This window comes from Solanum stenotomum, chromosome 4 (assembly GCF_019186545.1).
Source record: "Solanum stenotomum isolate F172 chromosome 4, ASM1918654v1, whole genome shotgun sequence".
Classification (NCBI taxonomy): domain Eukaryota; kingdom Viridiplantae; phylum Streptophyta; class Magnoliopsida; order Solanales; family Solanaceae; genus Solanum; species Solanum stenotomum.
The window spans coordinates 14,430,842-14,502,930 of NC_064285.1; the positions used below are offsets into that span (position 1 = coordinate 14,430,842).

The 72,089-nt window shown below is 33.8% G+C and overlaps 2 protein-coding genes and 1 pseudogene across 2 annotated transcripts; all 3 read left to right on the top strand.

The window, feature by feature from the left end:
* Positions 1-17,280: 17,280 nt before the first annotated feature.
* LOC125863259 (glucan endo-1,3-beta-glucosidase 12-like) lies at positions 17,281-19,772 on the top strand. The gene is made up of 2 exons (XM_049543444.1): positions 17,281-18,677; positions 19,612-19,772. Exons 1-2 carry the CDS (start codon positions 17,339-17,341, stop codon positions 19,641-19,643), a joined length of 1,371 nt encoding a protein of 456 aa, XP_049399401.1. The 5' UTR covers positions 17,281-17,338; the 3' UTR covers positions 19,644-19,772.
* A 2,587-nt stretch (positions 19,773-22,359) lies between these two features.
* LOC125861288 (uncharacterized) lies at positions 22,360-34,085 on the top strand (annotated as a pseudogene).
* A 4,538-nt stretch (positions 34,086-38,623) lies between these two features.
* LOC125861289 (uncharacterized) lies at positions 38,624-42,461 on the top strand. Its single transcript, XM_049541221.1, has 5 exons — positions 38,624-38,652; positions 38,719-38,860; positions 41,328-41,351; positions 41,547-41,955; positions 42,082-42,461. The coding sequence occupies exons 1-5, from the start codon at positions 38,624-38,626 to the stop codon at positions 42,459-42,461; spliced, it is 984 nt and encodes a 327-aa protein (XP_049397178.1).
* Positions 42,462-72,089: the final 29,628 nt, after the last annotated feature.

Below are 72,089 nucleotides of genomic sequence, written 5' to 3' on the forward strand. Positions count from 1 at the left end.
ATCTATTCTCAAGCTCGAGGTCAGATCGTCATGATGCACAATTTACCAAATGTCAACCAAGCATATGCCTTAGTAATTCAGGATGAGAGTCAAAAAGGAACTGTAGGCAATATAATGAAGGAATAGAGTCCTTGGCAATGTATACTACCAAATCTAGACAGTTTCAGAATTCTCAGAATCCACGAAGAAATTATCATTCACTTTACTGTGATTTTTGTAACATGAAAGGTCATGTTAGGGCTGATTGCAACAAATTGAAGAAGTGTGACAATTGTTATTCAACAGGTCATGTGAAGGAAAATTGATATTTGCTTATTGGCTATCCAAACAATTTCAAAGCAAAGAAGAAGACTAATGTTGTTCGTAGAGGAGGAGCATAATTGCAAGAGGATCAAGACTATGTAGTTTTAGGAGGAAGTGNGAAGGATCGAATGCCAGAGCACAGGGAGAGATTATCCATGGAAGCTCGGTGACGATCGATCACAATCATCTTGTGTACTTGAGCTCTTTGGATGTACCAGGAGCCTTATCTGTAGGAATTCAATTGATAGGGATGGAGAATCCTACACTATATAATATATCGAGGAACGATTTGATAAGATCAATGGATCGCGACTCTATCAGCTACACATAAATATATTTATTCTTACACATGGAGTACTCAGTGTTTCTGTCTATTATACAAAATTGAAGAACCTATGGGATGAATATGATTCCATCTTGCCTCCACCTAGTTGTGACTGCCATAAGGCTAAGGAATATGTTAAGCAACTGCAGTATCAACGTTTGCTTCAATTCCTAGTGGGCTTGAATGACATCTATTCTCAAGCTTGAGGTCAGATCGTCATGATGCACAATTTACCAAATGCCAACCAAGTATATGCCTTAGTAATTCAGGATGAGAGTCAAAAAGGAACTGCAGGCAATAAAATGAAGGAATGGAGTCCTTGGCAATGTATACTACCAAATCTAGACAGTTTCAGAATTCTCAGAATCCACAGAGAAATTATCATTCACTTTACTGTGATTTCTGTAACATGAAAGGTCATGTTAGGGCTGATTGCAACAAATTGAAGAAGTGTGACAATTGTCATGTGAAGGAAAATTGATATTTGCTCATTAGATATCCAGACAATTTCAAAGGAAAGAAGAAGGCTAATGTTGTTGGTAGAGGAGGAGCACAATTGCAAGAGGATCAAGACTATGCAATTTTAGGAGGAAGAGCAATGCATTCAAGGCTACAAAATGTGCAGGTTCAAGAGGACATGAGGGGATTAGGACAAGCAAATGCACCTGAACAATGGCGGGAGATGTTGCACAAGGCTATCACCAAAGCAAATTCAACAAATGCGTGGTATATTGCAAGGACATAAGGAGCTTTCAGATTCTTAAAGCAATGCAAATCTAGCAGGTAATCCTAATCCCAGCTTGAAATGGATTGTAGACACTGGAGCCTCAGATCACATGATACACAATCATGCATATTTGTATCATAATCACATAATAGGAAGTAAAGGGATAGTGCAGCTCCCTACAGGAGATTCAACAACAATTTTACATATTGGAAGCTTGAAATTGAATGAAACTGAAATGATCAGTGATGTACTGTGTATACCAGCCTTTAGGTTTAACCCTTTGTTTGTGAACAAACTGACAAAAGAATTAAGCTGTTGTGTTTCTTTCTTTCCTACACATTGTATTTTTTAGGACCTCTCATCTAGGAAGGTCAAGGGGATTGGTAAAGTGAAAGAAGGCTTGTATGTGATGGACTGGAGTACAAGACCACAAAGAGATCAGGTTCACACAATGTCTGCAGTTAGAAAAAAAGTTGGAGATCCTGCACTTTGGCACAAAAGATTGGGACATGTTCCTATGGGAATACTTAGAAGGATCAAAGAATTACATACTAGTAGTAGTTTTACTATTGATCATTGTATAGTATGTCCTCAGGCTCGACAAACTAGACTTCATTTTCATAATAGTAGTACAACTATAAATGCTATTTTTGACTTGGTACACATGGATGTATGGGGTCCTTATAAGGTAGCCACTCACAATGGAATGAAGTACTTTCTCACCCTAGTTCATGATAAGTCTAGATGGACATGGACTTTCTTGATAGGTTTAAAGTCTCATGTAGTTGTTGTTCTGAAACAATTCTTAATAAAGAATCAGTTTGGTAAATGTGTTAAGGTTTTTAAATCTGATAATGGATGAGATTTTTTAAATACTAATTGTTGTGAATTGTTTGTTTCACATGGTATTATCCATCAGAGATCTTGTCCACACATTCCACAACAAAATGGAATTGTAGAAAGGAAACATAGACATATATTAGAAACAACAAGGCCATCAAGTTTCAAGGACACTTGCCAAACAGGTTCTGGGATGACTGACTATTATATAAGTGTTGACCTAAGCCCTGCGCAGGGGCTCAGCTCCCGAACCATACGTGAGTTGTCTCGTACGGCTCTTCCTAAGAACTTGAAGCCCCCTTTCTCTAAATAGAAAAAAATGCATTTACCAAAAAAAAGACATTTTCAAAAGTCTTCACCCGCCTATTCAACGGGGCTACTAGAGAAGTTGTTTCGTTCCTTGACTTTTTTTCTCAGTCAAGCTTCATTGCATAGAAGATGCTGCCTATATAATTAATAGGATTTCTTTGTCTGTTCTGAAAAAATAAATCACCATTTGAAGTGTTGTATAACAAACAACCTTCCTTATCACATTTAAGAGTGATAGACTTAAAGTCTTGGTTTTGCTACAAACCTGCATAGAGGTGACAAGTTTGAGTCTAAGGCAAAGAAAGCTATTTTGCTAGGATATGCTGCCAGTCAAAAGGGGTATAAAATGTTGGACATTAAATCCAGGAGATTGTTTGTTAGCAGGGATGTGATTTTTCATGAGCAAGAGTTTCCTTTTCAAACATCAGAACTTGGTCAAGACAATGATCCAGAGATTACCCTGTCATATTCACCTATGGGGGACTATGAGCTTATACCCTGTGTTGTTATCAGGAATGCAGAGAATGATTCTGAGTCTATACATAATTAAAATCATGTTGCTATAATTTCAGATCATGCTTCTGTCAACACAATCACAGCTTCTCAAGAACAAGCACCATCAACCCCTTCACCTACACCTGTTGTAGTTAATGTCAGGAGATTAAACAGACAAGCTAAGTCACCTCTCTAGCATACAGACTATGTTTTACCAAGAAATAGAGTTGCAGGGCAATGCCTTTATCCCATTGCAGATGTAGTGGACTATTGTAGTATTACACCATCTTACATAAGTTTTGTCACTAAGTTTTCACCAGAAAGGGAACCTACATCCTATCATGAAGCTGTACATGATCCTACATGGATTGAGGTTATGAAACATGAAATTCATGCCTTGGAAGACAACCATACATGGGTGATTACTGAGCTGCCCAAGAATAAAAGGGCAATATAATGCAAATGGGTATATAAGATCAAGTATAAGTGATTCATTAAGAAAATATAATTTAGACTGATTTTAGAGTCGCCACTTAATTTTTAAGAAAAAATCAAGAAAACTATTTTTTCAAAAGATTAAAACAGAAATCTAATGAAAATATTCAAAGGGGTTCGGGGTTCTTATTAGCATTTTGGGAAGGGGTTTGAAAGCACCCGAAACGCCCGCTAATACACGGTTATCCAGCGATTAATTATTTGGCTAAAATAATTTTAACTTAGATTGACTTGCAAAATTGAACAATTTTGTTAGCTAGGACCATTTTAATGGAGAAGATAAAAAATATTAAAATATTATCTAAGCGAAGTATTTTTCGTAAAATTATTTTATTTATTTATTTTTAAGTAAATTAAAAGACGAATAATTTAGTTAAGTGATTAATTCAAAATGGGTTCTTTTGGGGGGGGGGGGGGTGGAACGTTTGAAACCTTAAAATCGATAGCAATTATTAACAAATAAACAAACACAATAAATAAAAAAGAGAGATTTGGACCTAAGTCTGGTTTCCTATCCGTCTGGGCCAACACTTGGGCTTGATTTTCGTTTTGGGACCAAAGACCCAATATTTCGTACATGTCCTAGACTAATCTTTGAAATTTGCTCTGGGCCTTTGGCTCAATCCTTGTCTCCTTGTACCTGTCTTAATAACTAACAAATAATAATAATTTCAATAAATGGGCTTAGGCCCAAAATAACAAAAATACAAATTTCTTTCGTGTAAAAGTGGGCCTTTGGCCCAATCTTTCATTTCTCCTCTGCTTTGAATTCTTTCAACTCCGACACCTGTGTCGATTTGATGGCTGACTTGAGTAAAAAAAATCTGAGCCTTTGCGACTCTCCTGAAATGCAAGAGGAAGATAGGAGTTCATAATGAACTCGGGTAGATTTTCACATACATATAAAAAAAAGGGTAAACATTGTAAGGATCAATTAGAGTTAGTAAAATACTATCATTTATAAACAATGCATAGATTGGTATCCCCACAGAGGAAAGAATTGAGCAGACTTCATAACAATAGTCAAAATCTAGCATGCTGACAATGGAGAAATAACCAGAATATATCGATAAATAATCATTATTACTCACATACCACTTAATCGCATTGTAATTAAAATTAGCGTTTTTGAATAAACCTGACACTTAACCAATGAGCAAGTGGACATCAAATTAATGAGAGAGGCCCAATCCTAAAAGTTGGACCAAGACAAAGACCCTACTGCATGTGACTAGACTACTGACCATCAAGTTTTTATACTAAAAAAAATAAAAATCAGCATGCTATGCTCATAACAATCAATGCCAATAAACTCATACTTCAAGTAATTTTTAAGGGGAAAAATTAAACTTTAACGAAAGCTAAGGCATAGAAAATAAAAGAAGAAAATCATGCTTTATAACTCACAAGCTGCAAATCATTTGGATATCCATAAAGGGAGTAGGGTAATAGATCATTTCAAGCGATGAGAAAATAAATAAATAAATAAGTAAATAAATCCCANGACAATGGAGAAATAACTAGAATATATCGATAAATAATCATTTATTACTCACATTACCACTTAATCGCATTGTAATTAAAATTAGCGTTTTTGAATAAACCTGACACTTAACCAATGAGCAAGTGGACATCAGATTAATGACAGAGGCCCAATCCTACAAAATGGACCAAGACAAAGACCCTACTGCATGTGACTAGACTACTGACTATCAAGTTTTTATACTAAAAAAATAAAAATCAGCATGCTATGCTCATAACAATCAATGCCAATAAACTCATACTTCAAGTAATTTTTAAGGGGAAAAATTAAACTTTAACAAAAGCTAAGGCATAGGAAATAAAAGAAGAAAATCATGCTTTATATGAATTCAACTCACAAGCTGCAAATCATTTGGATATCCATAAAGGGAGTAGGGTAACAGATCATTCCAGGAGATGAGAAAATAAATAAATAAATAAATAAGTAAATGAATCCCAACACAAAACAGAGAAAGGAAGAAAACAATAGTCAAGCATCAATATTCGAGAACAACTTAATACATACGTAGAAATCTCTAAAGTGACAAATACTTGCCAACAAATCTCCAAAATCTGACTCGATATTATGCCCCAAACACGATTAAGAATACACACATCGTATTGAAACGACACCCACTTAATAATAACTAACAACCAACAACCATAAACTAAAATTTTCGAACAAGAGAACGCTGCTTAAGAATAGAAGAATATATGGAAAGAACATTATAAAGTGATTTTACCTTTCGAGGTGCAGCGAACAAGGACAGTAAGCCGACGACTACGACTCTCCAACCACGAAGTTCAAACACTAGCAGCATTAGGAAATCTGGGCACAATGTCGAACCAAAAATACCAAAAAATTGTTAACTCCTAAGCCTTTTGAAGTATATTTAATGTGTATTTTAACTATATTCCTCAAGCTATTTCTTTGTATTCTTCGTCAATAAGAATCCCACTTTTCCCCCACCACCCTTTTACAAATGAAAAGAAAAAATGTTAAATAGGGGGGGGGGGGGTTATGGTTCAAAAATGGGGGGAAAGGGATCAAAATTCGAATGAGACAAGGCTCATTTCGAAAATCAAATCCGAAAAACCTTTCACCATTTTGGCTAAACATTCTTTCTTCTTGCGATTTTGACTCGATCCGGAAGAGGAAAGGAAAATGGGAGATTGGGATCGATCTTCCGTCCTTGGGACTCGATGTGGCATCATCTCACAGCCCAAAGGATGAAAGCACGTTGCCCTTGCTGCTGCTGCTGTACGACGCTTTTGGAATTCTTGTCGTTGGCGTGAAAAAGATGAACATGTGTGGGGTCGGCTGGTGCTGCTGCTGTACGTTGTTGTTAACGTTGGAGAGGATTGGTTTCTTTATTGAATAGAAGGTGTGGGCTGGACCGGGTCAGGGGAATTGGGCTGGTTGGGTCGGTGGTGGGCTGTTTGTATTGTTGTATTGTATAGGCTGGAAATTGGAGCTGTTGAAGTCAAGGTGAGCTGGAAAATTGGATGGGCTGCTATGTGAAAATATTGGCATTGTTGGCATATTGCTGCTGATGTATTGAAGTGGGCTGCTCGAAAATGGCCCAAACTCTTGGTCTTGCAATTAATTCAAACATAGCCAAATTGAATTAATATTTAAATTGAAATAAATTTAGTTGGTAATTCGGCTAAAACTAAATAAGGCGAATCAATAAAAAATTAATTAGTGAGCTCTTTAATCTTAACGAAATAAAATAATTAACTTAATTATAAACTAAATAATTTAAAATATAAACTATTATATAACCAAAATTAATTAACCAAATATTTAATTAAAACGAAAAATCTTTTTGAGACAATATTCGAATATTCATAAAATGTACTAATTAATATATACACAGTTATGTAAAACCTATATATTATTCAAAAAATTATAAAAATGACAAAATTACTTTAAACTAGCTTACAAAATATTTTGTATTTTATAAAGTTAATTATTTCAACTCGTTTGAAATTTAAGAAGCTCGAAAGTTAATTCTTATCGGGGAGAATCAAAATTGGGTATCAACAATAAGGCTGATGGAGAAGTGGACAGGTTCAATGCTAGGTTGGTAGCCAAGGGGTATAACCAAAAGGAAGGCTTGGACTATCAGGAAACCTTTTCCCCAATTTTAAAAATGGTAATTGAGAGGGCTGTCATAGCCTTGGCTGCTTCACATCAGTGGCAAATCTATAAGATGGATATTTTTAATGCTTTTCTTCAAGGTGACTTGAATGAAGAAGTTTATATGGAATTGCCTTTGGGTTTTGTCCATCAAGGTGAGAAAGGGTCAGTATGCAAGCTCACCAAATCACTTTATGGACTTAAAACAAGCCAGCAGACAATGGAACATCAAGTTAACTACAACCTTAGTCAATGCAGGATTCAAACAAAGTCATTATGGTTACTCCTTATTCACAAAGCATCAAGGAACAAGTCTGGTGGTGGTACTAGTCTATGTTGATGATTTGTTGATTACAGGAAATGATGACAAGATGCTTATGGAGACAAAAGGAATACTCAAAGATAATTTCAAGATAAAAGATCTAGGTGAGTTGAGGTATTTTTTGGGCATTGAATTCGCAAGGAACTATACTGGAATCCTTATGCATTAGAGGAAATACTGCCTTGAACTAATTTCAGATATGAGATTGTCAAGTTCAAAACTTGTTGGAGCTCCTATTGAGTTGAACAAGAAGCTCACAATTGCAGAGTTTGATCTGCACTTTCCACCCACTGAAGGACCCTGGTGTATATCAAAAGTTTATAGGGAGATTGCTTTATCTGACTATAACAAGGCCAGACATTGCATATGAGACAATTTATACACAGTTCCAATACATCTCACATGGAGGGAGTAATGAGAGTGGTTAGGTATGTAAAACAGTCACCAAGTCTGGGGATATTCATGGCAGCTAGCTAATGTTGGAAATCAATTGATGGCATATTGTGATGTATATTGGGCATTATGTCCAAACAATAGGAAGTCCATAACAGGTTACATATGAGAGTTCATTAATCACCTGAAAATCTAAGAAGCAAGACACTATCTCAAGGAGTTTAGCTGAATACAAGAGCCTAGCCTCAACAGTTGCAGAAATAGTATAGCTAGTGGGGATTTTCAAAGAGCTGGGAATACAAGTTGATTTACCTATTCCTATACATAGAGACAATAAATCAACAATACAGATTGGTGCAAATCCAGTATTTCATGAACGGACTAAGCATATTGACATTGATTGTCTCATCATTAGGGAGAAGGTTCAACAAGGATTGGTTCAGCCAACATACCTGAATGCAGCAGATCAACCTGCATACCTACTTACAAAGGGACTTACTTGTGCACAACATACATATCTACTTACCAAGCTAGGAATGAAGAATATTTTTCATACACCTAGCTTGAGGGAGGATGTTGAGCAGTTAATAAAGTGTACAACTGCCAATTAATGATTGGCTGATAATTAAGTTAGTTAGCAGGTTGTTAGATAGTTAGTGAGCTGATTATCTTATATATATAGGAGTTAGTTCATTGAGACGAATAACATTATATAACAGAACATTCATTCAGTTGTAATTAGAGTTTCATGTTAATGAAAATCTTCCTTCATTTGTTCACTACAAAAAAAGACTCATTTTGTGGAGGGTTTTTAAACGCTTTGTGGGAGTTTTTGACCTGCACAAAATAAATTGTGGCGGTTTAAAGAAATGCCACAATTACCCATGCCACGAGCATATTTGTGACGGTTTTATGGAACCTCCACTACATCCGCCACAAAATGAATTTTCAATTTGTGGTGGTTTTTAAAATTAATTTGCAGCAATTTATAACCTCCATAATATGATATTAGATTTTTAATAAGTCCTATACGTGAGGGTCTATAACTGCCAAAAATATAGTCTCAATATCTTATTCAATTCTTTTTGCAAGGGTTTTTAACCGCCATAGATTGTTTTTTTTTTTTAAAAAAAATAGGATTCAAATTATCCTAAATCTATATATTCATGTGCATAAATAATTTCACTAAATACCATCATTTATAACATAGACTAAATTGACAATATTCAAGTTACAAAACAATAAAAAACTAAATTCATAATAGATTAACATAACCAATAAGCTATGTTTGACAACTGAAAATTTACAATTCAAACTCCATAAAAATCTAAAGTGAATTCACATTAATTTAATGTGAAAAAGATAACAAGTGTTTGCTTGGTGATTCTCCACATGTGAAGCGCGTGTTCGATCTGCATGCTAGACTGAAATAATAAAATAATATATCAGATGAAAACATATAAACCACTAAAGACTCAACAAACTGAAGGCAAAGACTAATTAGTGGATGCTCAAATAACAAAAATGTACTAAACTTTAACACAACTTTGAATTGAACGAACTATCTATCTGGGAGACAAATCCTTTGAAGTAAAGTATTAATTCTACAGTCATTCAATATATAAAACTTGGGTATTGCATCATCCTAATAGAGACAATTTAAACATGATATGGTTCAATCAAATTCCAATGAAATCATAAGTATTCATCAAAAAAATAACAAGAAACTTTGATGAACTAAGCAAACAAAACAGAGGCAATCAACAAAATTAATGAAACAACAACAAGAAAAAGAATGGAAAAATAGACCTTAATGAAAAAAAAAATATTTAACGTTTGAAAGAGAAACTACATTAAAATCCAGTTACTACAGAATTTTACTAAATAATATCATTGGACAAGATATTGCTCTATAACCAAGTGAGTAAATATGATGTCTAAAAAAATAAATGATGCCAATAGCACCAAAACTCAACAACAATTTTAGCTTAAGCAAAAAAGTAGATAAGTAGCACTCACGATTATCTTATTTAAAACTTTTTTATGAATTTAACAAGAAACTAAGTTACTTGACATTCAAAGATCAAGTCAATACTCATTTTATAGCATAAAAAATCTCAGTCAAGGCATTTGAAGTAACCATAGAATTTAAAATAATTAGTAAAACTGAAGTAAAAATAGCTATGGCACAATTGAAATATGTCAGAGAGACCTGTTAGAATGGGCTAGACTCGCACATTCATTAGAGAATTGACTGATAATTTACTTATATGGATTTGAGCAATTCTCCACTCATGAACTAGCCTTTGGGGTTCAGTTAGGTCCATGTTATATGTCTTTGTGAGACCAAATCCTAAGGACATGGATTATGGACCAAAAGATTTCTAAGGTTTAACCATCCAAGCTTGGACTTCTACAAAGGTTCTTAATCAACAAGAGGTGCTATTACATAGTTGAATAACCAAAGAATTATTATACAAACAAGGAACGCTTAAAATCAAAATAGACAAACTGATGTTGATTTATGAAAATAAAAATAGTCAAAAACTTTTTCTAATATCAAGCTAGAATAAGACATTTGGGAAATACCAATGAAATGGTACTATTTCATTACCAAAAAATAGAGAAAAATGAACTCAAATGAGCAAGCTTGGTTTTAGTGGAAAAAAACTGCAAAAAGATCATTTGATCTATCATATTCAATGTTTTCCTAAGTTATACCACTATCATGACTAGGCTAGCAGTGGGCGAGCAAAAGTAATCACTTAGACCACGTTATCATATCAACTCCACTTTATGATGTTGCACTAATCAATTTGGATATAAAAATGAATGACAAATAATATAAAAGATCTTCAAAAGAAACTCATTTGTATTCTTGTGCTTAACTTTATTAAGGCATGAACATTCTGGGGTATGACAGCTTAAATGCATCACTTATTCATGATTCAAACAACCAGATGAAAAAGAAAGTGATGCAAACAACAAAGATATTTTTTTTTGATAAAAAAGATGTTTTATATATAGTTAAGTGGAAGTTACATTGCTGCTACTAGTACTAAAGATTACATATAGATTTCCAAAACGGGCTAACTTATAACATGTAGACCATAATACTAGTTTAGTGAATAGAGCTCCAACTTGGTTTGTTTTGAAGCTTGCTTCTAAAGCTTCAGGGGGAGTTGACAAAAGTGTGGCATGCTGGTCAAAAGATGAAAGATCTTTCTAATACCACCTAATATGAATATACAATGTTTTACTAGTAGACCTTCATGTTCAAAAGAACACACTCATTTTTCCAAACAATGATAATGAATCTTAATAAGTAAGATTAGCAATCAGACAACCTTGAAACAAAGGAACCTTGTTATTTTTTAAATTTAAAGATGAAACAAAGGAACCCACAAACGAACTGAACCAAAATTTAACCTGATACTTGTAACAATACATAGATCAACAAACTCCTATAATTTAACAGTACTGTAACCACAAATTTAACAATCCCATTACAAAATGCTCCTATCAAGGTAATCAAATAATACCCACACATCCTCAAACTAAAATATAATCCAAGAACAAAACTATTGTACTCTCCCCATTAAGGAGTACTGTTATAGGTTTAACTCATGCATCACTTAAATCTCCTAATTCACTAAACATAACTATCAATTGACCATTAGTTTAAGCAAATTATCAAACACTTCACAGGCACAAAATAATTTCATAAGTTGATGAGTTGGGAAGCCTTCAATACCCAAATGCAAAGATGCAAACTACAGTCTCTAAAAATTGAATGATTCTACGGTGAAATTTGAAGGACAGAGAGAATTAAAGAAGAAGAAGTGGACTCGATTATCACACTTCTTCTTTACCACATGAAAATTTATATAAAAAAATGATAGGAAGAAGAAGGATTTACCAAACTAACTATCTTCGACTTGATTCACCCTTCCTATCTATTTGCGTCTTATTCGATGTCCGTGCATCCTCTGTAACTAGCCTGAGTCCTCTTATTACTATTCAACTCTTTGAAAATTTTATGAATTTCTCTAAGAAACGTGTTAGTTGAGCAGTTGAATCGCACTCAAATTTCGTAAGTCAAGGAGGCGGGGGGAATTCAGCTCTGCGAAAAAAGACTGGGAAAAATGAGAGGGAATTGTACCCTCCAAAAAATATTTGAGTCTAATTTACTAATTACCCCTGTGCAGATTAAAACTTAGTATTATGGTGCCTANTTCGAAAATCAAATCCGAAAAACCTTTCACCATTTTGGCTAAACATCATTTTTCTTGTGATTTTGACTCGATCCGAAAGAGAAAAGAGAAATGGGCAATTGGGATCGATCTTCCGTCCTTGGGACTCGACATGGCATCATCTCGTAGCCCCAAGGACGAAAGCACGCTGCCTTTGTTGCTGCTACTGTACGACGCTTTTGGAATTCTTGTTGTTGGCGTGAAGAAGATGAACAGTGGTGGGGTCGGCTGGTGCTGCTGCTGTACGTTGTTGTTAACGTTGGAGAGAATTGATTTCTTTATTAAATAGAAAATGTGGGCTGGATCGGGTCAGGGGAATTGGACTGGTTGGGTCGGTAGTGGGTTGTTTGTATTGTTGTATTGTATAGGCTGGAAATTGGAGCTGTTGAAGTCAAGGTGAGCTGGAAAATTGGATGGGCTGCTATGTGAAAATATTGGTATTGTTGGCATATTGCTGCTGATGTATTGAAGTGGGCTGCACGAAAATGGCCCAACCTCTTGGTCTTGCAATTAATTCAAACATAGCCGAATTGAATTAATATTTAAATCGAAATGAATTTAGTTGGTAATTCGGCTAAAACTAAATAAGGCGAATCAATAAAAAATTAATTAGTGAACTTTTTAATCTTAACAAAATAAAATAATTAACTTAATTATAAACTAAATAATTTAAAATATAAACTATTATATAACCAAAATTAATTAACCAAATATTTAATTAAAACAAAAAAGCTTTTTGAGACTATTTTCGAATATTTATAAAATGTACTAATTAATATATACACAGTTATGTAAAACCTATATGTTATTCAAAAAATTATAAAAATGACAAAATTACTTTAAACTAGCATTGCAAAATATTTTGTATTTTATAAAGTTAATTATTTCAACTCGTTTGGAATTTAAGAAGCTCGAAAGTTAATTCTTATCGGGGAGGATCAAAATTGGGTGTCAACAATAAGGCTGATGGAGAAGTGGACATGTTCAAGGCTAGGTTGGTAGCCAAAGGGTATAACCAAAAGGAAGGCTTGGACTATCAGAAAACCTTTTCCCTAGTTGTAAAAATGGTAACTGTGAGGGCTGTCATAGCCTTGGCTGCTTCACATCAGTAGCAAATCTATAAGATAGATGTTTTTAATGCTTTTCTTCAAGGTGACTTGAATGAAGAAGTTTATATGAAATTGCCTTTGGGTTTTGTCCATCAAAGTGAGAAAGGGTCAGTATGCAAGCTCACCAAACCACTTTATGGACTTAAACAAGCCAGCAAACAATGGAACATCAAGTTAACTACAACCTTAGTCAATGCGGGATTCAAACAAAGTCATTATGATTACTCCTTATTCACAAAGCATCAAGGAACAAATCTGATGGTGGTACTAGTCTATGTTGATGATTTGTTGATTACAGGAAATGATGACAAGATGCTTATGGAGACAAAAGGAATACTCAAAGATAATTTCAAGATAAAAGATCTAGGTGAGTTGAGGTATTTTTCGGGCATTGAATTTGCAATGAACTATACTGGAATCCTTGTGCATCAGAGGAAATACTGCCTTGAACTAATTTCAGACATGGGATTGTCAAGTTCAAAACCTGTTGGAGCTCCTATTGAGTTGAACAAGAAGCTCACAACTACAGAGTTTGATCTGCACTTTCCACCCACTGATGATCATGACAAATTGTTGAAGGACCCTGGTGTATATCAAAAGTTGATAGGGAGATTGCTTTATTTGACTATAACAAAGCCAGACATTGCATATGCAGTGCAACTTCTGAGCCAATTTATGTACAGTTCCAAGACATCTCACATGGAGGCAGTAATGAGAGTGGTTAGGTATGTAAAACAGTCACCAGGTCTGGGGATATTCATGGCAGCTAATGTTGGAAATCAATTGATGGCTTATTGTGATGTATATTGGGCATTATGTCCAAACAATAGGAAGTCCATAACAGGTTACATATGAGAGTTCATTAATCACCTGAAAATCTAAGAAGCAAGACACTATCTCAAGGAGTTTAGCTGAATACAAGAGCCTAGCCTCAACAGTTGCAGAAATAGTATAGCTAGTGGGGATTTTCAAAGAGCTGGGAATACAAGTTGATTTACCTATTCCTATACATAGAGACAATAAATCAACAATACAGATTGGTGCAAATCCAGTATTTCATGAACGGACTAAGCATATTGACATTAATTGTCACTTCATTAGGGAGAAGGTTCAACAAGGATTGGTTCAGCCAACATACCTTAATGCAGCAGAGCAACCTGCATACCTACTTACAAAGGGACTTACTTGTGCACAACATACATATCTACTTACCAAGCTAGGAATGAAGAATATTTTTCATACACCTAGCTTGAGGGAGGATGCTGAGCAGTTAATAAAGTATACAACTGCCAATTAATGATTGGCTGTTAATTAAGTTAGTTAGCAAGTTGTTAGACAGTTAGTGAGCTGATTATCTTGTATATATAGGAGTTAGTTCATTGAGACGAATAGCATTGTATAGCAGAACATTCATTCAGTTGTAATTAGAGTTTCATGTTAATGGAAATCTTCCTTCATTTGTTATCTGAGTTTTGCTTGTTCAATTACTCAACTTCACAAAAGAAGTTCAAAAGACAATAATATTATACACGAATTTAGGCATTACTAGAAAATATTTATATTGCGCATATTTGGACACACTATTTAATTATTCCAAGCCAATATACATAATAAATAAAGGATTTATAATTGCGATTTGCAGCTATATCATATTTAGTGGCAATAGTAAAATAAAAGTATATTAAAACTAACACTTTATATAATGTTGGCCGCTAAAGGTTTTAGCAACTTTAAATGTAATGTCATTGATTTCAATTACCGTTAAATATTGCTGCTAAAAGAAAAATTTATTGCTACTAAATGTTTTTGTGTTGTCATACAAGGTAATATGAGAAGTTTAAAATTGAATTATTCTTAAATATAAAAATATATAGTACTTCTTTTTGGACGGAATGAATGGAAGGAGTTGATATATACTCCCTCCGTTTAAAAGAATGACCCAATTTCCTTTTTAATTTCCGTATGAACTGATCATGATAGCGATAATTCTGAAGCAAAAAAGTTGATTAAAATGAAGTTGATAAGGTGCAAAGCATGGAAATGTATACATTAATATGCTGAATAATTGTCAAGAAGACTAATCCCATGATAAATTGATTAGGTTGGTCTTCACACTTTTTTGTGATGCCTAATCCGTAAATTTAAAAGAATATTAGAATCAGCCACTTATGCTTAACATCTCATTAACATTTTAAATTTGTAATCAATTTCATTATACATACAGATATAAATATATGACGTGATAGGCCTACTAAAGCCAAATTCATCAGCCACTCCAGTATGTTTAGACTCAATCAGCTGATGAAAACAATAGTCACACAGGAAAACAAAAATATACATGCAATGAAATTTTATTTTTTTATTAATAGGACGCACCTCCCCATGCGCCTTACAAGGCACAACAGACCTGCGTCTTGTAAGCTCGCGCCTTGTAAGGCGCATGGGAGGCGCGCCTTGCGCATTCTTACACGCCGTTTATCCTACCGTTTAAATATTGTTTTTTTTATTCTCAATTTATTTTTATTGTCTTTTTGGAAATTTTGATCAATTCTTTTGTCTTGTAGGCTCCGGACTCCAAAAAGGAAAGTGAGTCGACAAATAGTAAGTTTTATCTTCGAACACTCCGTCTAAAACCTATCCACGGTCGGTATCATTGCAACGGTTTTGAGGCTCCAGTTAAGAAGGATATTCACGATAAATTATCGATTGTTAACGTTTCTGCATTTGTTATCTTCGTCAAAAGTTGAAACCTAAAACTATTTTCGTCAAAATATTGTCATAATCAACTATACTTTGGATCGAATCTGTTTGGATTTTTCCCTGATTTTCTTATTATATTTTACTTTTTTTCTTAACAAAAATCAAAACATTATCATAATTGCTTTTATTTTTCTAAAAATAATAATATAATTATGTTCCATATTTGATTATTCTTTTCTTAAAAGAAAAAGTTTGGAAATCTATAAATCCTTATTCTCATAGCATAATACACTAGAATCCAAGACTTTTGTTTATGAGAAATTTTACAATTTTTATGTTTTTAATTAGTTTTTTTATAAAAATATTTAGGCCAATTGGTCATATCAAATATATAATAATAAATATTTTTTTAATATAATTTTATGTATACTCATATGATTTGCAATTATAAGTTTGTAAATCCTCACTATCCCGGCCGGGAGAGGCTCGATACCAGCTAATTTCAGGTGACGCCTTCCTGGAACCGTCTATGACCCGCCAATCCCGGAGTCGAGGAGCTTGGCCGGGATATACCTTGTAAATAATAGATTCCGTCGTCACTTCAACTAGCTAGCTGGATGCAGAATGCTGCACGGGTTTCAATGTAATCAAAACGCGATCAACTTTATGAAGCACCCTTTTTTGACATTTTTGTTTTTGCAGCTGCAGGATTTCAAATTCATCCGGATTACCTCCTAGGAGACTCATAATTGTGTAACTACTTTTCAACACAAGATGATCCACCACTTTTGACAAATTACACATTTTTGAAATAAAAGATGACCCACTACTTTGACTTAATTTCACTAGACCATATGACACGTACAGTAGAGATATTAATCATGTAATAGATTTTTTTAAAAAATATTTTAGTTTTTAACTCAATGTTTGATACCTGCATTTAAATGCTCTCCTTTCTTTAGAGTGAGTTAGTTTTGAATGAAGGCAGATTTCATCGGGGACGGATACGGGGTTTGGATCGATTATATTTGAGTTCGCACGTTATAAGATTTCATTTTGGGAAAAGACGTTTCTTATCAAAGGTTTTGTAATACTCATGGCTCGAATTCGAGACATCTGGTTAAGAAAAAAACAATTTTATCCACTGCACCATATCATTTGATGCATGGCAATCATGTAATTTTATTACTTTCTCCATTTTAATTTATTTATTTTGAGAATCAACTAATTTATTTTTTTTAACTAAAATATTTGCATTTGTATTTTATTTTTAATCATTTTAAGATATTAGTTATTGTAATTTAAAAATCTTTATGTTTGAATTTATGTCACATAGGGGGATAGAAGTACAAGATTTCCCCATACATAATTAAACTACACTCCTTTCCACTCCAACCTCTAGCATGTCTCTGTTTTGTAGTCTTGTGTTGCCCCTATTCATTCTCCTCCCTCTTATTAGCTACAATGTTTATGGTGTCGGAATAAACTATGGAACTATCGGAAACAACCTCCCTTCACCGAAAAAAGTAGCTCAGCTACTTCAATCCACAATATTCGACAAAGTTAAGATCTACGATACCAATCCTGAAATCCTTGAAGCTTTTTCCAACACTGGCATTGATCTCATTGTTGCTGTTGAAAATTCCCACATCAGAAACTTAAGCGCAACTCAATCCAATGCGGATAAGTGGTTCGTTACTCGTATATTACCTTTCATTCCTTCCACTTCCATCGTCACCATTGCCGTTGGAAATGAGTATTTAACCGACGATCAATTATTAGATCATAACGCATTACTCCAAGCAATGCAAAATCTGCATTCAGTTTTACTATCACGCGGATTAGACCGCAAAATTAAAGTGTCTACACCGCATAGCATGGCTGTTCTTGCTTCTTCATTTCCACCATCTTCGTCTACATTTGCTACCACTCTCCTTCCTGTTATGACTTCTATTGTCGCGCTTTTAGCTGATACAAATTCCCCTTTCATGATTAATGCTTATCCATATTTTGCTTACCGGGACAATCCCAGTATGGTTAATTTAGAATACGCGTTACTGGGTAACGCGTCTGGGGTACGTGACCCTAAAGGTTACGTATACAATAACATGCTAGATGCACAAATTGATGCTATTAGATCAGCAATCAATGCATTGGGATTTGGGAATCGGACTATTCAAATAGTGGTATCAGAGTCAGGATGGCCATCGAAAGGAGATGCAGCTGCGACTATTGAAAATGCTAGAACTTATAATACTAGATTAATTGAACGTGCTCAGTCGAATAAAGGTACTCCGATGAGCCCTAAAGATCGAATCGATGTTTTTGTGTTTGCGTTATTCAACGAAAACAAGAAACAAGGAGGAATTAGTGAGAGGAATTTTGGGATTTTCAACGGTGATGGAACGAAGGTTTATGATGTGGATTTGAGTTGTGAATTTTGTAGTAATGAGAAATTTGGAGGGAAAATAGAGTCGTCTTTGTTAAGAAGTCGTGGACCTTCAGTCTGGTGTGTGGCTAAGCCGCATGCAGATGAGAAGGTAATACAGGCTGTGCTTGATTTCTGTTGTGGGCCTGGGGGCGTGGACTGTAGAGAGATAGATGAAAATGGGGACTGTTTTCAACCTGATAAAGTTTACGCCCATGCATCCTACGTGATGAACGCGTATTATCAGATGCATGGGCGGAATTATTGGAACTGTGATTTCAAAGGAACTGGTCTTGTTACATTCAGTGATCCAAGTAAGTATATATATATATTTGGTATTGCTTGTTTCTTAATGTACATATATATACACATTTAGTTTATTGTTGGAATTTAATTAGAATAATTAAGGTTGGAGTAGAAAACTCAAAATGATTAGGATTTCGTATTTGTAAGTTTATAATAGTTTTGTTTTTGGTTAGAATTTGTAGTCAAAATCCAGGAAGACATTTGTCAATTTATAAGCAAAGTGGCAAAGGTTTCTTGGTACTATAAGACATGTCATTAATTTGGCAATATTTTATATTTATGCCCTTCAATTTTGGTTGTACACAAGTAGACACATAAATTTGTATAAAGTTGAAAAAGAAGACACATGAGTCTTATGTGGCATAATACACGTAGGACACAAATTATCATGTAGGATGCCATGTAGGACGTGTGTCTATTTTGTTCAACTTTATACAAGTTTAAGTGTCTACTTGTACATACCAAAGTTGAAGGGCATAAATGTAAAATGTGGTCAAGTTAAAGGGTACATTTATGTATTATGCCTAAATAATACTTGACCTTGTTTGGCATGAACCCCATTACTATACCTCCAATTTTGGGTTTACACAGGTACATATTGAAACTTGTATAAAAAGTTGAACAAATGTACACATACGTCCTACATAGGAATAATACACATAGAACATAAATTGTCACGTAAGACATATGTGTCTACTTGTGCACAATCAAAATTAGAGTGTATAAATATCAAATGAGACCAACTTAAATAATACGTTTATGTATTATATCTAAATAAAAGTATTTGCTAACTATTTTTATATTGTGAAAATTGTAGAGAGCATTCTAAATTCATTAGTTTATGAATAAAACATTTTCCATCATTTTATTTTGATCAATAGTTAATCAGAATTATATTTTTCTTTGCTTTGACCTATATATCTTGCTTTTGTTTTTAATCAGGTTATGGAAAATGCTTCTATTCGCATCAGTGACGTGGAATCAGAAAAGGGAAGGGGTGTGTGATGAAAGCCTTTAATTTGTTACTCTTGAACTATAGTATAACAATTTTATGTAATTCCCCCTGCCATCATGAATTAAAATTTCTCTCTTTTGACTAGAAATTAAACCCCACCATAATATAATTTATAATTTTACTGCAGTGGGGATATTTTTTCCCACCAACAAACTACTAAAGTCATTTAATTTGCATCAATGTCTTACACACCAACTCAAAAAGTTGGGGTCCTTTGAAATTATTTAAATTTGATTATAATGTGCAATAGCAATAAATATGAGAAAATCTCTATTGACAACAAAAGTTAAGAATAAACTCTCCCTAAAATAAGCATAAATTTGTATTATCCATTATAGTGAATATGTTCCGTTAAAAAAATAATGTTATAACATATAATTGATAATAATAAAATAATAATATATGCAAGGAAAATACATTAATCACATAGGTTCTCTTTCACTTTCCCCGTAGTCTTGCAAATGATATCACATTCATTTTTTATTTACTAGATAGATATGTTTAATATGGCTGGTGTTATTAGTAGTGATAGATAGATATAGTAGATAAATATTATGGGTATTTTTATAAAATATAAAAATTTGAGGTAATTTTTAAATTTTTTAAAATTCCCCAAAACTAGTTTTTTCTAGTATTTGGAAACTTGGGATTCTAGGCAAATATTTTTGCCAATTTATGTAACCAAACATCACTTCTCAAGTTTTTCCCAAGTATTCTTGGGTCCAAACGGGTTTAAATGATTTAAATTTGATTTTAATGTGTAATAGCAATAAATATGAGAAAATCTCTATTGACAACAAAAGTAGAATAAGCTCTCCCTAAAATTAGCATTTTGTAAAATTTGTGCAAAAATACGATCCATATATGAGTAGAGCAAAAAAATAAATAGTGCAAAAATTACCCGTGATAAAACATATATACTTAATTCATGCATAGTAATTATTAACGTTGGAAAATTTGATTCTGATTCAAAATTATAACTCCACTCATCCGTGAATTTGATAAAAAGAGTTAATTGAATTATTTAATACAATCGTATTACAGAATATAATTAGGAGTAATAAAAAAAAAAGAGAAGGATAGGAAATCCAAAAACATTTTTGTAACTCGTAAGTTTTAAGTACCGATGTATGTATGTAACCCGCTTGAGTTATATAATACTAGCAATGGAATTTTAAGAGAAATTAATATTGTTAGGCCATAAAAAAATAATATTGTTCGGTAGTTATCTATCTTGACCAATTACATAATAATCTAAGAGTATTATTGGAAAGAAGTTTTTTTATAGAGTTTTAATCCAAACACAAGAGGAGGTGACAAAGAGCTGGTAATAAAAATGGAAAAGAGTGAATTTTTGAAATATATATGTGAATGAGATAATTTTCAGATAAAATTGTTGGATTGACAACTTTTTGTAGTGTAAATAAAGGAATAGTTATTTGTTATTTTAATCATAGTTAGGACCTTGCTTTAGATAATTAAATTTCAACCTTAATTTTTAATTGTGGCTATTCCATCCAAGTAGGAATTTGGGAAAATAAAGAGAATGAGTGGAGTGGAGCTGAATGAATATTGTGTCTGCCTTCTTATGCTATTTATTTATTTTGTCCGTACAATGTTAAAAACTCTTATAATGTCTAGACTAGATCCTCGAAAGAATGTTAAAATGATTTCACTAAGATGAATGGTTTTGCCTTACATATGATTAATTTCCCTTTAATCATCTTTTTCTTGTTTTCGAATATGATCTATGTATGGTGAATTGATTCTACCAAAACATTTTAATAACTAGCGATCTTTCATATTTTTCATTTTGGAATCATTTTAATTAGAAACTAAAGCAAGTGCACTAATTTTTTCACAAGTAATTGATGAAAAAATTATTTGTTTGATAATTATAGCAATAACAAGTGCACTAACAATTCATGATTGAAGTACCTAAGGGTATAGTTTAGCGCTCAATTACATGAGCCAAGAAACATGAGGTCTCAAGTTTAAATTTCAGTAAAGACAAAAAAAATTAGGTGATCCATCCTTCTCAGTGGATCTGGCTCCCCTTCATTACCCCTTCTCTCCATTTCGTCAAGTGCACATCTAGATTAGAGACATGTGTCATATTTAAAGTTTAAAGGTCAAGATTATATTATATTAGCAAATATCATAACCTTAGTTAAGTCAACTAATTTTAGAAAACTACTCTCCAAATTTGGTAAGGATTACAATATATTCTATACAAAATTTGATATTTATTAATATTATTAATTTGGTTTTTTGACACTTATAGTGTTGATGATCTAAATAATATTTCGCAAGAATTTTATGAAACTTGTGCCTTACATAATCATATTATGTTCTTTGTACCTTGGTTTATAACCACCTATTTACCTTTATTCATCAAAGTCCTTGAACGATCTTATAAGGATGAATCAAGTAATATTGTCAAAGCTATTTATCCCCCTCAGGCATCGTTTATTTTACCAAATAATACAGGTATTACTTTTATTGCCTTTCAAAAATTTGTTGAAGAAGATATTGCGGCAGTCAGCATCAATGAGATTAACAATTTGATTTCTCAAAATAATTATTTAGGACTTTATGTTAAAGTCTTGGGTGAACATATTAGTTCTCTTGATAAAAAAATAGATGAACTAACTGCTTTGATAATTCAGATAAAAATGGATTTAAAACCTTCTGAGAAAGCTTCTACTTCAAAACAACCCTCAGAACTTTCTACAAATGTGCAACGGCCCTCTGAGATTCAGAATTTCATTTTTAAACCTCTTTTTGATTTAGAAGAACTTCTTAATAAAAAGTTTTCTGAATTTGGGGCAAAACCTATTGATTTAGCAGAAAATTTTGCTGACGAAATAGAAAAATCTTTTGATTTTAAAAATCAAGTTGATTTAGAAATTAATAAACTTCGCGGCTATCCCAAGAAGAATAGTGGTAATACGGGATTTGCTTATAAGCTCAGCATGCAGACTTATTATTATTCCAGACCAACCCCTGAAGATGTGTTGATAGAGGAGCGTGACTGGAACCAGACTAATACCTCTTATAGTGGTACTGAAATTTATGAATGGAATCTCGACGGCCTGACTGATAGACAATTAACCATTCTTGTTCATAGACTGCTTATGTATGCAACTATCTGTAAAAGTGTTAGAAATACAGATAAGAATATTTGCAAAATGATAATTGCAGGTTTTACTGGCCAACTCAGTGGCTGGTGGGATAACTACATTAGCGTTGAAGCTAAAGCTGTGGTTATAAACGCGACCTCCGATACTGAAGGTGTTGATAATCTAGGAATGACTCTAGTAAAAAAAAAGAGAAGACGTTGTTTATACTTTAGTCTTGACCATTCTAGAACATTTTAATGGTAGATTTACCAATCAGTATGAGATTGTCCGTTCCCTGTTAAATGGCCTTCGATGTAGACATTTAGGAGAATTTCGGTGGTATAAAGACACCTAGAATTTCGGTGGTATAAAGACACCTATTTGAGTCGGGTGATGGAACTACCTGAAAATGGTCTTGATTATTGGAAAGCTAAGTTTATAGATGGCTTGCCCCCTCTATTTGCTGAGAGAGTTAAAAAGACTCTTAGAACTCAGCAATAAGTTATTCCATATCATACTTTTACTTATGGTAAGCTAATAGGAGCTTGCACTCAAGAAGGAATAAACATGTGCAATGAATTATAGCTTTCCAGACAACTTAAGATTGATAAGCTTAGGGAGAGATCTCAGTTGGGAGACTTTTGTACCCAGTTCAATTTACCGGATTCAGGTAAAGTTAAGCAGACCAGACATAGAGATTCAAGCGATTCCACTCCTGATAAATCTTATAGGAGAAAAAGATCTAGACGCAGATCTAGGGAAGAACGTGAGGAGCAAAGAGCTCATCGTAAATATAATCGATTTACAAAGAATAGATCTAGGCGAGAACTCGCTAAGATCAAGTGCTACAAATGTGCTAAATTTGGACATATAACACCCAATTGTAAGCTTGAAAAGCTCAAGTCTTTGGATCTGGATGAAGAGGTTCATGATAAGATTTATAGCTTCTTGTACACATCTGGTTATGAGTCCGATTATGATTCTGATTCGAGTTCAGAAGAAGACATTGATTTGCCTGAGTCTTCTAATGATAAGCAGCCTGTTACTATGAATGCTTGCAGGTGTCATGAAGATATTTGCTCTTGTGAAAATGATGAATTTTATAAATTGCAATCTCAGTTTGAAGATTTAAATGTTAATACTATTACTTTTGATAATGTGATTGAACTTCTAAAAGAAGTTGTTGATAATGATTTACGTGATAAAATTATTCAATTTGCTGTTAATAACAATGCTAGTTCGTCAAAACTGATTGAGAAATCAAAAAATGATTTTGAATTTGAATACTCTGCACCGTATTCTTTGTCTGAAGTTAATACTAGACTTGCTAAACAGCCTGTGGTTATTCGAAATACTTCTTTTAATGATTTAAAAGGAGAAATTGAAAATTTGAAAAATGAGATTGACTCTCTTAAACAAAATCAAATGATTTGTGATCATCGTCTTACCCAAATCGAAACTACTATAGCTAAGGTAAAATTGTTGTTGAAAATGCTAATAATACTCTTGAAAAATCTGTTAACTTTGATCCTAAAAAAGATATGTTCTTAGAATTGATGCAAATTGTTACTGCTCGTAAATGGTATGTTAAATATATCATATTGCTTGATAATACTTTCTCTATAACTGATATTGCTATGATTGACAGTGGAGCTGATGTGAGTTGTAATCAGGTCTCGTACCTACCAAATATTTTGAAAAAACTACTCATATGGTCAAATCTGCTTCTGGACATGCTTTAGATATAAAGTATAAATTGCCTAATACGCGTATTTGCCAAAATAAAGTTTGCATTCCGCATTTCTTTTTCTTGGTTAAAAATCAGTTATACCCTTCGATTATACTTGGAACCCCGTTTATAAATGCTATTTATCCTTTCACCAGCATAACTACTAAAGGTTTTTCTGTTACTTATAAAGACCGAGATATTAGTTATACTTTTATCACTGATCCTATTTCTTGTGATATTAATGCTTTGATTAATATGAAACAAAAACATGTTGATTCTTTACAACTTGAAATATTTAGCATGAATATATTTCATACTTTGAAATCAACCAAAGTACGAGAAAAGATTAAATTAATTTCTAAACAAATAGATGTTGATATTTGTGCTGACCATCCTAGTGCTTTTTGGAATCGAAAAAAGCATATCGTCACTCTTTCATACGAAGATAATTTCTCTGAGGATGATATTCCTACAAAATCCCGTCCTTGCCAGATGAACGCTGAATTAGTGGAATTCTGCAAAAAAGAAATTCATAGTCTGTTACAAAAGGGTTTGATAAAACCTTCGAAATCACCTTGGTCTTGTACGACATTTTATGTTAATAATGCAGCCGAAAAGGAACGCGTCGTCTCCAGGTTAGTTATAAATTACAAATCTTTGAACAAATATTTAAAATGGATTAGGTATTCTATTCCAAATAAAAATGATTTATTATCAAGATTATATGACGCCAATATATTTTCTAAATTTGATTTAAAATCAGGTTATTGGAAAATCCAAATATTTAAAGAGCACTCTTATACAACTGCTTTAATTTCCCGTTTGGACAATACGAATGGAATGTTATGCCATTTGGTCTGAAAAACGCTCCTTCTGAATTTCAGAAAATTATGAATGATATTTTTAACTCATATTTGGATTTTATCATTGTTTATATTGATGATATTTTAGTTTATTCAAAGACTCTTGAAATGCATATTAAACATTTGGACATTTTCAAGAAAATAGTTATACAAAATGGTTTGGTAATTTCTAAACCAAAAATGAGTTTATTCCAAATTGAAGTCCAGTTTTTAGGACATCTTATTTGCCAGGGGAAGGTTACCCCTATTCAACGATCGATTGATTTTGCTTCAAAGTTTCCTGATATTATTACAGATAGGACGCAATTGCAGAGATTCTTGAGAAGTTTAAATTATATTTCCCCTTTTTTCAAAAAATTATCTCGTGATTTATCCCCTTTATACGACAGGCTGAAAAAGGATCACAAAACACCTTGGACTAATAGTCACACTGAGTTGGTAAAGAATATTAAACATCGTGTTCAATCTTTGCCTTGTTTAACTCTTGCTAACTCTGCTTGGCAGAAGATAGTAGAGACATATGCGTCCAATATTGGATATGGAGAAATTTTGAAACAAATTAATCCTCATGATAAAATCGAATATTTAATTCAATTTCATACCGGAAAATGGAGCGATGCTCAAAAGAAGTATGCTATGGTGACACATGAAATGTTAACCATCGTTAAATGCGTATTGAAATTTCAAGATGACCTATACAACCAAAAGTTTTTAATAAAAATGGATGCAAAATTTGTGAAATATATGTTCGATAAAGATTTCAAACATGATGCTTCAAAGTTGATATTTGCCAGGTGGCAAGCACAGTTAGCCCCTTTTGATTTTGAAATCAATTATAAAAAAGGGAGTGATAACTCTCTTCCAGATTTCTTATCTAGAGAATATCTTTCACAATGAGTTTTCTAAATCTGTTCTTTACCGATAAAACATTCGCTACCATATTAAAGGTGGTTCCTCTCAACCGCGATGCATAGGAGATTATCCTGTGAAAAATCATTGATAGCATGATGATGGATATCTTCACTGTTCATAACTTTGAAGAAATCATCGATTTTAACGATGAAAATTACTACTATCAGAAATATTATAATTTTTATGATCTTTACAATGATTAAAACAAAATAATTTGTTTGTAGGATGGACCCTCCTTGGATTACTAAGCGAAGAAGCAAGCGACATATCCCTAGAGGAAGGGAAAGATCATTCCCCGGATCATCATCAGGATCTTCATATGGGTCCTCATCGAACTCCCCGATTTTACAACGAGGAGACATGAGTTTGATAAACTCTAAAGTATCTCAAAAGGCGTCATCATTATCCGTACATCTGGAAGAAATCCTAGAAGGTAGTCCGTTATATGCAGAACTACAGGCATATTTGTCACAGAAGCAAAGTGATACTTTTGCCTCTATTACTAAAGACGATATTGATGATATTAGATCTTATGAAAGAGTAGCAAAGAAAGAAATGATATTTTTTCTCGAAAACTCTGAAATTAAGAGGAAAGAAGAACCTTGGAAGATATTCCAGCGATATTTACTTAATGGATTATACTTCCCAGGTAAGTCATACAAAATCCGCTCGTATTACGATACCATCTTGATGAACACGGATAGTGTTGAATTTCAGCACTTCTCAGGTTACAACACCAGCGAAAACGTTTATAACTTCTCCAAAATGATTATAAAACAAATTATATCAATAGAAGATTGGCGTATATCCTCGATGAAAGAAAGGCAGATCAGCCTGAACAAAGTCCCTACTAGCTTCACTTATTGGGATTATATTAACGCGTTCAGTAAAGTCCTCTACTATAATAATGAGAGGCATAAACATACTTGCTTCATTAAGGTTTGTGCAAAGATATTTGCTGACCCGATCCCTAATTAGTTCTTGAACTGGTGGTCATACCACGGTCCAACGACAAAGATTTTGCCTGATCCCTTTTTAAAATTATACAAGAACTTGGTGAAGGTTTCACCAGACCTTAATGATTTATACCACTCAGATCATATTTTTTATATGGAACAAATTGAACAAATTTATTTCTTCATAGAATTCTCGATTCCATGGATCCATAAATGGACTCCAGAAGTAGGTTTTACCGAAGAACAAATTCCAGACTTATTATAATAATTTCTAGGATAAATTAATGAAGAAGGATCCCAAGACTAAATCATTATATGGTCAAGAATTTTTGGACTCTATTGCTAAAAGAATCCAAGATTATGGTACTATGCCTCACAAAGGAATAGTTACTGACAACTCCGTCAAGCATATTGCTAGGAGAATTTCCATTCAAGATGGAAATAAAGAAGAAATAATAAAAGAGTAGTTGGAAGAAGTCAGAAAGAATCTACTTCTCAATATAACTCACTATGAAAAATCAGACACCTCGATTAGGAGTGAAACGAGTGATGATGTCGCAGATGATGCTCAAGAGGCCAAGTCCTGTGAATCGGAGAAAATCGTGTCAGAAGATATGTTGTCTAAAGCGGAAGATTTCCTTAGAGAATTGAAAAAGAAGGATAAGATGTAAAGATAAGACAAGGTTATCTTATCAAGAAGGCATTTATCAACAATAGATATACTGTTATTCAACAATAGATACACTGTTTAGGGGACAGATGGGACCCAATACTACTGTACAAAGATGCCCCTTGTTTTATTTTCTTTGTATAAATATGCTTGTCTTTCATTTCTTTAAGAGCAGATTTCAGAAACCCTCTCTCTTGTAAAGAACTCTCTCTCTTTTATTGTAATTTGTGAGCTTGCAGGAGACTTACCGGAGTTATAATAAAACATAGTTCTCATATAGGCCCTGGTGTTAGCCACAAAATACTTTCTTATATTCTTCCTATCTCTTACTTTCTCTACTTCTCCGATCTAAGCCGTGACTATGTCCGGCTAAAGAACTATAACTATGTCAGATAACTAACTTCTCTCTTACGTCTACAATAAAAGATCTAGACTTTATCTAAATATGCATATATTTATATATGATTTCTTGACTTGGTTCCGAGATGGTGGTATAGTCAGATTCAATACAACATGTTAGTGGCTTTGTCTTAGTGACTCCGTCTAGCCAGCCGTGGTCTCAGCCCGATAATGAGTTAAAAAGGGCGCCTTATACCCGGTTAGAACTGCTAGACATATGGGCTCACTAACAATACGTATTTGATCTCGACAGACCCTTTGCTTGGGTAAAAGGATCAGATCCTTCCATACAGTCATCAAACTATATTAAAATTGTATGTATTTCTTTTCGAATTTATTCCTTGAATTTGGATGTTATCAAGCTAGCTTGACGATGACCGCGCGGAAGACGGGCGGTAGTTCGCACGGTCATCTTCAATCTAGCTTGTTAACATCCGAATTCAAGGAATAAATTCAAATAGAAATACATACAAATTTTTATATAGTTTGATGACTGTATGGAATGATCTGATCTTTTTACCCAAGCAAAGGGTCTGTCAAGATTCAAATACATATTGTTAGTGAACCCATGTGTCTAGCAGTTCTAACTGGGTATAAGGCACCCTTTTTTACTCCTTATCGGGCTGAGACCACAACTGGCTAGACGAAGTCACTAAGACAAAGCCACTAACATGTTGTATTGAATCTGACTGTACCACCATCTCGGAACCAAGTCAAGAAACTATATATAAATTTATACATATTTAGATAAAGTCTAGATCTTTCATGGTAGACGTAAAAGAGAAGTTAGTTATCCGACATAGATATAATTCTTTAGCCGGACATAGTCACGGCTTAGATCGGAGAAGTAGAGAAAGTAAGAGCTAGGAAGAATAAAAGAAAGTACCTTGTGGCCAACACCAGGGCCTATATGAGAACTATGTTTTATTATAACTCCGGTAAGTCTCCGGGAAGCTCACAAATTACAATAAAAGAGAGAGAGTTCTTTACAAGAGAGAGGGTTTCTGAAACCTGCTCTTAAAGAAATGATAGAAAAGCTTATTTATAGAAAGAAAATAAAACAAGGGGAATCTCTGTACAGTAGTACTGGGTCCCATCTGTCCCCTAAATAGTGTATCTACTGTTGAATAACAGTATATCTATTATTGATAGATGCCTTCTTGATAAGATAACCTTATATTATCTTTACATCTTATCCTTCAATTCTCTAAGGAAATCTTCCGCTTTAGACAACATATCTTCTGACACGATTTTTTCCGATTCACAAGTCTGGGCCTCTTGAGCATCATCTGCGACATCATCACTCGTTTCACTTCTAATCGAGGTGTCTGATTTTTCATAGTGAGTTATATTGAGAAGTAGATTCATTTTGACTTCTTCCAAATACTATTTTATCATTTCTTCTTTATTTCCATCTTGAATGGAAATTCTCCTAGCAATATGCTTGACGGAGTTGTCAACAACTATTCCTTTGTGAGGCATAGTACCATAATCTTGGATTTTTTGAGCAATAGAGGCCAACAATTCTTGACCATATAATGATTTAGTCTTAAGACCCTTCTTCATTAATTTATCCCAGAAATTATTACAATAAGTCCAATATAAACACATAATTTGTTCTTCGGTAAAACCTACTTCTAGAGTCAATTTATGGATCCATGAAATCGAGAATTCTATGAAGAAATAAATTTGTTCAATTTGTTCTATATAACAAATATGACCTAAGTGTTATAAATCATTAAGGTTTTGTGAAACCTTAACCCAGTTGTTGTATAATTTTAAAAAGGGGTAAGGCAAAATCTTTGCCGTTGGAGCATGGTATGACCACCAGTTCAAGAACCAATTAGGGATTGGGTCAGCAAATATCTTTGCACAAATAGTAATGAACAAAGTATGTTTATGCCTCTCATTATTATAGTAGAGGACTTTACTGAACGCGTTAATATAATCCCAATAAGTGAAGCTAGTAGGGACTTTGTTCAGGCTGATCTGCCTTTCTTTTATCAAGGATATACCCCAATCTTCTATTGATATAATCAGTTTTATAATCATTTGGATCTGCCAATAACCTGATTCGAATCAAATTTAGAAAATATATTGGCTTCATATAATCTTGATAATAAATCTTTTTTATTTGGAATAGGACACCTAATCCATTTTAAATATTTGTTCAAAGGTTTGTAATTTATAACTAACCAGGGGAGGACGCGTTCCTTTTTGGCTGCATTATTAACATAAAATGCCGTACAAGACCAAGGCGATTTCGAAGGTTTTATCAAACCCTTTTGTAACAGACTATGNTACCACCATCTTGGAACCAAGTCAAGAAACCATATATAAATTTATGCATATTTAGATAAAGTCTTGATCTTTCATGGTAGACGTAAAAGAGAAGTTAGTTATCCGACATAGATATAATTCTTTAGCCGGACATAGTCACAACTTAGATCGGAGAAGTAGAGAAAGTAAGTGCTAGGAAGAATAAAAGAAAGTACCTTGTGGTCAACACCAGGGCCTATATGAGAACTATGTTTTATTATAACTCCGGTAAGTCTCCGGGAAGCTCACAAACTACAATAAAAGAGAGAGAGTTCTTTACAAGAGAGAGGGTTTCTGAAACCTGCTCTTAAAGAAATGAAAGACAAGCTTATTTATAGAAAGAAAATAAAACAAGGGGAATCTCTGTACAGTAGTACTGGGTCCCATCTGTTCCCTAAATAGTGTATTTACTGTTGAATAACAGTATATCTATTGTTGATAGATGCCTTCTTGATAAGATAACCTTATATTATCTTTACATCTTATCCTTCTTTTTCAATTCTCTAAGGAAATCTTCCGCTTTAGACAACATATCTTCTGACACGGTTTTTTCCGATTCACAAGGCTGGGTCTCTTGAGCATCATATGCGACATCATCACTCGTTTCACTCCTCATCGAGGTGTCTGATTTTTCATAATGAGTGATATTGAGAAGTAGATTCATTTTGACTTCTTCCAAATACTATTTTATCATTTCTTCTTTATTTCCATCTTGAATGGAAATTCTCCTAGCAATATGCTTGACGGAGTTGTCAGCAACTATTCCTTTGTGAGGCATAGTACCATAATCTTGGATTTTTTGAGCAATAGAGGCCAACAATTCTTGACCATATAATGATTTAGTCTTGAGATCCTTCTTCATTAATTTATTCCAGAAATTATTACAATAAGTCCAATATAAACACGGAATTTGTTCTTCGGTAAAACCTACTTCTGGAGTCCATTTATGGATCCATGAAATCGAGAATTCTATGAAGAAATAAATTTGTTCAATTTGTTCCATATAACAAATATGACCTAAGTGTTATAAATCATTAAGGTTTTGTGAAACCTTAACCCAGTTGTTGTATAATTTTAAAAAGGGATAAGGCAAAATCTTTGCCGTTGGAGCATGGTATGACCACCAGTTCAAGAACCAATTAGGGATCGGGTCAGCAAATATCTTTGCACAAATAGTAATGAATCAAGTATGTTTATGCCTCTCATTATTATAGTAGAGGACTTTACTGAACGCGTTAACCAATAAGTGAAGCTAGTAGGGACTTTGTTCAGGCTGATCTGCCTTTCTTTTATCGAGGATATACCCCAATCTTCTATTGATATAATCAGTTTTATAATCATTTTGGAGAAGTTATAAACGTTTTCGCTGGTGTTGTAATCTCCGTGTTCATCAAAATGGTCTCATAATACGAGCGGGTTTTGTATGACTCATCCGGGATGTATAATCCGTTAAGTAAATATCGCTGGAATATCTTTCAGGGTTCTTCTTTCCTCTGAATATCAGAGTTTTTGAGAAGAAATATCATTTCTTTCTTTGTTACTCATTCATACGATCTAATATCATCAATATCGTCTTTAGCAATAGAGGCAAAAGTATCACTTTGCTTCTGTGACAAATATGCATGTAGTTATGCATATAACGGACTACCTTCTGGGATATCTTTTTGATGAATGGAAGATGATGTTGCCTTTTGAGATACTTTAGAGTTTATCAAACTCATGCCTCCTCGTTGTAAAATTGGGGAGTTCGATGAGGACCCGTATGGAATTCCTGATGATGATCTGGGGAATGATCTTCCCCTTCCTCTAGGGATATGTCCCTTGCTTCATCCCTTAGTAACCCAAGGAGGGTCCATCCTACAAACAAAACATTTTGTTTTAATCATTGTAAAGATCGTAAAAATCATAATAATTCTAATAGTAGTAATTTTCATCGTTAAAATCGATGATTTCTTTAAAGTTATGAACAGTGAAGATATCCATCATCATGCTATCAATGATTTTCCACAGGATAATCTCTTGTACATCGCGGTTGAGAGGAACCACCTTTAATATGGTAACTAATGTTTTATCGGTAAAGAACGAATTTAGAAAACTCATTGTGAAAAATATTCTCTAGATAAGAAATCTGGAAGAGAGTTATCACTCCCTTTTTTATAATTGAATTCGAAATCAAAATGGGCTAACTGTGCTTGCCACCTGGCGAATATCAACTTTGAAGCATCATGTTTGAAATCTTTATCGAACATATATTTCACAGATTGTGCATCCGTTTTTATTAAAAACTTTTGGTTGTATAAGTCATCTTGAAATTTCAATACGCATTTAACGATAGTTAATATTTCATGTGCCACCGTAGTATACTTCTTCTGAGCATCGCTCCATTTTCCGGAATGAAATCGAATGAAATATTCGGTTTTTCATGAGGATTAATTTGTTTCAAAATTCCTCCATATCCAATATTGGACGCATCTGTCTCGACTATCTTCTGCCAAGCAGGGTTAGCAATTGTTAAACAAGGCAAAGATTGAACACGTCGTTTAATATTCTTTACCAACTAAGTGTGACTATTAGTCCAAGGTGTTTTGTGATCCTTTTTAAGCCTGTCGTATGTAGGGGCTAAATCACGAGATATTTTTTTTTGTAAAAAGGGGAAATATAATTTAAAACTTTCCAAAAATCTCTGCAATTGCGTCCTATCTGTAATAATATCTGTAAACTTTGAAGCAAAATCAATCGATCGTTGAATAGGGGTAACCTTCCCATGGCAAATAGGATGTCCTAAAAACCGGACTTCAGTTTGGAATAAACTCATTTTTGGTTTAGAAATTACCAAACCATTTTGTATAACTATTTTCTTGAAAATGTCCAAATGTTTAATATGCATTTCAAGAGTGTTTGAATAAACTAAAATATCATCAATATAAACAATGATAAAATCCAAATATGGGTTAAAAATATCATTCATAATTTTATGAAATTCAGATGGAGCGTTTTTCAGACCAAATGACATAACATTCCATTTGTATTGTCCAAACGGGACATTAAAATCAGTTCTATAAGAGTACTCTTTAAATATTTGGATCTGCCAATAACCTGATTCTAATCAAATTTAGAAAATATATTGGCGTCATATAATCTTGATAATAAATCTTTTTTATTTGGAATAGGACACCTAATCTATTTTAAATATTTGTTCAAAGGTTTGTAATTTATAACTAACCAGGGGAGGACGCGTTCCTTTGCGACTGCATTATTAACATAAAATGTCGTACAAGACCAAAGCGATTTCGAAGGTTTTATCAAACCCTTTTGTAACAGACTATGATTTTTTTTTTTGCAGAATTCCACTAATTCAGTGTTCATCTGGCAAGGACGAGATTTTGTTGGAATATCATTATCAGAGAAATTATCTTCGTATGGAAGAGTGACGATATGCTTTTTTCGATTCCAAAAAGCACTAGGATGGTCAACACAAATATCAACATCTATTTGTTTAGAAATTAATTTAATCTTTTCTCGTGCTTTGGTTGATTTCAAAGTATCAAATATATTCATGCTAAATATTTCAAGTTGTATAGAATCAACATGTTTTTGTTTCATATTAATCAAAGCATTAATATCACGAGAAATAGGATCAGTGATAAAAGTATAACTACTATCTCGGTCTTTATAAGTAGCAGAAAAACCTTTAGCTGTTATGCTGGTGAAAGGATAAATAACATTTATAAACGGAGTTCCTAATATAATCGGAGGGTATAACTGATTTTTAACCAAGAAAAAGACATGAGGAATGCAAACCATTTTTTGGCAAATACGCGTATTAGGCAATTTATACTTTATATCTAAAGCATGTCCAGAAGCAGATTTGACCAGATGAGTAGTTTTCTCAAAATATTTGGTAGGAACGAGACCTTCCTAAATACAACTCACATCAGCTCAACTGTCAATCATAGTAATATCAATTATAGAGAAAGTATTATTAATCAATATGGTACATTTAACATACCATTTATGAGCAGTAACAATTTGCATCATTCCTAAGATCGTATCTTTTTTAGGATCAAAGTTAACAGATTTTTCAAGAGTATTATTAGCAATTTTAACAACAGTTTTACCTTTGCTGGTAGTAGTTTCGATTTGGGTAAGACGATGATCACAAATCATTTGATTTTGTTTAAGAGATTTAATCTCATTTTTCAAATTTTCAATTTCTCCTTTTAAATTATCAAAAGAAGTATTTCGAATAACCACATGTTGTTTAGCAAGTCTAGTATTAACTTCAGACAAAGAATACGATGCAGAGTATTCAAATTCAAAATCATTTTTTGATTTTTCAACCGGTTTTGATGAACTAGCACTGTTATTAACAGCAAATTGAATAATTTTATCACGTAAATCATTATCAGTAACTTCTTTCAGAAGTTCAATCACATTATCAGAAGTAATAGTATTAACATTTAAATCTTCAAACTAAGATTGCAATTTATAAAATTTATCGTTTTCACAAGAGCAAATATCTCCATGCCACCTGCAAGCATTCATTATAACAGGCTGCTTATCATTAGAAGACTCAGGCAAATCAATGTCTTCTTCTGAACTCGAATTAGAATCATAATCGGACTCAGAACCAGAGGTGTACAAGAAGCTATAAATCTTATCATGAGCCTCTTCATCCAAATCCAAAGACTTCAGCTTTCAAGCTTAAAATTGGGTGCTATATGTCCAAATTTACCACATTTGTAGCACTTGATCTTAGGGAATTCTCGCCTAGATATACTCTTTGTAAATCGATTAGATTTACGATGAGCTCTCCGCTTCTCACGTTCTTCCCTAGATCTGCATCTAGATCTTTTTCTCGTATAAGATTTATTAGGATTGGAATCGCTAGAATCTCTATGTTTGGTCTGTTTAACTTTACCTGAATCTGGTAAACCGAACTGGGTACAAAAGTCTCCCAACTGAGATCTCTCCCTAAGCTTATCAATCTTAAGCTGTCTGGAAAGTTTTAATTCGTTGCACGTGTTTATTCCTTCTTGAGTGCAAGCTCCTATTAGCTTACCATAAGTAAAAGTATGATATGGAATAACTCCTTGCTGAGTTCTAAGAGTCTTTTTAACTCTCTCAGCAAATAGAGGGGGCAAGACGTCTATAAACTTAGCTTTCCAATGATCAAGACCATTTTCGGGTAGTTCCATCACCCGACTCAAATAGGTGTCTTTATACCACCGAAATTATCCTAATTGTCTACATCGAAGTCCATTTAACAGGGAACAAACAATATCATACTGATTGGTAAATCTACCATTACAATATTCTAGAATGGTCAAGACTAAAGTATAAACATCGTCTTCTCTAATTTTTACTAGAGCCATTCCTAGATTATCAACTCCTTCAGTATCGAATGTCGCGTTTATAACCACAACTTTAGCTTCAACGCTAATGTAGTTATCCCACCAGCCTTTGAGTTATCCAGTAAAACCTGCAATTATCATTTTGCAAATATTCCTATCTGTATTTCTAACACTTTTACAGATAGTTGCATACATAAGCATTTTATGAACAAGAATTGTTAACTGTTTATCTGTCAGGCCATCGAGATTTCATTCATAAATTTCAGTACCACTATAAGAGGTATTAGTTTGGTTCCAGTCACGCTCCTCTATCAACACATCTTCAGGGGTTGGTCTGGAATAATAATAAGTCTGCATGCTGAGCTTATAAGCAAATCCCGTATTACCACTATTCTTCTCGGGATAGCCGCGAAGTTTATTAATTTCTAAATCAACTTGATTTTTAAAATCAAAAGATTTTTCTATTTCGTCAGCAAAATTTTCTGCTAAATCAATAGGTTTTGCCCCAAATTCAGAAAACTTTTTATTAAGAAGTTCTTCTAAATAAAAAAAAAGGTTTAAAAATGAAATCCTGAATCTCAGGGGGCCGTTGCACATTTGTAGAAAGTTCTGAGGGCTGTTTTGAAGTTGAAGCTTTCTCAGAAGGTTTTAAATCCATTTTTATCTGAATTATCAAAGCAGTTAGTTCATCTAATTTTTTATCAAGAGAACTAATATGTTCACCCAAGACTTTAACATAAAGTCCTAAATAATTATTTTGAGAAATCAAATTGTTAATCTCATTGATGCTGACTGCTGCAACATCTTCTTCAACAAATTTTTGAAAGGCAGTAAAAGTAATACCCGTATTATTTGATAAAATAAATGATGCATGAGGGGGATAAATAGCTTTGAAAATATTACCTAATTCATCCTTATAAGATCGTTCAAGGACGTTGATGAATAAAGGTAAATAGGTGGTTTTAAACCAAGGTACAAAGAACATAATATGATTATGTAAGGCACAAGTTTCATAAAATTCTTGCGAAATAATATTTAGATCATCATCACTATAAGTGTCAAAAACCAAGTTTTAAATCGGTTCCATTTATAACTTGAAAATTCATTTTGAATATATTTTCTTGTCAGAGAACTTGGACTAAAATCTATCTCGTGTGCATCCATCATCAACTTTCGTTAGGATGGAAATCCATTTAGGATGTAAAAGGAATATCCTTATAAGAAACTTTAGAAGATTTATCATTTATTCAAACTATATTCAATCAAGGATCAATTTTGATTTTATCTTTATCAGCAAATATAACATGTGATAAGGTATGCAAAGAAGCAGCACAATTACGAGCTGGACCATATATCGGTTCAATCGGCGAGATATGCTGGATAGCAAGAGATCTTCTATCGGAAAATGAATGTCTATTATAAGGAACACTATTTTCATCATACTGGATACAAATATTTCCGACAGAATTTTGAATAATATGAGAATATTCTGAATTAGTGACAGCATCGGTCATCTGTTCTGGAGGTATAACATAATCCAAAGTCCAAGTAGTAGGAAAATTAATTTATTCCCATTTTATAGGTCTTCTAGTAGTGATCTTAGATTTAGCGAAATTAGTTTCCACCAAAATAGTTTGATCAGACGTATTATATAACTTGCATCTTAGATTCAAAGTAGCAAGTAATTTAATATAGATTCTATAAGATAAACAAATCAATTCAGATGCAGGTGCAGAATTATAACCATGCGTTTTAACATTCAAAGTCAAAGCATCTAAAATATTAGAATCAATCAAAGATAACTGCAAATTAGGCTGAGTTTTGAAATAAATTGGGCCATAGGCTACCGTAGATTCAATCGAACCCATCAAAGATTATCTGAAATTCAAATTTCTCGCATCGCGAAGTGCAGCTAAAAATGTTTCAGGTAACCCTTTAAGAGTTAAAGGCTTAAAATCAATTTGGACCATGCCCATATGCAAGAACTTGTATTGAGATTTATATAAATCAATATCTCGCTTATTTAATAAACGAATAGTCTGTTGAGACGAGTTTAACGCCAAAAATTGCTCAGTTGTTTTAATCAACTGTTTATGCAAGATTTTATCAAACCAACCATAGTCATAAATGGTTTAAATATCAATTTTTGGAATAGTCCATTTCTTTAATCTCGATGGCCTGACTGATAAACAGTTAACTATTCTTGTTTCATAGAATGCTTATGTATGCAACTATATGTAAAAGTGTTAGAAATATAGATAAGGATATTTACGTGATAAAATTATTCAATTTGCTGTTAATAACAATGCTAGTTCGTCAAAACTGATTGAGAAATCAAAAAATGATTTTGAATTTGAATATTCTACACTGTATTCTTTGTCTGAAGTTAATACTAGACTTGCTAAACAATCTGTGGTTATTCGAAATACTTCTTTTGATTATTTAAAAGGAGAAATTGAAAATTTGAAAAATGAGATTAAATCTCTTAAACAAATTCAAATGATTTGTGATCATCGTCTTACCCAAACCGAAAGTACTACCAGCAAAGGTAAAACTGTTGTTGAAATTGCTAATAGTACTCTTGAAAAATCGGTTAACTTTGATCCTAAATAGGAATGATGCAAATTGTTACTGCTCATAAATGGTATGTTAAAAGTACCATATTGATTAATAATACTTTCTCTATAACTGATATTGCTATGATTGACAGTGGAGCTGATGTGAGTTGTATTCAAGAAGGTCTTGTACCTACCAAATATTTTGAAAAAACTACTCATATGGTCAAATCTGCTTCTGGACATGCTTTAGATATAAAGTATAAATTGCCTAATACGCGTATTTGCCAAAATAAAGTTTGCATTCCGCATGTCTTTTTCTTGGTTAAAAATCAGTTATACCCTCCGATTATACTTGGAACCCCGTTTATAAATGTTATTTATCCTTTCACCAGCATAACTGCTAAAGGTTTTTCTGCTATTTATAGTGACAGAGATATTAGTTATACTTTTATCACTTATCCTATTTCTCGTGATATGAATGTTTTGATTAATATGAAACAAAAGCATGTTGATTCTTTACAACTTGAAATATTTAGCATGAATATATTTGATACTTTGAAATCAACCGAAGTACGAGAAAAGATTAAATTAATTTCTAAACAAATAGCTGTTGATATTTGTGCTGACCATCCTAGTGATTTTTGAAATCCAAAAAAGCATATCGTCACTCTTCCATACGAAGATAATATCTCTGAGGATGATATTCCTACAAAATATCGTCCTTGCCAGATGAACGCTGAATTAGTGGAATTCTGCAAAAAAGAAATTGATAGTCTGTTACAAAATGGTTTGATAAAACCTTCAAAATCGCCTTGGTCTTGCACGACATTTTATGTTAATAATGTAGCCGAAAAGGAACGCGGCGTCCCCATGTTAGTTATAAACTACAAACATTTGAACAAATATTTAAAATGGATTAGGTATCCTATTCCAAATAAAAAGGATTTATTATCTTGATAATAAATCCTTTTTATTTGGAATAGCAAATTGTAAATTTTTAGTTTTAAACCAATTATTTTTAAATGATAAAATATTGCAATTGTGCGTTCTTTAGATTACTTCTTAATTACTTCTGATCAATTCCAACGTTCTCCTTTTTTTTTGGATCATTTTTCAGCTTATTTAATTCTACTAAACAATTGCTAGAACGGAAAATGATTTTTTTTGTCTATTGCTACAATATGTTTTTCAAAAAAAATATATAATTAAATAATTGGAGTGGAATAATAAGATAAATAAAATAGAAATCTTCTTATTTCTTATAATAAAAATAGTTTAAAATTAAATTAGATTTCAACAAAAAAAACATTTAAATTGATTGGGTGACTTCTTAAGTGAAATATCAATAGTTGAGTGACTTTCTAAGTAAAACATCAATAGTTGAGTGATTTTTGAGTTGTAATCATTAATTTCATATTATATTTTTGTATTTAAATATTAAATTATACATTAAAAATATAAGATGAAATTAAAGATATTAATAAATATCAAATTTTGTATGGATATATTGTAAATTTTACCAAATTTGGAGAATAGTTTTCTAAAATTAATTAACTTAACTATGGTTATGATATTTATTCATATGATATAATCGTGATCTTTAAAATTTAAATATGACACATGTCTCTAATCTAGACGTGAACTTGAAGAAATGGAGGGGAGCCGGATCCCTCATCAGTCTTAACCTTGGTCAACAGAGTTATTTAGTACCTTTTAGTGGTCGATATCCTCAAAATTAGTCGAGGTGCATGAAACGAAGTTACATACACTTCTCTTTCAAATTTACTACTAATTATTGATCGTCCCTTTATTTCTCAAGTGATAGTTTCAACTCAGGTTAGGTCATAAGAGTTTCTAAATCAATGATTTTTTTAAAAAAAATGATGGGATTGTCCGAACTAACTTATATATACCTCGACTATTCTATCGGGTACCTGCTATATCCCATCTACATAGATACCAGATAGTGTAATCCACCAAAGTACACTAAAAAAATTTCCCTCATTGAAATCAAACTCTTGAACTTTAAGGCTTTCAACCACTTTATTAGGATCTGGTACTTGTTGTTGTTGGTATATGAGACATGTATCCTTAAAATTACTTGAATGCACAGAAATTGCACACAAGCTATCCCGGACAAGCTTTTATTGCACCAGCCCAATAATATTATCTATCAATTTGCAAAAGAAAAATGATAGAATACATTAATTAACAAGCAAATAACTTAGAAAATGTCAGGTAAATAATTGAAATCCATATAATCATGGAATTCTCATATAAAATTAGAATACATTTGTTCTTTCTCATATAGAACTAGAATACACTTTTTCTTTTCCATATAATGTTAGATTTCACTTGTTCCTTTCTACCCTCTCTCCTTAGGCCATTTCTTTCAAATTTTCTTACTATTAATCCTATAAAGGTTATCAATTCTTTACTGAAGGAATGACTTTTCTTAAACTAGAACTTTTCACTTAGTAAGAATAGTTCTTACATTTCTCCCTTTTTCTGTTGTTAAATAATATCAGGTTATGTGAAGATGAAGGTTCTAGAGTGTGAAGCCAATTGTCAGTTAGGATATTAGTTAGTAGTTAGTTAGTTAATTGTGTCAATAGTTAGTTAGAGGTGAGTAGAGTATCTCATTGCAATCTGTATATATACGTATTAGTACACACAATGTAAACGGTGTGAGAGAATGGAACAATAGAGAATACAATTACAGTTTTTCTTTCAATTCCTTTTCTGTCTTAATTCTCCATAGCTACAGCTTCCATTGAAGAAGACTGTAAGCTTTTTCAACATGGTATCAGAGCTGGGGATCTGTTAGACTTCTCTCTATTTTTTTTCTTTCTCTATTCTTCTTCTTCTTCTTTCATTCTCTGTTTTGAGATTTTCATCAATGGCTGAATGAATTAATCATAACCATCCCTTGTATGTACATTTATCTGATACTTATGGTACTGTTCTTATTCCTGTTCAGCTAAAAGGGTCAGAAAATTACGGTATATGGAGAAGATCGATGACAATAACATTACAGGCGAAAAGGAAATTAGGTTTTATATCAGGTGCTTGCAAGAAGGATTCAGTACGTGATGAGCATCACGAACACTGGGAGACCTACAATGCGTTGGTTCTTTCATGGATTATGAATACAGTCGCACCTTCACTTCTTAGTGGATTTGTATATGCCTCGAATGTTTTTTTAGTCTGGGCAGACTTGAAAGAGAGGTTTGATAAGGTCAATCGAATGAGGATCTATCAGTTGCATATTGAGATCAATTCAATTAATCAGGGAACAAGTACTGTGGCTGAATATTTCACGAGGTTGAAGGAATTATGGTCTGAGTTTGATGCAGTGGTTCATTCCCCTGATTGTGGTTGTGTTAAAGGTAAGGAGTATGTGGAACACCTTCAACAACAACGATTACTACAATTTGTAGGAGGTCTGAATGATTCTTACGAACAAGCCAGACGATAGATTCTCATGAAGACTTCTGAACCTTCTCTGAATCAAGCTTATACTTTGATCATTGAGGATGAATGCCAGAAAGGATCTATCCTGAACACTGCACCTCACTCAAATGCTGGAGGTAATGATATCACTACTTTATGGAGTGCACGAGGGCTACCACAAAATCATAAGAAACCACATAATGAGTATTGGAATGAGAAGTGTGATTTTTGCAAAATTAAGGGTCATATCAAGGCAAATTGTTATAGGCTTATTGGATATCCACCAAATTACAAAGACAGGAAGAAAGAGGGTATTGCAGCAAATAGTTCTTCCTTAGGTGATGATTCATCTCATAGTAAGGACAATTATGATCAGTATTCCGGGGTTCCTTACCAACAAACTTGGAGTCCATATGGTTCTAATGGGATTAGAATGCATTAGTCTCAAATGACCCCATTTTATGATGGTTATACTCACAATGGATATGGATACAATGGTTATTCACTACTATATACCCATGGAGGTCAAGGACAAATGGGCGAAAGAGTTGGGTCTATGCCTGGTTTGTTTCCTTCAACACAACATCAGTCCTTACACATACTTGACAAAGATAAACACCCTGCTCCTGAGATAGCTGTTCATTCTGCAGGTATTGTTACTTCTTTTCATGCTAGTAGTGTGCCTGATAGATGGATAGTGGACACAGGTGTTACAAATCACATGACTTCCAACTAAGGAATGTTACATGGAGCATATGCACAACAAGGTCAAAATGTTCATTTGCCTAATGGAAGTAAGGCTACTATTTCTCATATAGGACAATGTAGATTACCACAAGGAGTTATTCAGCATGCTCTATATGTTCCTGACTTTAAATTTAACTTGTTGTATGTCCCTAAGATGACAAAAGAACTACAATGTTGTATGCTCTTCTATCCTGATTTCTGCCTACTGCAGGACTTTCACACTGGCAAGGTGAGGGGGACTGGTAGAATGGAAGGAGGGTTATATTACTGGGATCATAAAGAAGAGGTTTGTTCTGTATCTGCAGCTTTAATAGGAACTAAGGCTGATCATGAGCTTTGGCATAGGAGGCTTGGCCATGTTCCAAACAAAATACTTCAACAAATGTCTTTAGTTGGTTCCAATAATACTGTATTGTCATCTTGTCCTCTATGCCCTTTGGCAAACCAGACTAGACTTCCTTTTCCAAGAAGTGACATTAGGGCAAAACAACCCTTTTATTCTTATTCATGGTGATGTTTGGGTCCTTACAGGTTACCTATCCATGATAGTAAAAGATTTTTTTTTGACATTAGTTGATGATTGTAACAGAATGACTTGGTTGTTTCTATTACACTTGAAAAGTGATGTGAGTACTGTTATTCATGATATTTTGCTGCTGATCAAGTCCCAGTTTAATGCATTTGTCAAGGTGTTTAGAAGTGACAATGGCATTGAATTCTTTAATGCACACTGTAGAGATTTTTTTAAAGCTGCTGGCATAATACATCAAAGTTCTTGTATTCATACACCTCAACAGAATGGAGTAGTTGAGAGGAAACACAAGCATATCCTAGAGGTTGCTAGAGCACTTAGGTTTCAAGGTCATATACCCTTGAGGTTTTGGGGCTTATGTGTTCAAAATGCAGTTTATCTCATTAACAAAATACCTTCCACAGTCTTACATGGAAAGAGTCCTTTTGATATATATTTTGCTATAAAACCCAATGTCCAACATCTAAGAGTACTGGGGTGTCTTTGTTATGCAACTATCACTAAAAATTGTGGTGATAAATTTGGTCCTAGAGCTGAAAAGGTTGTTCATCTAGGCTATTCTAGCACACAAAAAGGCTATATTTTGTATAGTCTTACTCACAAACATTTTTTTGTCAGTAGAGATGCTATTTTCCAGGAAAACATCTTCCCTTTTTTAGTTACACCTCCTTCTCCACCTCAATTTCCCAATACTGTGGTTGTTGCTCATGATGACATTGCAGATGATTTGGAATGTCCTGTTCCTACCCATGCTGCAGAACCTGCTACTATTCAGCGTTCTCCTGCCATCAGGAAATCTAGTAGGACAGTTAAACCTCCATCTTGGCTCCAAAGTTTTGTGCATTCTCCTCTACCATCACATAATGTGTCTAGTTCTTCTTACCAGTATCCCTTAACTGCATACATGTCCTATGCCAATATTGGTGTCCCTCACTACCAGCCCATATGTGCTTATTCTTCCATCAAAGAGCCTACCACTTATGCTGAAGTTGGATGTCATTCTGAATGGGTCCTTGCCATGCAACAAGAACTTCATGCACTTACCGACAACCATACATGGTGCCTTGTTGATCTACCTCATAAAATGAGAGCTATTGGCTGCAAATAGGTGTTTAAGGTGAAGTATAATGCTCTTGGAGAGGTTGAAAGGTACAAGGCTCGACTTGTTGCTAAAGGTTACACACAAGAAGAGGGTTTGGACTATCATGAAACTTTTTCTCCGGTGATTAAAATGGTCACTGTTAGAGCTGTTTTATCTTTGGTTGCTATGAATGGTTGGAGGCTTCACCAAATGGATGCGTTCAATGCTTTCCTCCAAGGTGACTTAGAGGAAGATGTTTACATGCTTCAACCTCCTGGTTTTTTAAGCAAGGGGGAGTCAGCCAAAGTTTGTAAGTTATAAAAGTCACTTTATGGCCTTAAACAGGCCTCTAGGCAGTGGAACTTAAAACTTTTAGAGGCTTTACTTTGTTTTGGTTTTTCACAGAGCCATCATGATTACTCTCTCTTTACCAAAGTAGTTGGCTCTGACACTGTTCTAGTCCTCGTTTATGTGGATGATCTCTTGATCACTGTTTCTTCCACCACTCTTATTTTGGAGACTAAGGCACTTCTCAACCACCATCTCAAGATCAAAGACTTGGGGGAGATGGAGTACTTCCTTGGTCTTGAAATTGCCAGAAGCAACAAAGGTATTTCAGTTTGCCAAAGAAAGTTTTGCCTTGATTTGATTTTAAACCTAGGCCTCACAGGTTCAAAACCTGCCAACACTCCACTAGAGGCAAATCACAGACTTACCAGTATGTTGTATGATGAGAGTATAGCTGCTAGCTCAGGAAAAACATTGAATGATGAGTTCTTAAAAGACCCTACTAGTTATCAGAAACTAATTGGAAAGTTACTCTATTTGACAATAACAAAACCTGATATTGCCTATGCAATACAAAACCTCAGTCAATTCATGCATTCGCCTAAGAAGTCTCACATGGAAGCTGTATTAAGGGTGGTTAGATACCTGAAGAATGCCCCTGGCTTAGGAATCATCCTGTCATCAGAAGTTTCACATGCATTGACTATTTATTGTGATGCAGATTGGGCTACTTGTCCCATGACAAGGAAATCAGTTAGTAGTTTTGTGGTTAAACTAGGTGATTCATTGATAGCTTGGAAATCCAAGAAGCAAAGTACCATATTCAGAAGTTCAGCAGAAGCTGAATACAGAAGCATGGCAAGTGCCACATCAGAGGTAGTTTGGTTGATTGGGTTGTTTGCAGAATTGAATTGGAAGCTAACACTGCCTGTGTAGTTGTTTTGTGATAGTAAGGTAGCCATACAAATAACGACATATCCTATATACCATGAAAGGACGAAACACATTGAAATTGATTGCCATTTTATTAGAGAAAAGATACAAAAGGGAATGATACAGACAGAACATGTAAGGACAGATCACCAATTGGCAGACATCTTGACAAAAGGCCTTGGACACACACAACATGATTTTTTACTATCCAAGCTTGGAGTATTCAATCTATTTCATACGACTAAGCTTGAGGGGGAGTGTGAAGATGAAGGTTCTAGAGTGTGAAGCCAGCTGTCAGTCAGGATATTAGTTAGTAGTTAGTTAGTTAATTGTGTCAGTAGTTAGTTAGAGGTGAGTAGAGTATCTCATTGTAATATGTATATATACGTATTAGTACATGCAATGTAAACGGTGTGAGAGAATGGAACAATAGAGAATACAATTACAGTTTTGCTTTCAATTCCTTTTTTCTCTTAATTCTCCATAGCTATAGCTTCCATTGAAAAAGACTGTAAGCTTTCTCAACAGGTTACATACACTTCCCATTTAAAGATTTGCTACTAGCCATTGAGCTTTCCTTTGTTTGTCAGTGACATATTTAACTCAGGTTAGGTCATGAGATTTTATAAATTAAATATTTTCTTATAAATAACGATAGTGGTATTCGAGCTAACTTGTGCACACCTCAATTATTTCATCCGATACCTACTATATCCCATCAACATAAGTATCAGATAATTCTATATACCAAAGTTCACTCAATATTTTTCTCATAGCAATTTGACCCTTACTCTTTAAGGTTTGCATTAGTTTCATTGAAGCTCTAGAATCATACACAATTCAAATAGATAATCATTTGAGGCTAACTGTTTTCTAAAGAAATCCATTTTTTATTTAGATACACCTTTTCTTATACTAGTTTCTGGGTAAGTATGTTGCATGTTTATCCCAAAGTACTTAATACAAATTTTATATTGTAAATAAATTTTAATTACATATTTATTATTAGACTTTCTCTGTGTTTATAAAATAAAAATCAAAACATACAATAAAAAAGAAGTAACAAACTCATAAATTGAGATTAGAAGTTCTTTCAAATTTAATGCTACTTTAGTGATATATATATATATATATATATATATATATATATATATATATATATATAGTATTTTAAATTTGTTGAGCTAGATAAAGCAAGATGAGTATTAAAGACATATATTTTAAATTTGTTGTTGATCTAAATAAAGCAAAATGAGTATTAAAGATGCAAATAATCAAATCTTGATGGCAATAGTACTAAAATATATTCATAATCAATCTCATTTATATACTACCACATTAAATTTAATTAGATATAACTTTAAAATTTTAAATNAAATTGAAGATGGTGGAGAAGAAGACTAATAAATGTGAATATTATAACTAAATGAAATAGTAGATAAGATTTATTTATAATGAGATGCTAGGAGTAGTAGAAAAAACTCAATTTATTATGAGATGTTAGGATAAGTAGAAGAGAGTAAAGACTCACTTTATTATAAGATATTAGAAATAGTACTAAAAAAGACCAAAGTTATTATGAGATGTTTACTTTTTTAAACAAAAAAATATTTTTTTTGCACTTGATACATTATACCTACATTCAAAGAGAATGCTAAAGAGTTGCCAGAATATAACTAAATGACCAATTAGTTAAATGAACCTGGACTATATTTGATTTAATTTACTAAAATTCATCTTGTTTGTTCTCTTTTTGCTTGATCCAAAGTTGCATACACTTCTCTTTCAGATTTGCTACTAATTATTGATCGTCCCTTCATTTCTCAAGTGGTAGATTCAACTCAAGTTAGGTCATAAGAGTTTCTAAATCGATGATTTATAAAAGAATATGATGTTGTCCGGACTAGCTTGTGTATACCTCTATTATTCTATCAAGTATCTTCTAAATCCCACCTACATAGATACCATATAATTTTATCCACCAATTTTCCCTCTAACTTTCTCTCATTGAAATCAAATCCTTGAATTTTAAGATTTTCACCCACTTTATTGAAATTCGGGTACTTGTTGTTGGTAGAAGACATGTATCCCTAAAATTAGATGAAGTGCACACAAATAGCACGCAGGCTATCCCGGATAGGCTTTTATTGCTTCAACCCAATATTTTCTCATCAATTTGCAAAAAAAAAAAAAAAAAAACATAGAACACATTTACAAAGAAAGAACTCAGAAAATGCCAAAGCTAAATAATTGAAATCCATATATTCATGACTATCTCATATAAAATTAGAATACACTTTCTTTCTCATATAGAACTAGAATATACTCTTTCTTTCCCATATATAATGTTAGATTTCACTTGTTCCTCTCTACCCTCTCTCCTTAGGATATTTCTTTCAAGTTTTCTTCCTATTGATCTTATAAAGATTATCAATTCTTTACCCAAGGAATGACTTTTCTTAAACTAGAACATTTTTCACTTGGTAAGAGTAGTTCTTTCATCTCTCTCTTTCTCTTGTTGAATGATATTCAGTTACATACACTTTCCATTTAAAGATTTGCTACTAATCATTGAGCTTTTCTTTGTTAGTCAAATGACATATTCAACTCAGGTTAAGTCAAGAGATTTTTTAAATTGAATATTTTTGTATTTCGGGCTAACTTGTGCACATCTCAATTATTTCATCGGGTGCGTACTATATCTCATCAGCATAAGTATCAGATAATTCTATCCACCGAAATTCACTCAATAATTTCTATTATTGCATTTTGACCCTTAGTCTTTTAAGGTTTGCATCAACTTGAAACTCTAGAATCATAAAAAAACAAATAGCTAACATTTGAGATTAACAGTTTTCTAGAAATCCATTTTGTATTTAGATGCACCTTATACTTGTTGGTACGTACGTTGCATGTTTTTCCCAACATACTTAATATAAATTTTATATTGAAAATGATAAATTTTAAATACACATTTATTCTTAGACTCTCTCTGTGTTTATTAAATAAAAATCAAAACATACAATAAAAAAAGAGTGACAAACACATAAACTGAGATGAATCTGGACTATATTTGATTTAATTTACTCAAATTCATCATGTTTGGTCTCTTTTTGCATGATACAAAGTTACATACACTTGTCACTCAGATCTGCTGCTAATTATTGATCGTCCCTTGATTTGTCAGGTGATAGATTCAACTCAGGTTAGGTCTAGAGTTTCGAAATCAATGATTTTTTTAAAAAAAATGATAGTGTTGTCCGACTAGCTTGTGTATATTTCGACTATTCTATCAAGTACTTTCTATATCTCACCTACATAGATAACATATAATTTTATCCATCGAAGTTCACTCAATATTTTTTTCTAATCGAAATCAAACACTTGAACTTAAAGTCTTTCACCCACTTTACTGAAATTCTTGTACTTGTTGTTAGTAGGAGACATGTATTCCTAAAATTTGTTGTAGTGCACACAAGTTGCACGCAAGTTGTCCTAGACAGGCTTTTACAGCACCACCCCAAAAAAATTTCGTCGATTTGCAAAAATAATAATAATAGAGAATACTTTTGCAAGCAAAGAACTCAGAAAATACAAAAATTAAATAATTGAAATCCATATAATCATGGAAATCTCATATAAAATTAGAATACACTTGTTCTTTCCCATATAATGTTAGATTTCACTTGTTCTTCCCTACCCTATCTCCTTAGGCATTTCTTTCAAGTTTTCGTACTATTGATCCAATAAAGGTTATCAATTCTTTACCCAAGGAATGCATTTTCTTAAACTAGATCTTTTTTCACTTGGTAAGTGAAGTTCTTTCAACTCTTTCTCTTGCTCTTCTTGAATGATAATCAATTCCATACACTTCCCATTTAAAGATTTGCTTCTAACCATTGAGCTTTCCTTTGTTTGTCAAGTGATAGATTCAATTCAGGTTAGGTCATGAGATTTTTTAAATTGAATATTTTCTTAAAAATAATAACAGTGATATTCGGGTAAGTATCGGGTAATTCTATCTACCATAGTTCACTCAATATTTTTCTCTAACTGCAGTTTGACCCTTAGTCTTTAAGGTTTGCATCAACTCCATTGAAATTCTATTAGAATCATAAAAAAATTCAAATAGCTAATCATTTGAGGCTAGCAGTTCTCTAAAGAAATCCGTTTTATATTTAGATGCACCTTTTCTTATACTAGTCTCTCGATACGTACATTGCATATTTATCCGAAAATACTTAATATAAATTTTACATTGCATGCAAATGATAAATTTTAATACACATGATGGTGTTGTCTACCTAGACTATTCTATCAAGCATCTTCTATAGCTTGTCTACATAGATACCAATCTACCATATAAATTTATCCATCAAAGTTCACTCTCTATTTTTTACTCATTGCAATCAAACCCTTGAACTTTAAGGCTTTCACCCAATTTACTAAAATTCTGGTACTTATTGTTGGTAGGAGACATGTATCCCTAAAATTCGTTATAGTGCACACAAGTTGCACGCAAGCTATCTCGGACAGGCTTTTAAATCACAACCCCAACATTTTCTCATCAATTTGCAAAAACAAAAAACATAGAATACGTTGTCAAGCTAAGAGCTCAGGAAATACGAAAGGTAAATAATTGAAAAATATATAATCATGGCAATCTCATGTAAAATTAGAATACACTTGATCTTTATCACATGGAACTAGAATACACTCTTTCTTTATCATATAATGTTAGATTTCACTTGTTCCTCTCTTCCCTTTCTCCTTAGGCTATTTCTCTCAAGTTCTCTTACTATTGATCCAATAAAGGTTATCAAATTTTTATTCAAGGAATGAATTTTCTTAAACTACAACTTTTTTCACTTGGTAAGAATAGTTCTTTCATCTCTCTCGTTGAATGATATGCAATTACATACACTTCTCATTTAAAGATTTGCTACTAACCATTGAACTTTCCTTTGTTTGTCAAGTGACAGATTCAACTCATGTTAGGTCATGAGATCTTTCAAATTGAATATTTTCTTAAAAACAGTAATGGTGGTATTCGGGCTAACTTATCCACATCTCAACTATTTCATCGTGTACCTACTATATCCCATCAGTATAAGTATTAGATAATTCTATCCACCAAAGTTCACTCAATATTTTTCTCTCACTGCAATTTGATCCCTAGTCTTTAAGGTTTGCATCAACTTCATTGAAACTCTAGAATCATATACAATCCAAATAGCTAATAATTCGAGGCTAATAGTTTTCTAAAGAAATTCGTTTTGTAAGTCGACACACCTTTTCTCCTACTAGTCTCTGGGTACATGCGTTGCTCGTTATTCCAAAACACTTATACAAATTTTTTATTGCAAATGATAAATTTTCAATACACGTTTATTATTAGACTTCTCTATGTTTAAAAACTAAAAATCAGAACATGCAATAAAAAAAGTAAAAAAACTCATAAATTGAGATTAGAAATTCTTGCAAATTTGATGCTACTTTAGTGACATATAGGGGTGGAAAAATGGGTAAATAGGTATCCGGTCATATTATCAAATTTTAAATGAGTTGGGTATCGAACTCATTTAAAATTGGGTAAAAAACGAGTAATACCCATATTATCCATTTAAAAGTGGGTAATTAAATGGATAAAATGGGTAAAAGCAAACAAAAAAAAAAGTGATAAAGCTAAGAAAGTCTTTTTTTTTTTTAAAAAAGAAACTTTTTTTTACATTTAATTTGGGATAGGGGGTGGGTTGGTAATTTTTTTAAATATTTTTGTGTGGGGGGAGGGGTGTGTGGGGCTGGGTGGTAGGGGTGGGGTGGATTTTTTATTTTTTTTTTACATTTTTTTGGGATAGGGGGGGCTGGTAGGGGTGGAGTGAAGTGATAAATTTTTTATTTTATTTTTTGTTTTTAAAGCTTTTAACAAGATTTCTATTATAATATGGATAAATATGGTTACCCATATTATCCATTGGGTAACTCGTTTTTACCCATTTAAAATGTGAGTTGAGTCGAGTAACTTACCCATTTTTATTTAACTCGTTTTTTGATCGACTCATATTCGGCTCGACTCGCTCGTTTGTCACTCCTAGTGACATATATAGTACATGAATTTTAAAAATAAATACATACTGTAATAAAAATATTTATCTTGTGAAGTTAACTATTGTGTATGAAAAATAGAAACTAAATTGATACATATATTGAATCGCTTCATGATCAATCCTAATGTGATTAGAAGTTATTAAATCTTGTTTCAACTTAAACATATGAATATTAAGTGAGGAAAAAAAAAGATGGGGTGAGGGGTAGGAGATGATAAGTACCTTAAACTGAAGATGGTGGAGAAGAAGACTAATTTTTTAAAAATATTTTAATTAAATGAAATAGTAGAAAAGATTTATTTATAATTAATGAGATGTTAGGAGTATAGTAGAAAAGACTCAATTTATTATGAGATGTTAGGAGAAGTAGAAGAGGATAGAGACTCACTTTATTATAAGATGTTAGGAGTAGTAGAAAAGACCAAAGTTATTATGAGATATTTACGTTTCTAAACCAAAAAGAAAATTTTGCACATAATACATTATACCTATATTCAAAGAGAATGCTAAAACGTTGCCTGAATAAAACTTAATGACCTATTAGTTAAATGAATCTGGACTATATTTGATTTAATTTACTCAAATTCAACGTGATGGGTCTATTTTTGCATGATACAAAGTTACATACACATCTCTTTCAGGTTTGCTACTAGTTATTAATCGTCCCTTCATTTTTCAAGGGATAGATTCAACTAAGGTTAGGTCATAGAGTTTCTAAATCGATGATTTTTTAAAAAAAATGACGATGTTATCAGGACTAACTTGTGTATACCTCAATTATTTTATCTGGTACCTGTTATATCCTACCTACATAGATACCATATAGTTTTATCCATTAAAGTTCAATCAATATTTTTCTCTCATTGAAATCAAGCCCTTGAACTTTAATGTTTTCACCCACTTTATTGAAACTCTGGTACTTATTGTTATTGGTAGGAGATAGGTATCCCTAAAATTCATTATAATGCATACAAGTTGCACGCAAGCTATCTCGAACAGAATTTTAAAGCACCACCCCAACATTTTCTCATCAATTTGCAAAGAAAAAAAAACATAAAATACTTTTGCTAGCAAAGAACTCAGAAAATACCAAGGTAATAATTGAAATTCATTTAATTATGTCAATCTCATTTAAAATTAGAATACACATGTTCTTTCTCACATAGAACTAGAATACACTCTTTCATTTCCATAGAATACACTTTCAAGTTTTCTTACTATTGATCCTATATAAATGTTATCAATTCTTTATCCAAGGAATGACTTTTCTTAAACAAGAACTTTTTTCACTTGGTAAGAATAGTTCTTTCATCTCTCTCTTTCTGTCGCTGATTAATCTTCATTTAAAGATTTGCTACTAACCATTGAGCTTTCCTTTGTTTGTCAAGTGACAGATTCAACTCAGGTTAGGTTATGAGATTTTTTAAATTAATTATTTTCTTAAAAATAATAACAATAATTTTCGGGCTAATTTGTGCACGCCTTCACTATTTCATCAGGTACCTACTTTATCCCATCAACATAAAAATTGGATAATTCTATCCACCAAAGTTCACTCAATATTTTCTCTCGCTGCAATTTGACCCTTAGTCTTTAAAGTTAGCATCAACCTCATTGAAACTCTAGAATCATACACAAATCAAATAGCTAATCATTTGAGGCTAACAGTTTTCTAAAGAAATCCATTTTTACTTAGATGCATCTTTTTTTATACTAGTCTCTGGATACGTGCATTGCACGTTTATCCTAAAATACTTAATACAAATTTTATATTATAAATGATAAATTTTATATACACATTTTTTATTATACTTTCTCTGTGTTTATAAAATAAAAATCAAAACATATAATAAAAAATAAGTAACAGATCATAAGTTGACATTAGAAGTTCTCACAAATTTGATGCTACTTAAGTGACGTACTTTAATTTAAAAATAAATACATATTGTAGTAGAAATATTTATATTGTGATATTAACTATTGTGCATGAAAAATAAAAACTAAATTGACGCATATATTGAATCGCATCATGATCAATTCAAATGTAGTTAGAAGTCATAGAACCTTGTTTCAACTCAAACATATGAATATTAAGAAGTAAACAAAAAAATAGGGGTGGGGGTATGGAATGATAGGTGTCTGGAACTGAAGATGGTGGAGAAGAAGACCCAAAAAATGAGAATATTTTAACTAAATGAAATAGTAGAAAAGATTTATTTATAATGAGATGCTAGGGGTAGTAGAATAGACTCAATTTATTGTGAGATGTTAAGAAACGTAGAAGAGAGTAGAAATCCATTTTATCATAAGATGTTAGTAGAAAAGATTGATGTTACGTTATTATGAGATGTTTTTACTTTCTTAAAACAAAATATAAATTTCTACACTTAATACATTATATCTACATTCAATGAGAATGCTAAAGCATTGCCAGAATAAAACTAAATGATCATGGATTATATTTGATTTAATTTACTCAAATTCATCGTGTTTGGTTCTTAAAGGAATAATTAAATTGATTAAATTAATTAAAATCTTTATATTATTTAATATTTTTATTTAGTTTGGAGATAAAATGATAATCCAACTCTATAATTTGAAGCTTCCCACTTTTAGAAATATATGATATGATATATATGATGATTGTTAGTATATTATAAAAAGAAAAATTATATCTACTCTTTTTTTTTATATCCCTATCCTAAAGTTTCAATTCCTCAATCTAGTAAATATTTCTTAGAGTAGTATATATTATTTTTTTTTTCATTTTCGTTTTCCTGTTTGAGATTATCTATGTATGATGAAGTTCTTCTACCAAAAGAACTCTTAATTAGTGATCTTTCAAATTATTCATTTTTGTTATATTTAAATCAGAAACTAAAGCAAGTAATTTATGACAGAACTACTGTTTGACAAAAATAATTCATAATTATAGCAACAACAAGTGCACTAATAATCCATGATTGAAGCACCAAGGGTATAATGTAGTAAGTAGTTAATTACATCAAACTCAAATTCTAATAGAGAGAGACAACATTAGGTGATTTCTCCTAGTATGTTTTAATCTTGCTGGTCAGAATTATTTAGTACTTATTGTTTGTGGGATATTATTGATATCCCTGAAATTATTTGAGATGCACGCTAGTTGCACATAAATTGTCCAGGACATCATGATTATAAAAAATAAAAAATCATGATTAAACTATTATACTTATTCTAATAGCACCCCACCATTTTGTACTCAAATTTTCATAAAGATTGAATACTTATAAGTGGAATTTCAAATGATAAAAGAACTAAGTGTACCTCAAAAAGTGGCAAACATAAGTAAGTGAAACTCATATAATCATAACAATCTCATATAGAACCATAATACACTTTTTATTTTTCATATAGAACTAGAATACATTTATTTTTTCTCATATAAAATCATATTACACTTGTTCCCCTTTGTCTACCCTCAAACCATTCTTTTTTATTTTTCTCATTACTTTTGCTATGAAGGTCATCAATCCTTTATCAAGGAAAGGGCTTTTCTTAAACTAGACTTCCTTTACTTGATAAGAATTGTTCTTTTATCTCTCTCATTGCATGATATATATTTAGTTATATACACTTCTCTTTCAAATTTGGTACTAACTATTGATCATTCCTTCGATTCTCAAGCTATAGATGCAATTCAAGTTATGTCATGAGATTTTCTACATCTATTAGTCCCTCTGTTTTATATGTGACACCTTTCTTTTCAGTCCTTTTCAAAAAGAATGTTACCTTAATAGAATTAGAAACAATTTGAATTTTTCCTTTTATCGTTAACGAAGTGATTTATATCCCCCCACACAGATATATAATGATTATTTTAGGCCATAGGTTTAAAAAGTCTTTTTTTTCTCTTAAATATTGTTCCAAGTCAAACGGTGTTACATAAATGGGGTTAAGGGAGTAATTTTTTTAACAAAACGTTGGTAGTGTCCGAGCTAGCATGTGTACACCTCGATTATTTCTATCAAATACTTATTATATTCCAATATAATTGATACCCGATAATTCTATGCACCAAGGTTCACCCAATATTTTTCTCTCACTGAAATCACACCCTTGGACTTTAAGGTTTAGACCCACTTCATTGAAACTCTAGCATCATACAAAATTCAAATGGCTAATCATTAAAAGGAAAACAATTTCTAAGGACATTTATTTATATTTATATGAATTTTTTTTAAGTAGTAGTATATTTTAAAAAGAAAATTATATCTTCTTATTTTTTTCCCTTAACCCTAAAGTTTTCATTCTTCATTCTGGTAAATTTTTATTAGAGAACCATTATTATTTTTCAAGTGGACAGTTACCCTTTTACCTTCCCTTTTATCATCCAAACCGAACCTCCTCAAACTACAACCTGTATAGAATTCAACACAACCTAAAAGTTTCACAATATACACTTCACAAAGCATAACAATCATAGTCCAATAGTCACAGTTCAACAATCAACAAGTATCAAGTATGACAATCACAAGTGTCAAGTAGATCAACCACAATTATCAAGTAGATCAGTCACAAGCATCAAATAGATCAATCTCAAGTATCAAGTTCATCAAATCACAAATAGATCAATCTCAAGTATCAAGTTCATCAAATCACACTAGCCAACTTGTCACGCCCCGAGCCTACACCCTAGGTGGGACTGACACTCGAGAACCATTATTGGCCCCAAGCGAGCCGTTGGCCCAGCTTACTTACTCAGCGGAAGACTTAACTTATCAAAGATAACTCATAAGAACTTAGAATGTTATAAATAAAACATTCAACTAGCCAATTAGGCAAACTCAAGTCTCAACATAAGATAATGAAAATGAAAAGACTAAAGAACTAACATTTGACTATCTATGCAGCCTCTAGAACAATTGAGATGGATGTCGAGACAAGACCCCCGATCATCCTCACAAATGAAATAACAAAACAAAAGCAAATACTAACAAAGGAGCCCTCCGGAAAGCAAAGAGGCTCACCAACTAACTCTGAATGCTCGGCTGGATCAACGAGGCGCTGGATGATGATCCTGGTTACCTGTGTCTGCATCATAATAAGATGCAGGCCAAATGACATCAGTACATTGAATGTACGAGTATGCGAGGGGACTACTAAACATAACATAAGCATGAAAGAAATATGAAAGAAACATTTACCTTGGCTTTACTCAACTCATGAACAACTTAACTCAATATAAAGCAATAAAACACATGCAATATACAGAAAAAACTTAAAACAGTAGAAATCAACTCAATTCGTTAAAGAAATGCAATAACAAACTCAACTTTACTCATGTAATAAAGTAATATAGTTTCTGTGGGAGTTTCTCTAATTGACAACCATCACTATGAGCCTAAGTGGTGATACAACGTCTTGCCCACGCTACCAGAACTATCCTATACTTTGCCATCATATAGAATGCCTTAACTAAGTGGATCCAATAGTCTATGCTAAAAAGCACTTAAGGAATCATCTAAAAAGTATGATTCTTTACTACCCATGACGGCTACATGGTTTATGGAGACTTGAGTTATTATGAACTCACATCCCCATATCAATGCTCAATACTACTCCCAAAAATATACTCTTGGGAATACTTAGTGCCCTTATAATCTTTGAAGAAATGAACTTTGCTTTTACTCTTTACTCAACTCAAAGCTTAAGTCTTAAAATAAAGTTAAAACGTTTGTGAAAGACTTTTGAAATACTTTATGAACTTCTCTTGACTTGATTCTTAACTTCTAGACTTGACTCTTAACTTTCCTTGTATTTGAATTTATGGATTCAAGGATTGTGATTTGTGATAGGAAAGATCTCATGATGTTTAGAAGTGTTTTTAGATAGCTAAACATGAGACAAGATCAAGAAATCACTATCTGAAAGCAGGTCCGCGAAGCGGAGATGTATTTATTTATTTGGTCTCGAAAATAACTTTTGAGGTAGAACGGTCTATGACCTCTCCGCGATGCAAAGAAATTTTTCTCAAATCTGAGGAGCAGGTCCGCGACGCGGCCCCACTGCCCAGATTCGCCCCCTTTTTCCTTCTTAGTTTTCCAATCTCAATTTGCCTAAACTCGACTATCTTTCTCAATTTTTCTTTAGATTCCAATAACCAACATATGTACCCACAAACCTAACTCAAAACAACTATAAAACTCGACGTAAAGATCTCAAACACTTCTCAATTCAGCCCAATTCAAAAAGGAAAACAAATTCAAGAATACATATCAAAAACATCAAACTTTCAACCTTTTTAATGAATTTCGCTGAACTAAACATGTTTGGCGCGTGGGTGAACGAACCCAACGCTATGAAAATCTCACATACCTTATAGGGATTAACCCTTGGCGAAATCCACACGAAAATCTCTAAGAACTCAACGAACTATGAACTTTTATTCTCCTTTCTCCTCTTTTCTCTTTTCTCCAAGCCCTAGCGTATTTTGATAAAAGCGTAACTGATCTAATTCAGATTAGACCCTAACTTAATTACCAAAACGAAGTAAAGAAATTGGGCAAGGAAAAGACCAAACTACCCTTTAAAATTCTGGATTGGACTTTCCTTATCCAAACAACTCAACTTCCAATAGGCATATCTCACTCATACAAACTCAGAATCACACAAACTTGGCGGCATTGAAAAGATAATTCAACAATCTTTCCTATGGTATCGGAAGAACACCTAACTCATCCTGAGCTAGTAGTTATGGTCATTTGAATTTGACCAAAAACTCAACTGAACATACATAACACATTTTCCAGATTTTTATATTCTTTCCAAAAATGTCTATTCCTACTTCTAACTCTTTCTAGTTCTTTCAATTAGTGAGATGTTACAATATCTCCCCCTTGGAAACATTCGTCCTAGAATGAGATTGCTCTTACTAGGCTAATGGTGTAACACCTAACATTCAACTCAAACACCCAACAAGCAATGCAAAAACAACATGCCAACTTATAAATTAAAGAGTACTAAGAAGAGAATTAATACCTTGATTTGGAATTTCTCCAGTTTCAAAGAGATGTAGTACCTCTTCTTCATATCTTCTTTAACTTCCCAAGTTTCTTCCTCGACAAACTGGTTCCTCCAAAGAACTTTGACTGATGCTACTTCCTTAGTCCTCAACTTGTGAACTTGACGATCTAGAATCTGAATTGGAATCTCCTCATAAGATAAGCTATCATTGATCCCAATATCTTCAGTTGGTATGATCAATGAAGGATTGCCCATGCACTTCTTCAACATGGAGATGCGAAATACCGGATGAACCGATGATAACTCTTGTGGTAGCTCCAACTCATAAGCTACATTACCAACCCTTTTCGATATTCTGTAAGGGCCAATGTACTGAGGACTAAGCTTCCCATTCTTACTAAATCTCATAACACCCTTCATGGGTGAAACTTTCAAGTATACCTAATCATCTACTTCAAACTCTAACTCCCTTTTCCTAACATTAGTGTAGGATTTCTGGCGACTCAACACTGTTTTCAACCTCTTTTGAATAACCTTCATTTTCTGCATAACTTGATGAACTAAGTCTGGTTCTATCAACCCAGCTTCACCAACTTTAAACCATCCAATAGGAGATTTGTATCTTCTCCCATAAAGAGCTTCATAAGGAGCCATTTGGATGCTCGAGTTGTAAGTATTTTTGTAAGCAAACTCAATGAGAGGTAGGTGATCATCCCAATTACCTTTGAAATCAATCACACAAGTCCTCAACATATCCTCTAAGGTCTGAATAGTGCGCTCTTCTTGCCCATCTGTCTGAGGATGAAAGGCAGTACTTAAGTTCACCTTTGAACCCAAGCCCTTTTGGAATGACTTCCAAAACTGTGCAGTAAATCGCGCACCTCTGTGTGAAATAATGGAGACCGGAACCCTATGAAGCCTCACCACTTCTTGAAGATACAACTTAGCATAATTCTCTGCCGCATGGGTAGTCTTTACCGGCAAAAAATGAGTTGTTTTGGTCATGCAATCCACAATCACCCAAATAGAATCACGTTGTATGCGAGACCTTGGTAAACATGTGATGAAATCCATATTAATCATCTCCCACTTCCATTTCGGAAGTTCTATATTCTGAGCCAAACCACTGGGCCTTTGATGCTCTACTTTAACCTGTTGGCAATTTGGACACTTAGGAACAAACTCTGCAATGTTCTTCTTCATGCTACTCCACCCATAAACTTCTCTCAAATCGCAATACATCTTTGTGGAACCCAGATGGATGGAATATCTGGAGCTATGAGATTCTTCCATGATCCTCTCTTGGAGTTCATCCACCCTTGGCACACACAACCTACCTTAATACCTCAACACACCATCTCCCCCTTATTCAAAAGCCATTTATTTTTGTTTATGAACATTTGCCTTCAATTCAACCAAAATGGGATCTTCGTCTTGCTTTTCTCTTACTTCTAACACAAATGATGATTCAGCTCCATTCATCACCACTACCCCTCCTTTTGTGGAATCCATTAGTCGGACTCCCAAACGTGCAAGTCTATGCACATCTTTCGCTAACTCTCTCTTTTCTTCCTCAACATGGGAGGTACTACCCATAGACAACCTGCTTAAAGCATCAGCAATAATATTAGCCTTACCTGGGTGATAAAGAATACTCATGTCATAATCCTTGAGTAATTTTAACCACATCCTAATTTGTCTGAGATTAAGCTCTTTTGTAGTAAACACATACTGAAGACTCTCGTGATCAGTGAATACATCTACATGAACACCATATAAATAATGACGTCATATCTTCAAAGCAAATAATACAACAACCAGCTCTAAGTCATGGTTGGGTAATTCTTCTCATGAATTTTCAACTGTCTGGAGGCATAAGCTATAACCTTTCCATTTTGTATTAATACACAACCCAAGCCCACTCTAGATGCATCACAATATACAACAAAACCATGAGTACCTTCTGGTAAGGTCAATACTGGGGTAGTAGTTAACCTCTTTTTCAATTCCTGAAAGCTTTTCTCAAAAGTTTCAGACGATTGAAACTTCATTGTCTTCTTAGTTAACTTGATCAAAAGGGATGAAATAGATGAGAACCCCTCTACGAACTTTCTATAATAGTCAGCCAAACCCAAGAAACTCCTAATATCAGTTGGAGATGTGGGTCTAGGCCAATTCTACACTACCTCAATTTTCTGAATAACAATTTTAATTCCCTCTCCAAACACAATGTGGCCTAAGAATGCCACAGACTCAAGCCAGAACTCACACTTAGAGAACTTGGCATACAACTCTCTATCCTTTAAAGTTTGGAGAACTATTCTGAGATGACTAGCATAATCTTCTTCATTCATCGAATAAATTAGTATGTCATCAATGAAGATGATAACAAAAATATCTAAATAAGGTTTGAATACCCTATTCATAAGGTCCATGAATACTGCAGGCGCATTGGTCAAACCAAAGGACATGACCAGAAACTCATAATGACCATAACGGGTTCTGAAAGTTGTCTTTGGAATATCACATTCCCTTACTCTTAACTGATGGTAGCCAGATCTGAGATCTATCTTAGAGAAACAAGTAGCACCCTAAAGCTGATCGAAAAGATCATCAATCCTTGGGAGAGGATATTTGTTCTTGATGGTAACCTTGTTCAACTGACGGTAATCTATACATATTCGAAAGGAACCATCTTTCTTTCTCACAAATAAGACCGGAGTGCCTCAAGGTGAGACACTTGGTCAAATAAAGCCTTATTCAAGGAGATCTTTCAACTATTCTTTAAGCTCTTTCAACTCTGCCGATGCCATTCAATATGGCGGAATAGATATATGACGAGTATTGGGAAGAATGTCTATACCGAAGTCTATTTCTCTCTCAGGAGGGACTCCGAGAAAATCATCTAGAAAGACTTCTGAAAACTCTTTTACTACTGCAACTGACTGAATAGGAGGTATCTCAACACTAGAGTCATTAACTCGGACTAAGTGATAAACACACCCCTTGGAAACTAACTTTCTTGACTTAAAGTACGAAATAAAATGACCATTAGGCACTGCTGAACTACTTTTCCACTCTAATACTGGCTCATTAGGAATTTGGAAATTAACAACTCGAGTTCTACAATCAATGGAGGAATAACAGGCATGAAGCCAGTCCATACCTAGAATGACATCAAAATCTACCATGTCTAACTCAATTAAATCAGCCATGATGTCTTTGTGATTGATGGAACTGACACAAACACGATAAACTCGCTCAGCTAGGATAAACTCCCCAACAGGTGTAGAAACACAAAAGGGTTCACAGAGTTTCTCATGAAGAAAATCAAACTTATTTGCAACATAATGAGTTACAAAAGATAAACTTGCACCTGGGTCTAGCAAAGCATAAACATCAAGAGTAAAGACTTTAATCATACCAGTGACAACATCTGGAGAGTTCTCTTTCCCTTGGCTACTAGTGATCGCATAAAGATGGTTTGCTCTTCCGCCAGTATCGAAAGTAGCTCTTCTAGGTGCAGCTCTGTCTGGTGGAGCAACTAATGAAGATTGAGNCAACACTAGAGTCATTAACTCGGACTAAGTGATAAACACACCCCTTGGAAACTAAATTTCTTGACTTAAGGTACGAAATAAAATGATCATTAGGCACTGCTGAACTACTTTTCCACTCTAATACTGGCTCATTAGGAATTTGGAAATTAACAACTCGAGTTCTACAATCAATGAAGGAATAACAGGCATGAAGCCAGTCCATACCTAGAATGACATCAAAATCTACCATGTCTAACTCAATTAAATCAACCATGATGTCTTTGTGATTGATGGAACTGACACAACCACGATAAACTCGCTCAACTAGGATAGACTCCCCAACAGGTGTAGAAACACAAAAGGGTTCACAGAGTTTCTCATGAAGAAAATCAAACTTATTTGCAACATAATGAGTTACAAAAGATAAACTTGCACCTAGGTCTAGCAAAACATAAACATCAAGAGTAAAGACTTTAATCATACCAGTGAAAACATCTGGAGAGTTCTCTTTCCCTTGGCTACTAGTGATCGCATAAAGATGGTTTGCTCTTCCGCCAGTATCGAAAGTAGCTCTTCTAGGTGCAGCTCTGTCTGGTGGAGCAACTAATGAAGATTGAGCCTTATTGCCCTGATTTCCACTACCTTCTCGGTTCTTAAGGCACTCTTTCATGAAGTGACCCTCTTGCCCACACTTGAAGCAACCTGTGGAGCCATCACGACACTTACCTCGGTGGGTTCTACCATATTTAGCACATGCAGGAGCCTAGTTACCTTCTTGTGCCACATTACCCTAAGATTGTGCAGGCCTAGCTCTGAAGTCCTGGGAATTCTGACTATTATACTCACTTTTGTTTCTGGGTGCAGGTGCACTAGAAAATGATAGAACATGCCCCTTTTGCTTTTGCTAAAAGGACGAACGATTCACATTACTTTTCTGTTGTTCGGACTCATTTCCTGTCTTAGCCTTTTGTTTCTAAACTCCTTTATATCCCTCAGCTTCTCTTCCTCAACCTATTGCACATATACCATTAACCTCGATATATCCATTTCCCCAATTAGCATCGCTGCCCTGCCCTGTTTGCTGGATAGACGGGACAACCCAACAACAAACATACTTATTCTACTCCTCACATCCGCAACTATCTCCGGAGCATAATGAGATAGTTGGGTGAACTTCAACCCATACTCATGAACACTTAGTGACTCTTGCTTAAGGGTAAGAAACTCCCGTACCTTGTCCTCTCTCAGTTCTCTGGGAAAGAAACATGCCCAACTCCTAGCAACATCCTTCAATTGATATGCAACTAGTTCAACTCGCTCAGCATCGGCAACGTGCATAACCTCAAATATCATTTTTCAGCTCCTCAATAAAGTTCTTTGGATCCTCAGTAGTGCTCGAACCAGTGAAACTTGGAGGGTTCATCCTCAAGAACTCACGAATCCTCGAAGTGTTATCCTCTTCTTGTCGAGCTCCTCTTTGTTGCCCAACCTGGTTAGTCATAGCTTAACTTAGCATCCTTATTGCTTCTGTGAACTCAACATTAGTAACTTCTCCTTGGGGTTGCACTTCAGGTGCATTGGGTACCCCTTGCTCCTTGACATTACGTCTAGCAGGTCGACCTCTGACAGTTCTTTGTGGAGACATGATTATCTGAACACATGTGCAAGCATGAATTAGAAGAAACATTTTAGAGATCAAACTATAACGCACAAAATGAGTATGGAAGAAGTGAGAAATTTTCCTAAGTGTCACAGCCTCATAATTATAGATGTGGCTCACTTCACACCGATAACTAGGACTCTATTGACACGGCCTCATAGACTCCCTAGGACTCTTGAACTCTGTGCTCTGATATCAAGTTTGTCACGCCCCGAGCCTGCACCTTGGGTGGGACTAGCACTCGAGAACCATTGTTGGCCCCAAGCAAAACCTTGGCCTGGCTAAATTACTCAGTGGAAGACTTAACTTATCAAAGATAACTCATAAGAACTTAGAATGTTATAAAGATAACATTCAACTAGCCAATTAGGCAAACTCAAGTCTCAACATAAGATAATGAAAATGAAAAGACTAAAGAACTAACATCTGACTATCTATGAAGCCTCTAGAACAATTGAGATGGATGTCGAGACAAGACCCCCCGATCATCCTCACAAATGAAATAACAAAAGAAAAGTAAATGCTAACAAAGGAGCCCTCCGAAAAGCAAGGAGGCTCACCAACTAAGTGGATCCACTAGTCTATGCTAAAAATCACTTAAGGAATCATCTATAAAGTATGATCCTTTACTACCCATGATGGCTACATGGTTTATGGAAACTTGAGTTATTATGAACTCGCATCCCCATATCGGTGCTCAATACTACTCCCAAAAATATACTTAGCTCATATGTTTTTAAAACAACAGAGATAATTACTCAAAACTTAGCTCAAAAGATCTCTTGGAAATCGGTGTTTCCCTTTCTTGTTCAAATGTGAAAACATTTTAAACTCGGGAATACTTAGTTCCCTTATAATCTTTGAANCTCATATGTTTTTAAAACAACACTTCTTTCTTTGGTTTGAGATAATTACTCAAAACTTAGCTCAAAGATCTCTTGGAAATTGGTGTTTCCCTTTCTTGTTCAAATGTGAAAATATTTTAAACTCGGGAATACTTAGTTCCCTTATAATCTTTGAAGAAAAGAATTTTACTTTTACTCTTTACCCAACTCAAAGCTTAAGTCTTAAAACAAAGTTAAAACGTTTGTGAAAGACTTTTGAAATACTTTATAAACTTCTCTTGACTTGATTCTTAACTTCTAGACTTACCTCTTAACTTTCCGTGAATTTGAATTTATGGATTCAAGGATTGTGATTTGTGATAGGAATGATCTCATGATGTTTAGGAGTGTTTTTAGATAGCTAAACATGAGAAAAGATCAAGAAATCACTGTGTGAAAGCAGGTCCGCGATACAGAGATGTATTTATTTATTTGGTCGCGAAAATAACTTTTGAGGCAGAACGGTCCGTGACCGCTCCGCGATGCGAAGAGATTTTTCTCAAATCTGAGGAGTAGGTCCATGACGCGGCCCCACTGCCCAGATTCGCCTGACTTTTTCCTTCTTCGTTTTCCAGTCCCAATTAACCTAAACTCGACTATTTTTCTCAATTTTTCTTTAGCTTTCGATGCCCAACATATGTACCCATGAACCTAACTTANAGTGTTTTTAGATAGCTAAACATGAGAAAAGATCAAGAAATCACTGTCTGAAAGCAGGTTCGCGATACGGAGATGTATTTATTTATTTGGTCTCGAAAATAACTTTTGAGGCAGAACGGTCCGTGACCGCTCCACTCCGCGAAGAGATTTTTCTCAAATCTGAGGAGTAGGTCCATGACGCGGCCCCACTGCCCAAATTCGCCCGACTTTTTCCTTCTTCATTTTCCAGTCCCAATTAACCTAAACTCGACTATTTTTCTCAATCTTTCTTTAGCTTTCGATGCCCAGCATATGTACCCATGAACCTAACTTAAAAAAACTCTAAAACTCGACGTAAAGATCTCAGAAACTTCTCAATTCAGCCCAATTCAAGAACGAAAACAAATTTAAGAATACATATCAAAAACATCAAATTTTCAACCTTTTTAGAACGAATTTTGCTGAACTAAACATGTTTGGCGCGTGGGTGAACGAACCCAACACTATGAAAATCTCACATACCTTGTAGGGATTAACCCTTGGCGAAATCCACATGAAAATCTCTATGAACTCGATGAACTATGAACTTTTCTTCTCCTTTCTCCTCTTTTCTCCAAGCCCTAGTGTATTTTGGTAAAAGCGTAACTGGTCTAATTCAGATTAGACCCTAACTTAATTACCAAAAATGAATTAAAACAATTAGGCAAGGAAAGGACCAAACTACCCTTTAAAAATCCGGATTGGACTTTCCTTATCCAAACAACTCAACTTCCAATGGGCCTATCTCACTCATAAAAACTTGGAATTGCACAAACTTGGTGGCGTTGGAAAGATAATTCAACGATCTTTCCTACGGTATTTGGAAGCATGCCTAACTCATCCGGAGCTAGGAGGTATGATCATTTGAAGTTGACCAAAAACTCAACTTAAGATACTTAACACATTTTCCAATTTTTTTTATATTCTTTCCAAAAATGACTATTCCCAATTCTAACTCTTTCTAGTTATTTCAATTAGCGAGATATTACACAACTCTTATCGGAACCATTTACCTTCGGCACAATATCACTAGCCAGAATCATTTCCCTTAGGCTTTATATCACATCACTAGGCTGTAACATCTCGCAAATTGAAATAACTAGGAAGAAGTCAAGAATTGGAAATAGTGATTTTTGGAAATAATAAAAATCTGGAAATTTATTTAAGTTAAGTTAATAATGGGTTTTGGTCAATTTCAAACGACCATAACTCCTAGCTCAGGATGAGTTAGGTGTGTTTCTAGATATCGTAGAAAAGATCTTGGAATAATCTTTCCAACGCCGCCGAGTTTGTATGAGTGAGATATGCCCATTGGAAGTTGGGTTGTTCGAATAATGAAAGTCCAATCTGGATTTTGGAAGGGTAGTTTGGTCTTTTCCATACCCAAATTAGTTAATTTATTTTTGGTAATTATCTAAGGGTCTAAACTCAAATTGGTCAGTTTATGCTTTTGAAATTAGAGTTAGGGTTTTTGGAGAAAGAATGCAAAAGGAGAAGAAAGGAGAAAATAGCCAAGATCATCGTTCGTAAGGATTTAGCTTGTGGATTTCGTCAAAGGGTGATCCCTACGAGGTATGTGAGATCACATAGCATTGGGTTAGTTCACCCACGCGCCAAACATGATTCAATTCAGCAAAGTTATATTGATTTGGAAGTAAATCCTTTGAGTTCTTGATGAAATTCGTTTAAATTCTTGTGGGTTGTGTTGTTAAAGTTTTCTTAAGATTTGATTCATGTTTTTGGGTGTAATTTCGAGTTGAATCTTTCATACTTTGAATAGATAGTTGATTCTAAGTGTTTGGGGAAAGACCCAATTGAGTTTAGAGTTGAAAAACGAAGGAGGAAGTTCGTCAAAATCTGGGGAATGAGGGTGGGGCGTCGCGCCAGCCAGCGCCCCCCAAAGAACTCTCTGAAGTATTGACCCTGGGGAGCCGCGCCAGCCAGCAAGCCCCAACTTTATCTCTGAAGTTTTGGGTTTGGCGCCCCGTGCCACTCAGAGCGCCAGGTACGCCAGATCTTCTACTTTTTCCCCTTCTTTCCGTACTAGTTATTTAGCAACGTACCTATGTTTTCTAGTTGATTTCAACACTCTAAGGTATGTATAAACATCATGTACTTATCCATAAACATGAAATCATGAACCTTGAATCCATAATTCAATTCAAGGAAAGTTAAGAGTCAAGCCTAGAAGTTAAGAAGCAAGTCAAAAAAAGTTTATAAAGTTTTCAAAAGTCTTTCACAACGTTTTAACTTTGTTTTAAGACTTAAGTTCTAAGTTAAGCAAAGAGTAAATAGTTTAGTTCATTTCTCCAAAAGCTATATGGGAAATAAGTATTCCCAAGAGTTTAAAATGTTTTCACATTTGAACAAGAAAAGGGAAACACCATTTCCAAAAGAGCTTTTAAGCTAAAATTTTGAGTAATTATCTCAAACCAAAGAAAAAAGTTTTGTTTTAAAACATATGAGCTAAGTATATTTTGGGAGTAGTATTGAGCACCGATATGGGGATGCGAGTTCATATTAACTCAAGTCTCCATAAACCATGTAGTCATCATGGATAGTAAAGGATCATACTTTTTAGATGACTCCTTAAGTTGCTTTTTAGCATAGACTAGTGGATCCACATAGTTAAGGCGTTCTATATGATGGAAAAGCATATGAGAGTTCTGGCATCGTGGGCAAGACGTTGTATCACTACTTAGGCTCATAGTGGTGGTTGTCGGTTAGAGAAACTCCTACATAAACTATATTACTTTAATATATGAGTAAAGTTGAGTTTGTTATTGCATATCTTTAACAAATTGAGTTGTTATTTACTGTTCTAAAGGCTTTGTATAAATTGCACTATTATTGTTGTTTTACACTGCATTTTTTAGTTGAGTTATTCATGAGTTGAGTAAACCCAAGGTAAGTGTTCCTTTCAGATCCTTTTCAAACTTAAGTTGTGTTTAGCATTCCAGCTCGCATACTTGTACATTCAATGTACTGATGCCAGTTGGCCTGCATCGTCTACGATGTAGACGCAGGTAACCAGGATCAACATCCAGCACCTCGTTGATCAGGTTGAGCACTCAGAGTCAGTTGGTGAGCCTCCTCGCTTTTCAGAGGGTCTTTTACATAATTGTTTAGCTTTCAGTTGTTAGGATGATCGGAGGTCCTGTCCTGACATCCCTCTTTGTTTTAGAGGCTTCATAGACAGTTAGTAGTCAGTTGTCTTTACATTATTATTTCATATGTTAAGACTTGAGTTGCCATTTTGGCCAAGTTGAATGTTTGACCTTTAAACATTCTTAGTTATTTTATTAAACAGTTGAGTAAAGTGCATTTGATCATTGTAATAATGCTTAGAGTCTTCCATTGAGTAAGTAAGTCAGGCCAAGGGTTCGCTTGGGGCCAACAATGATTCTCAAGTACCAGTCCTGCCCAGGGTGTAGGCTCAAGGTGTGACATAGGCAAAACTATTTCCCTTTGGGATTTATATTATATCACTAGGCAGAACCATTTTCCTTCGATTTATATTATATCACTAGCCGGAATCATTTTCTTTCGGCTTTAAATCACATCTCTAGTCGAAACCATTTCCCTTCAGTTTTATATCACATCACTTGCCGAAATCATTTTCCTGCGGCATAACGTCACTTATCTCACCACGGTGTACAACGATCAATGTAAATTTGCAATTTCACACCATAAGAAAGAGACAACAATCTAAGCAATTCAAATTCACAATAATTCAATCAAAGCATTTCATCAATCAACACAATAGGGTCCACAACAAGACAATTCACAAAGCATTACAATCAACACGTTGACTTATTTTTATTAATCCCCTTCTTATTCATTAATATTAATCAAGTGGAGCAATGAACCCATCAACTCATTCTCATTACTCCCCAACACATACAATGAAGGGAAATACACAATTCTACTAAATTTACAAGGTTTAGGAGATCACTTACCTCAATTCAATCAAAAAGTCAATCCAAGACTTGAGTCTTCCCCCTCTGAACAATGTCCAAAGCTACAAAATTCAATCAAGTAATCACGATAAGATTTCAAAAATAGCAATACCCAACTCATACATTTTGAAAAATGGGTCAATCAACTCAAAAACCCATTTCCAAAAATGAGGTTCGAATATGAAAATCTTTACTTGAAAATGTTACCCAATGCATTTGGAATTCATTGGTAAAAAACATTTTGAAAAATGAGTTAAAATCAGTTCACAATCATCATTTTAGTTTAGAACTCAAGCTCTTGAAAAACCTTGTCATTTCCCAATCAAAATCCCAAGTTTTGATGTTAAAATCCATAAATGATAAAAGGAAAATGAAGTTTTAGGGTCACCAAAGCTTACCCAAATGATTTAGTACCAGAAATCTCTTCAAAATCGCCTCCAAGGGTTTTACAAAGCTCAAAATGGGGACAATGGATAAAACCCCAAAAATGGCAGGTCTAAAACCCCTTCTGATGTCGCTTTAACGACCATGGGTTTGCTTAAGCGAACCCTGCAAAAGCTAAGACCATTGTGATCCCAAACTTCGTTGATGTGAAAGTTGCAAAAGCGAAGGTCAAAGGAAATTGACCCTTCGTGATAATGACTCAAACCTCGCTAACCCGAGCCTCGCTAAAATGAGTCATCCCTCACGATCGCGAGGTACATTAGAACACAAACATCAGCAAAATTTGCCAACTCTCAAAATATTGAAAGGACCCTCGGGATTCTTTTGGAACCCCATACATGCGAACCAAATATGCAAATTGACTAAACTCGACGTTTCAGACTCAATGAAACCATCAGAACATGAATATGAAGCATCCTTGATCCGAAACTTATTAAAATCACAAGAAATGAACATAATGCCTAAAATGCTAAATTAGGCTCGGGACCTCAAAAAATTCAACCAAGACCTGACTTAGGCCTAAATCATCTCCCAAACGCAACGAAACTCTCAAAATTTCAATCTGAGCATTCAACCCTGAATATCGACTAAAGTCAACTCAAAGACTAAAATTTCATAAATTTCTAACTTAGGACCTCAAATCTCAAAAAGACTCCGAATCTGAAACTGATAACTCTGATATACCAATTTTTACATTTTGGAACGGATGGAATCAACAAAATTCCATTGACACTCGAAATTCCATAAGACACCAAAAACCACTTTGAAGCAACTTAGCCTTCCAAACTCGAAACTTACAAAATTTATAATTGTCACTCAAAGTTTGAAACCAACTTTCAGAACTCAATCCGAAATGAGTTGGGATCGATATAGGGAGGGGGAAAATGATAATTTTACAAAAATTCTAAAAAATGACCAACCGGATCATTACATAAAATTCATACAATCATGATAATATCATATATAAACAAAATACTCTTGTTTTTTCTCGTATAGAACTAGAATTTCTTCTTTCTTTCTCATATAAAATTAGATTTCCCTTGTTTCTTTCCCTCCCTGCTCTCCTTAGGCCATTTATTTTCATTTTTTTTGCTGATATTGCTCTTATAAAGGTCATCAATCATGTACTTAACGAAGGACTTTTCTTAAACTAAAACTTTTTCATTTGGTAAGAATTGTTCTCTTATCTCTCCCTATATCTCGGTGCATGATGCTTAGTTACTTAAACTTTCCTTTTTATGATTCGCTACTAATTATTGTTCTTTTATTTGTTTGTCAAGTGTTAGATTCAATTCAGATTAGATCTTGAGATTTATTAAATAGATTAATCTTTCTTTGCGAAATTAGATTAAACTAAAGATAGTTGTTAATATAAACATTCTCTAAAAAATTTTCTTTTGTGAAATCAGATTAAAACTAAGTGTGTCAATGAGACGGTTCGGTTGGTTATTTAAAAAAATTATACCATCTCAATTTTCAGGTATTTATAATGTATAACCAAATTAGATTTCTCAAAACCATCTCAATGTAACACCTCAGAATTCAAAAAAGGAAAGAAGGCCAAAAAGGGCTATTGATACGATTCCACGAGACCAGTCTACGGTTCATAAGCAATTCTATGGGTCGTAGACCAGTCTCGTAAGAAGCATGATTTTTTTTTTGAAATCAAGCCTCAGTAACCCATTCTACGGTTGAATATAACAATCCGTCGAATGGACTACACACCGTAGGAAGATTTCGTAGAAAGGTACTAGACTTAGTGAAATTTTGAGTTGAAAGTTGAGGTCTACGGATAGGGTCTACGGACCATAGGATTTTAGACGGTCCGCAGGAGTGAATTGTAGGATTTGTCTTTGATTATAGGCCCAGTCACTCGATCAACGGTTGACCAGTACGGTCTGTAGGAATTCATACAGTTTGTAGATCGCAATCGTAAGGCAGTGTGAAAGTTATTTTAAAGAATGTTTTGGTCTTTTCCTATGCACCTAATTCCTATAATACGTCTTTTTGTCTATAAGTAAGCCCTTATAACTGATTTTATCCCTAAATCTACCCATTCTCAAATCATTCTCCCAAAAATCCCCATAATCCTCTCAAGCTTTTCTCTCAAGGAGCAAGGAAGAAGAAGCTAGGGTTTCAAGTTCAAGCCTTATTTTCACCATTGATTTTAGGCTTTGATCCTCAAGGTATGTAGGGCTTCATCAATGTGTTCC

Coding starts and splice junctions, on each gene's coding strand:
- LOC125863259 (XM_049543444.1), top strand. CDS start 17,339: ATGTCTCTGTTTTGTAGTCTTGTGTTGCCCCTATTCATTCTCCTCCCT. Junction 18,678..19,611: donor TGTTACATTCAGTGATCCAA/GTAAGTATATAT, acceptor GTTTTTAATCAG/GTTATGGAAAATGCTTCTAT.
- LOC125861289 (XM_049541221.1), top strand. CDS start 38,624: ATGATGCAAATTGTTACTGCTCATAAATG. Junction 38,653..38,718: donor ATTGTTACTGCTCATAAATG/GTATGTTAAAAG, acceptor TATGATTGACAG/TGGAGCTGATGTGAGTTGTA. Junction 41,956..42,081: donor TGATTGTGGTTGTGTTAAAG/GTAAGGAGTATG, acceptor CTCTGAATCAAG/CTTATACTTTGATCATTGAG.